Source organism: Humulus lupulus, chromosome X, assembly GCF_963169125.1.
Source record: "Humulus lupulus chromosome X, drHumLupu1.1, whole genome shotgun sequence".
Classification (NCBI taxonomy): Eukaryota; Viridiplantae; Streptophyta; class Magnoliopsida; order Rosales; family Cannabaceae; genus Humulus; species Humulus lupulus.
In genome coordinates, this window is record NC_084802.1 from 245,013,402 (window position 1) to 245,085,490 (window position 72,089).

The following is a 72,089-nucleotide window of genomic DNA, read 5'->3' on the forward strand; positions in this document are numbered from 1 at the left end:
TGCATGAAAATCTGCGAGCAGAGAAGGGGAGATGAGAATCAACGGCCAAAAGACCAAGAAGTGTGAAAGTTGGAATAACGTTGCTCGTGTGTAAAAGTTAAGCTTTTATACGACCTGCATCATTCTAGCAAAAACACTGAATTCTAAGCGAACAGTTCGGAAAACAGATTAAAAAGCAGAAATGAAAAGTTTTTCAGAAAAAACTTTTCGACTCTGTAGGGGCGGGAAAAACCCAGTTTTTTCTACAAGCTTAAAAATCGAATTTTTACTTCGATTTTACGCCCTAAGTTAATCATCCTGACCACCAAACTGATTCCTAACCCCTGCAAAGTGTTATTTTCCTACATATTAGGCTAGCATCTGCGTGCCCTTTTTGCCCCGAAACAATTTTTTCAAAAACAGTCAAGAACATTCAAGAGCAACAGATATGAAACAGATATTGCATGGCATCTCAGTGACTGGAAGGTGTGAGAAACTTACTTGTATGTTGGAGTAAATTTCTGAAACGCCAAGTCGAATGCCTGGGTAGAAGCTCCATAAAATCGTGAAGGTTGTCTGAATTTCTGGGCTTTCCGTGTCTCGTTCTTCGGTGTTCTTGAGGAGAGAGTAAAAGGTAAAAAGTAATTTTGAAGGGGTACTTATATTGAGCAAGGAGCAGTTACCTAGGCAATCATAAAGGGTAATTTCCCAAGGCATGGGTAAGTGTAATAGCCGTCAGACCACTTTTGGGAAACTGCAATGATGTGATTGGTTGCCTTTTTCGAGAAGGCATGGACGGCTTTGACAGATTTGGTGAGGCATACGAAAGGTCGGTCACCTAAGTTTACTTTATGCTGGTCGCAGTAAAATAAACTTGGGGGGAAAGTATTTACCCAAAAATGGCTCCTGATGATGTGGCAAGATTTTCTTCCACGTGGCTGGCACGTGGCGGTTTCGAGTGGATGGATCCTGTTCGACCATCGACCAGATAGTTACTGGTTCATCAAATCTCGCGATTAGGTGCGACCAATCTAGTTGCATACTTTCATTTACTTCCTTTGGGATATGCAATCTTGTAATAAGTGCATTTATTATATTTCCTTTTATTACCTTGATACGCTAATCTTAAATACAATTAAGGCCCATTGGCCCATGTAACCCCCTTGAGCCTATAAATAGGATGGAGAGGACTCAAGGAGGGGACTTTTGAAACTTTTGATCTTTGTATTCAGATAAAAGAGCACAGTGTGATTATCCACCGAAATTATAATCCTCTTAAGGCTTGTGAAACTCGTGAACCGTAGTTCATTGATCACAATATTGGGATTCAATATCTATAAGAACACTAAGTGGACGTAGGTCATTACCATCTAGTTGGGGCCAAACCACTATAAATCGTTTGTGTCATCTGCTTTCCATTTGATTCTCTTCTTGTTTTCCTTTTGTTCTTTATCGTTTATTTGACCCCGTGTCGTTGGCCAAATCGAGGGTCAACAAACACAAATAAGAAGAGGATTTTGCAAGCTTTGTTTGAATTTGTTCTCGGAAACTGCAATTTTTGGGCTGCATTCACCATAGCTCTCCATATCTGATTGATTTATTTCCATAGACTTTGACTTGTTATGCATCACTGATTGTTTTATGTCCATCAAATATGGGGGTTCATCAACTTCAGATAAGGAAGAAACTTCACTCTCCAGTTCTTGAATCTTCCTAAGCAGCTTGGGTATCACAACTGTCAAATGTTGGCACATTTCTGGGTCCAACCAGCGCCAATAATTACAGCATCCCAGCTCCTTCATAGACCGACCACCATTAAACATCACAAAGAACTAGTGCAAAAAAATGAAAAAAAAAAAAATGAGAAAATAAACTCACAGGATGCTTGCAGCATGTTAGAAACCTTCTTCCTGGGTTTGCAGTCATCCAAGACGTCTTCACCACTACTGGTTTTAGTGGCCGACAACGACATTTCACTTGTCGCAGTGCTTCCATCTTCGTCAAACTAGGGCTTCGACAACCAAAGCTTTGACAGTTGAGATGAGGATAGTTTCCCCCCTTTTTTTGTTCTAATTTAATTTAATTTATTTTTCATTTATGAGTTTTTTTATTTTTTTTTTCTAATTTAATTATCTATGTGGGCACCTATGGGTGAGCTATACAGGTTTCAATGGGCCATGTAGGAGGATTTGGGAGATAACGGGGGAATCGACGTAAACAATAAATATGGTAACGGAAAGTGGGTTTGGGAGGTTTAACCGATGAAAATAAAGAAGTAGGGGTTAAGTGTATAAGAAGGTAAATATAGGGGGTTTTGCCGCTAATTACTTTTATAACAATTGGGGGTTTTGCCACCAAATTTTTTATTGGTATATGTGCAACAAACATATAAAATTAAGGAGTTTTACCACAAATATCTCTAAAAATAATCATTTATAACAACAAATTCATTTCAAAAACCTCATTATGTCTTTCTTTCATTCTCTATTAGTGAGTAATGAGGGTATATTTTTTTATTTTTCTTGAAAGGAAGCAATGAGGTAATTAGAAACATACAACAACTAAACGAGGAATTGGTGACAAAACTCTTAATTTTTACATTTTGAAGCACCTAACCCTCCAAACCTGATTTTTGGTGGGTCAACCTCCCAAACTACTATTCTTGTTGGAAAATTCACTTAGTTGTAGATGTTATACATGATCCTATTATTTAAATATTATAAAAATTATTTAAAAATAATTTGATAATAGTATAATTGATTTAAAAATAATTAAGAAAAAACTAAAACAATTTTTGAATAAATCAATACTAGATTTATTAGAAGGTTTTATTTTGAATTGAAAAATAAATGGGATTAGTCTCACATTGTTTGTGAGAGATTTTACTTTACTTTCTTGGCCTATATAAAGAGTTCATGGCTGAGTAGTTAAGAGATAGGAAAAATCATTCCTTAAGGTATATAAATATATTATTATATTTATATTATGGTTTTAGTTAAAAGTTTTATATTCTTAGTGTGGTAGAGTTTGGACATATTTAGTTCGGCGAAGTAATTGAGTTATTTGTCGTTCTCCGTTGTATCCTGGGAGACAGACGTCGAAACCTCTTGGATGCGGCAAATCTGTTTTAAGGAAACTGTGTGTTACACATGCTTCGGTTTGTATTTTGTTACTATTATTGTTCATTATAATTATTTTCTAAATTAATTATAATTGCTATTTATATTATAGTTATTTATAATTATAATATTTATGTATCTTTAATTTAGTAGATATAAATATTGTTTTACCATATTGCGTTTATTCAAGTATTATATCTAATTACGTTAAATTTTTCCCACAAGATCTTATTCATATGATCATTAAAAAAAATCTTATACAGAAAACATATGAACATTAAAGATTTAGGAACATTATAACATCATATTGGCTTCCGTGTATTGAAGAAACCTCAAGAAAACAAACTACTTCAGGTTTACAAATGCATATAACAGAACAAAAGATCAAGTTCTTAGTTTCAAAGCACTTAAAAAAAAATTGATTCATACCCATCATGAAGAAAGACAAGAACTAACTATACTTATACCATCAAGTACAAAAACTAAACAAAATACAAAGCAGGTTTATCATAGGCAACACTGAAACATTCAACCAAACCCCCAAAGACAACACTGTTAAGAATCAGCTCTAATCTTGATTAGTATTAAACAAAGTGTTAGACTTTTCCTTTTTGGATTAGTCAGAGGAATGTCTAGAATGTTCTATATATATGTATATATTTTAGTGCTTTATTTTTTTGTAAATATTCCTTTTGTAACAAATTATGTACTACGTGTCGGTTATGCACTGGACCACACAATTCTTTGTAAGAGGCAATTCATATAAATACATAAATATTGACCAGACTTGATTGAGCTGGTAAAGGCGTGATTCACACCATATTCAATATTTTGTTTCTTGGTACCAGAGCAGGTTGAAGGCACATGCCATGGTAGACTAAACACCAGCTCCTCCAGCGACAGAAAGTTCAGGAACGATGCCAACGCAAGCATCTCCGATTTCGTCAGTAGCTCCTACCCAGGCGACAATGTTGATGAAGACTATTGCTGAGAATCCAACTCCGATTGCTACTTCGTTTAGCAGCACCCTGGCCTAGCCATTTTCACTAAAATTTGATAGGACCAATTTTCCTTTATGGAAGACAATGGTGTCAACTATTATTTGTGGACACCAATTGGAAGGATACATCATTGGACAAAAACCGTGCACCCCCATAGTTTATCAATTCAGGTACCACTGACTCTAATGATTCAAATCTGATTTTGAATCCTAACCATGAGATCTAACTAGTGCATGACCAGCTTTTGATGGACTGGCTATACGGCTCCATGACGGAGGCCATTGCCTCAGAGTTGGTGGTTTGTCAAAGTTCTGAAGCTCTTTGGAGTGCTCTTGAGCAACTATATGGTGCATATTCGAAGGCTCACTCAGATGAACTGAGAACTAAGCTACAAACCGTGAAGAAAGGCTCATAGTCAATAGAAGAATACTTAAGATAGAAGAGAATGTGGGCAGATACTTTGGCGATGACAGGTGACCCATATCTAGAAAGTCACCTAGTGGCTAACATACTTACAGGTTTGGATAGTACTGATTACTTACCCATTGTTTTACAAGTTGAGACCAGATCTAATATTACATGGCAGGAATTACATAGCTCTCTGTTAAGGTTTGATAGTCGCCTTAGTAAACTGACCAGTGTTGGATCTACAAGCAAACAACCCTCTCTAAATACTCCATCCGCAATTTTTTCCCAGAAACCAACTAACCATTTTGGTGGTCATAGACCTTACATGAATTCCACAACTGGAAGAGGAACCTTGGCATATTTAGGATAGCCAAGAGGTGGAGGCAATCATTTTAGAGGCCGAGGAGGACGGAGCTTTGGTTCAAAACCTACCTGCCAAGTTTGTGGCAGGTACGGTCATTTAGCGGTCATGTGTTACAACAGATACAACGAAAGCTACACGGGTCAAGAGCTAAACAATAATTCTGGGAAAATTCAAGAGAAATAGATGACAACTATGGTGGCAACTCCAGAGACATTAAATGATGACAGTTGGTATGTGGATAGTGGTGCCAGTAACCACTTAACCTCAGAGGGTGATAGAGTAGCAAGCAAAACTGATTATGGTGGTAAGGACAAAGTCACAATTGGAGATGGACATCAGTTACTTATTTCACATGTTGGATCTAGTGCTTTAAAAATTATTGATAATTCTACTCTCTTACTAAATGAGTTACTACATGTGCCCCAAGTCACTAAGAATTTGATTAGTGTATCTAAACTAACAGCTGATAATAATGTCTCAGTGAAGTTATTTTCTGGCTCTTGTTGTGTGAAGGATCTAGCAACCAGGATGGTGGTACTTCAAGGAGTGCTTAAGGATAGGCTTTATCAGTTGGATACAACACGAGTGTCTTAAGCTAAGTTTGGAAGTTTCTCTTTCACTGGTTTGGCGACTAAGGAGAAAGTAAATAAAGGGAGTTCAAGAAGTTCTAAATTGGATATCTGGCATAGAAGGCTAGGTCATCCTTCTGAACATGTATTGAGTCGTGTAATGAAGATATGTAATGAAAAGATTGATATGAATGAATTTTTTTTGTTTTGTGATGCATGCCAGTATGGCAAGTCCCACTCTTTGCCTTTTCGAAATTCAAATAGTAGAGCTACTGGTTTATTAGATTTGGTCCATACTGACTTATGGGGGCCTGCACCTTTGGCTTCCCACACTGATTTTAGGAAGTACATACATATAGACGATTATAGCAGATATACTTGGTTATTTCCATTAAAATCCAAGTCAGATGCACTACAAGCATTTGTTCAGTTTAAATCTCTGCTTGAAAATTGATTTGACAAGAAGATCAAAACACTAAGGTCGAACTGGGGAGGTGAGTATCACAAGTTCACTAATATTGCTCATGAAAATGGGATAGAGTTTCAACATCCCTGTCTGCACACATCTGAACAGAATGGAAGAGTCGAGCGGACACACCGACACATCATAGAGATGGGATTGACTTTATTGGCTAATTATCTATAGCTGTTTATGTCTCTAGCATGACAGGCTCATATGCCATTAAAGTATTGGAATGATGCTTTTCAGGCAGCAGTGTTCTTGATAAATTGACTACCAACTTAGGTGTTACAGGGACAATCACCTTATGAAATACTCAACTCAAAAAAACCAGAATATAAATGCATCAATACTTTTGGAGCAGCATGCTTCCTATGTCTCAAACCATACCAAGCACATAAGTTTAAGTTCCATTCGGTTAAATGTGTAAATTTGGGATTCAGTGAAGTTCATAAAGGATACAAGTGCCTTAGTGTTCATGATCGAATATATATATGTTAAGGAGTGTGGTATTCAACGAATAAGAATTTCCTTTTAAACAGGGATTTCTCAATAATTATCAGCCAGAGAAGAAGTAACAATTACTATGCTGAGTGCCTGGTTCACACTACCTATGAATACGAAAGTTGAAGAACAAAATACTAGTTCAACAAATATGGTCAATCACAAATCATCTAGTTCTAGTTCGAGCACAAGTGCTGATATAGCTGATCAAGAAAGTGACTCAACCACAGGTTCACCCATGATGGCAGTCCTGAAGATGATGTTTGATGATGAAGATATTGCTGGAAACTTCATGTACCAATCTAATGATAGTAAGGAAGCAGGGGTGGATGAAACTTCAATATCTGAGATCAATACTGAGCCAGAGATTTAGAATGCTGAAAATGAGCCTCCAAAATCACATCCCATGGTGACTAGATCTAAAGCAGGGATTTTCAAACCGAAACTCTTTGTTAGCAGCACACAGCCAGCAAACTTATCTATACAAGAACCTAACTCGGTTACAGAAGTTTTGTAGCATGAAGGTTGGAAGACTGCCATGAAAGCTGAATTTGAAGCACTAAAAGGAAATAATACTTGGACTCTAGTACCTGCCTCATCTTCATACAATACAGTGGGAAGCAAGTGGGTCTTTAAGGTGAAACACAATTTAGATGGATCGTTTCAATGGTATAAGGCGAGATTAGTTGCGAAAAGATTTCATCAAAGACCGGGTGTGGACTTTGGAGAGACCTTTAGCCCAGTAATAAAGGCCTCCACGGTCAGAGTAGTGCTCACTATCGCAGTAAGTCATGGCTGGGACATACGACAATTGGATATAAACAAAGCCTTCTTGAATGGGTTGTTGGATGAAGATGTGTACATGGCACAGCCACAGGGATTTTAAGATACTTCCAAACCAGATTATGTTTGCAAACTCAAGAAATTGATTTACGAGCTTCAACAAGCACCGAGATCTTGGTATGAGCGGCTGAAGAAAACACTAGTAGATTTGAAATTTGAAAATTCAAGAGCTGACACTTTTCTTTTCATCCTAAAAACGCCTTAGTTTGTGATTATAGTCTTGATTTATGTTGACAACATTATAGTGTCGGGGAACAAAGCTAATGAGGTCACAGAGTTTATTAATAAGCTGAACAAAGAATTTGCATTGAAAGATCTCGGATCATTACATTATTTCTTGGGAATAGAAGTATACAAGAATGAATCTGGTTTGTATTTATCACAGGGTCGATATGTTGAAGAGCTATTACAGAAAGTGAATATGGATAACTTAGAGCCATGTCCGACTTTAATGACAATAGGAAAGCCATTATCAGCTCATGATGGAATACCACTAAAAAATCCCACAATGAATCGAAATGTTATTGGAGCACTGCAATATTTGAATCACACCAGGCCCGACATCTCGTTCGCACTAAATAAGCTCAATCAGTTTCTGAAATGTCCCACAACAGTTCACTGGAGTTCAGCTAAGAGGATATTAAGATACCTAAAGGGTACAATGCATCATGGCCTTCACATCATTCCGAGTAACAATCTGAATCTTACTGGCTTCTCCGATGCCGATTGGGTATGTTGTCCGGATGACGGGAGATCGGTAGGTGGCTACTGTGTTTTCTTGGGTGATACACTTGTGTCATGGTCTTCTAAGAAGCAGTCCGTGGTTGCCAGATCAAGTACGGAGTCGGAATACAGGGCCTTGGCTCATCTAGCTGCTGAACTCACTTGGCTACAAGAGTTTCTTCAAGAAATGAGGTTCAAGTTATAGTCAACCCCTGTTATTTGGTGTGACAACATGGGAGCAAGTGCGTTGGCCTCAAACCCAGTGTATCATGCTCGTACAAAGCACATAGAACTTGATGTACATTTTATTCGTGACAAAGTTATTCAAAAGAAGTTGGAGATACGTTATGTGCCATCTCACGTTCAGATTGCAAACTGTTTAACAAAGAGCCTAAGTCATACCACAGATTTCAGTTCCTAGTGAGCAAGCTCAGAGTGTATTTATCACCCTTTCGCTTGAGGGGTGGTGTTAAGAATCAACCACTACAACAAAACCCCCTTTCAATAACACATCATTATAATACTATTAAAAAAGTATTATAGTATATATAAAGTAAATGAGTAAAGTAAACACGCGGCAACTGAAAAAAAAAGCGGCAAATGAATGTGTTATATTCTTTTCCCTATTATGTGTAGTAGACTCCCCTTTTCCATCTCTTTCTCTCTCTGTCTCATTTTCCATCATATTTTCCTTCTCTCCTTTCTCTTCCTGCTATACCCATCTCTATTTTCCCATCCCCTAGCTGGAAAACAATTGGTAAAGACTCAACCTTATCTCTATTTTCCCTTCCCCTAGCTGGAAAACAATTGGTAAAGACTCAACCTTTTATCACCACCTCCTCTCTCGGACGCAACCTCCTACTGGAGCCTTGACGAAGAAAAAAAAAATGGAGCCAAAGTAAATCTCAAGATATATGGTAAATATAAAGTATGCTTCTCTATAATTTTTTATTTGAAATTTTGACTATTTTTCTTGAGAATCACTGCATTCACGAGCCATGTTTTCTGATGATATATATATATATAAAAATATAATCTTTGACATTTCCCTCACTACTCTCCCTTATCTCATTGTATCTCCCTAAACCTCTCGTGACCTTCTCTAGGTTGGGATATGAAAATTTCTATTAACAAGCTTATTTTCAGTTGATGCTGTTAGGTTGAGGAAAACATTTGCAAGTTTGCAAAGAAGGGTCTTACTCCATCTCAGATCAGTGTGATTCTTCATGACTCTCACGGTATTGCTCAGGTGAAGAGTGTTACTGGAAGCAAGATCTTGCGTGTTCTCAAGGCCCACGGTAATCATTCTTAGTGTTTTGTTTTATGAGCTCAAGAGTAGAACCTTATTTTTAGTCAATGTTGAGCCTTATCTTCAGTCATTGTCGACCCATTTCATTGCTTTTTTTTGTTGGAAGAACTTTAGGTCTAGTTAACTGTTTGCTAAATATTTGAATGAGCGAAGGGAATAATAATTTTTATGGTTTTTCATTTGTTTAATTTTGGGTAATTGGGATTATAGTGTAATTGAGCTGGTTGTTTTTCTTGTTTGAGTATCTTAATACGGTTATTGAATGATAAGGGCATGTAGCCTTTGGTTGGGCGATGTCTTATCTGTATGTCTTGGTTGATTGGATTTCTTTGTTTTTATAAAATTGGTTTTGTTTGTTAGGTCTTGCCCCTGAAATTCCTGAAGATCTGTACCATCTTATTAAGAAGGCAGTCTCTATTAGGAAGCATCTAGAGAGGAACAGGTCGATTGATTTTGGTTTAGAACAGGATTCACAGACTTGCATGTTACTACAAGAAGACCAAGAAGCTTCCCTCCATTTAGAAGTAGTAAGTACTTTTGTTTCTCCATGTCTACCAGTCTATGACTTGTTAATAGAAATGATATTCTTTGTATCCATTCATTTATTAGAGAATTGAACTGTGTCTTTTATTTTATTAGATAAAATAGAAGCGAATAGAATATCTGAGTAGTATCTGCTCAAGCTTTTATTTATTAGACTAACTTTTTATGTACTAAGGAAGGCTTATGTAGAAAATTTTATTTATTAGATTCAGCATGCCTATTTACTTGAAATAGAAAAATTAATATGAAAAACTCAATGTAAAGTTAAAAAAGAGTTAAGGTTCAGCCAATCATTTTGTTTACAAGAGAGCATAAACATTTATTTTTGTAATGGGTTTTGTGGATTAAGTTGGGATCAGATTGTATACTAGTTTTTTGTAATGAATCCACTTATGCTTGTTTGTTTTTATTGAATAGCCATTACCACTGGTTTTCTGGGGCCATAATTTTATAAATTCAAGGGTCAAAAGTGGAAGCTTTCCAATAAGATAACAATATATGTATATATTGTTAGACAATGTAATATTACATGATTAGTTTTCTGTTTCTGGTTTGTTAGTTTTGTTAGCTTCAGTTGTATTCAGTTATACTGTTACAACTTCCATCTATTTCTGTAACGCCCCAACTCCTGGGACCGTTACGGTGTGCCTTGTAAATAGTGCTAAACTCGCTAATCGAGTCATTTGGCCAAAATCGTGATCTAAGTATGATTAGCGGTTTAGGGATTAAACATTTTGGTTAAGATGTAACGTTTCACTAGAACGTTTAATATATACATTGGGATCCCGAAAATATAATTCAGAGTTTATTACAGAAAATATTTACAACAGGCCGTTCTAAGCGGCAAAACAGGGTTCAACCCTAGTTCCACTTTAAACCTCGGCTGTGACGGACGAGCAGCTGCATATGTACACGTCATCACCTACGCTCTCCAACTCAAGGATGGTCTAGCTTCCTCTTGCCTTTACCTGCACCACATAGCACCCGTGAGCCGAAGCCCAGCAAGAAAACATAACACTTTTCATAAACATTATCAAATGATTATCATTATAATCACACTGAATATAAAGCTTTCAAACCAATGGGTGCACATCACATGATTCTAGCGGGAGAGTGGCTGTTAAGTAAGCCACTAGCCTCCAAGCTTTCTTTTCTAGCGAGAGAGTGGCTGATAGGTAAGCCACTAGCCTCCAGGCTCTGTTTTCTAGCGAGAGAGTGGCTGATAGGTAAGCCACTAGCCTTCAAGCTCTGTTTTGTAGCGGAAGAGTGGCTGTTAGGTAAGCCACCAGCCTCCAAGCTCTGTTTTGTTCATCGACCCTCAGGGTCGGTCAGGCATTAATGCTCCTTGAGTCATTCAATGCTAGTAGTCGATTAGATCTAATCTCTGTTGGCTTGCGTGATTCACGCTAAGGCCGTTCTGACAAATGAGTCAGTGCTTCCTGACCTGTGTCCAGTATCACTGCAGAACCTGACTAATGAGTCACAACTTCACAGCTGATACTAACACTTTTGTCGATCTGACTAATTAGTCAGTACCATACACAAGTAAGCAATGCTATCAATATGTATCATATGCCAGTTATCCAAGAATAGGGCATTCAGCATGCTTACTAAACGGTTTCTAGCATAATCATGATCATGCACAAACTCAGAGACTCAAGCTCTGACCAATCTCAGATTCATCATTCATGGCATGCCCTAATCACATGTTTCTCGTGCATTACATGCATCACACTTAATCACCCAGCATGCCTCAACAATAATCATATGCAAATGGGCAAGATCGCCCAGCATTCATTATGCTATCAATGTTTACATTTAAACATCCAACATGCATCAATCATAGCCATGCATGTCACACACGGGGTGCAGTTTTCTTACCTTGGGTTCGAGCGAGAATTAATAAAAGAAACGACCTTTGAGAACGATCAGCTTTTAGTCCTTTAGCGGTCACCTAGTCATAACCAATCATAAAGAGTACCATTAATAAAATGAATAATAAAATGTTCCCAAACCAAAACCTAACCTCCGGGACCTCAAACACTACTCAACCGGGTAGTAGGTTCAACCCCGAGGCCTAAGGCTTGAATCCCCAAGCTAAAAACCCCATTCTGGAAAAAATGACCTTAAGGGCCACGACCCTCCTTGGCCATGCCGCGGCCCGCCCCTCAGACAGAGGCGCCCAAACCCAGTTTACACCAAGGGCCGCGGCTCTCCCTGGCCATGCCGCGGCGCAACCCCCAGTTCAGCCAAAACCCCTGTTTTTCTTCCCCTACGATTTCTCTTAGAACCAATCCATCAAACCCAGTTTAAACACCACTCAAACCTCCAATACAATCCATAAACTTGTTCTATACCACACCCTTAGCAAAACCCAAGACAATCCTCAACTAAAACTTCCATCAATTCCAACAACCCTCCATAAAAACACAAGCTGAAAACTAGTATCAAAACAGAGTATGCACCAGAAATCAATGGCAGAAACTTACCTCCAACATGATTTGAATCCTTCCCAATGGCTGTACTCAAGCTAAACCTCCCCAAGCTTGACTCTCTAGCTTGTTTCCTCAAGATAGGCTCTCAAAACTCAAAGAAAAGGGTGAAGGAAGACTTGTACGGGAAGGAAGGGAGAAGGATGAAGATAAACTCTGTTTTTATTCTGTTTCCACAGCCCTCCTATGTTATATATATCCAAAATCCAAAATGACCATAATACCCTTAAGCCAACAAAAGCCTCTAAACCATTTCAAGGGTAAAATTGGTACTTTCCGCCTATCCCGTTAATCATAATTAACGCTTCCCGATTCCCACTAATCTCCATATTCTCAAATACCAATAAATCACATCCCATTACCCTTTAATTCCCGGTAATGCTCTAATCATTAATATCACCCCGAGACTCACCCCAAGCCCCGAACTTAAGCCCGTTATGACTAGACCGAACACTTACATCCCATGATCGTCTCATGTCGAAAAGCTCGAACCAATCCACATACAATGTGGTAAAATTATAATTAAGCTCAACCATGCACCCAAAATATACAATTACGCCCACAGTGGCCAAATTACCAAAATGCCCTTGCATTTAAAATATGAGCCCATATGCATGCATTCACCATCATATAATAATATAATTCACATAAACATGCATATAATCATTAAATATCATAATAAATCAATTATGGCCCTCCCGGCCTCCTAATCAAGGTCCTAAACCTTATTAGGAAATTTGGGGCATTACAATTTCTATGTTGTGTATTGCTACTGTTGTAAAGTTCTATATATAAATAAGATTTGCCTGAGTCTCAAATTCTTCTTTAGAGCTACTTTTTCTCCATTTACATTCTTGAATTAACTGCTATCACCCTATGCTAATTTGCCTAGTTTGCTTTGCTTTTATCTTATCCACCCATGGGCATTTTGAGTTTTTGAGTTTTTTCAACTTTTTTTTTTATCGAAAAAAGGAGTATATTAAAAACACATAAACAAATTACAACTACCAGATTTGAAACACCACCAAACTTACAACAAACTCAAAACAGAGACTAAAATACAAGCCAAATCATAAACTCCTAACCAACTCAGCAATTGATCTATTCTTAGCTAAACACTGTTGACTCAAACAGCCAAAAAATCTAGCTTTCAAACTCAAACTTATCATTCTTGGGCCAAATGGCAGTGCTTAACCAGTCTTTAGTCAGCTCCCAAACCTGATGAGAAAAGCTACAGTCAAAAAACAAGTGTTGATGAACTGTTATTGAGTTCATTTATCAACTTTACCAGTTTATTTTGAGTTTTTATTTGGGCATTTACCAGTTTATGTTTAAAGATCATATTTTGATTGCTATTTTGAACTGTTCTTGAGACAAGATACTTTGATTGATTTTTGGCTCTGAAATATGCTGGTATAAATGTTGGGAATGCCAAGTTTCATTAAAATGTCATTCTTTCCTTACCAAAACTACTGTGACAAGCTAAGGTGAGATGGGGGGCCAATGTTTTAGAATGGAGAATAAAAGAACATCAACCATCCAAGAATGAAAACATATACAAGTTAAGCTAAAAATCAGGTTAGATTTTAGATCTCAAAAAATGCTAAGTAATTAGCTATTAAATGTTGTATGGCTGTCAATCATAAATGATAAACAATTAATTGCTAGCCGGGGTTAAGCAAGTTTGGACTAGTTAAAACAGATGACATGTATAACAAGAGCCAATCACAACACAAGACTTCTTTTGCCAATTATTAAAATTAGTTTCCTTTTCAGTTTTTCAATAGCTCTCCTGTAAATATTTGTCTTTGTATGGTTCAGATTAATAAGACAGATTATATTCATTCCTATTGCTCTTTGTAATTAGTTGGTCAATCCACATTTTCCCATTAGTGCCACATTGAATTGAAACCATGTCATTGATATTACTTTTTACTACTCAATTTCTCTATCAGTAGTAATTTCTCTACCAAACTAGGATTTAAGAAATACTGTGGGACTAAAAAATAATATAAACCCTTGTTTTAATAAGGAGTTACATTTTGCAATGCTCTAGCTTTAAACTTGTTTATAGTGGATGTATTAGTGGCCAGAGAAGTGTTCTTCAGAAGAAACTATAATTTGTGAGAATCACAATAGGCAATAGTCACAACTAGCCATTTATTGGTCTTTTTCTGGGCTACTTTTAATGTGATTGATCAAGATAATACAGATGACGATGGATTGGTAGGACTGTAGATATCAGAATAATTTGGCATGCATTAATATAACGTTGTAGAGGGACATGTATTAATGTGTGTATATATTTTATCCCCAAATTTTAAGATCGAATTAGATAAATTTTGGATTTCAAAGGATGTTTTAATATCTATTGACAAATTTTAATTTTGTATTAATCTTTTAGGTATTGATTATATTCTTTAGGTTGTGGATCGAATTGGCAAGGAGCATTGCAAAGTTAATTTGCAAGATGTATGGAATTTGTTCTTTTAACTCTTATTATTAATATCTTAAAAATGTTAGAGGAGTTTGAATATCTTAAATATTCATCCATAGAGAAGTAGGTTCTGAGATTAAAATTGTGTGTTGCGGTGATAATGGAAGGTTGAAAACTTGTGTGTATTAGAGAAGTAGGTTCTGGAAAATTTGTTTGTGTGCTGCGGTGATATAAGGAAGAAAACTTATTGTGTGTTGTTTGAATTTTTTGACTTGGTATTGATAGATGGTTAGGTAAGCTTTTATATGTATAGATTAGATTTTTCATTATATGTATAGATTAGATTTTTCATTTAGTCATATTGTTTTCATTATTTCCATATGTATATATTAGATTTAATTGCCATAACAAAATTGCCATAACCCAAGCTAAAATCTTGTCTTTGATCCAAACCCAATTAGTTAGTGGCTACCATTTTAGAATCTGATTTTTAAATTAAAAACAACACTAGAATCTCTTGAGTAGATATTGTAGACTTGTGTTAGAAGTTATCTGGGCTGTTAGGTTGGGAAGATATTGTAGATAGAGAGTGAGATTTACTTAGAGAAGAATTTGGCAATCTTTGGGAAAGGGGAGCCTCTCAATCTAACTCAACCTTGTAATGTTTAGGGTTTTGGTCTATACCAGCACTGTCTACTAATTAATAATGAGGAATTTCAGTAGTTCTCTCTAGTTTTTGGTTCCTCAAAAATTACTATAAGGTTTTCAATCAAAGGAAAATCTATCTAAAATAAGTGAAACTCACTCTGCCTTACTGATTTCAACAGAAATCTCCATAATAAAATGCAAACAAGCTTTTCAAGCCACAAAAACAAAAGTAATTTACACATTCAGAAATTGTACACAATATTTTACTATTTATTATCTTTAATATTGATCTCAAAATGAATCCTTCTCTAATTCTTTAGTGTAGCTGAAGGAGAGCATTAACTAAACTATTTGTATAGTTTTTAGATAAAAGAAACTGAATACAAAACTAAGACTTAGAGCAGGATTCATTCTGAGATCAATACTTAAATGTTTACCTTTCTCCTGTGGTGGTGGTTGAACAACAACATGCATAGTTGTAACTGTACCGGGGATGTCACATAAGGGGCTACGACAATCCCCAACTGTTCTGCTGTTGTTTATTAGCTTGACATCTTTTACTGTCCTTGGACCGTTGTCCTTCTCTGTTTAAACAGAGAAATTTCATGTTTAGTTAGCAAAGTGTATGCTAACAAAATTTTAGAAGTGTCCAGATTATAACTTTAAAGAACATGACACTCATTGATCCAATGATTTCGGTGATTAAAGTGTGTATATTTCTCAAGCAACTTATAGCTTTGAATCCATCCTTATATCATGTTGCTACCATTCACATAGTCTCATATTCAAAACTATAAGCAGGAAGCTACGTGAATTGTGTTGTTGCTGAAAAACAATTCTCTTTTGATAAGGAATGCTAGTAATTCACTACCAAAAACAACCGCTTATCCCTCTGTTTTCTATCTACCATTTCATGTCATATTGATCACTTTGATAAATTCACTCAAGAAAGACGTGCAAAAAGAAAAAAAGAAAAGTAAATAAACCAAGAAAAGACAAAATTGAAAGATAAGAGAAGCCATCTGGGTCATATGACTTCCTTGAGTTGTTACACAATCTTCAGAATAACTATATGGCTACAGTGAATAATGGTAATTTTCTGATAGAACTCTGAAAAGATAACAATATTATAATAATAATATCTATAATACTATTAAATTAATTTATTAGTTGTAAAAAATATTTATTAGTTGTATAATCTCTTTTTTTTTTTTAATTTTATTAATTTTTTTTAACAATCTTCCAAAAATCTTTAATTAGTTTAAACCAAAACCATATCCTAATAATAATCAATTAATTAATTAATCAATTAAAACCAAAACAATTTTGTAAATCCAGGGTCTCCAAAACTAATATGAAACTAACTTTTTCAAGTATATTGGGGACCATAATAAGCAAATTTTTCAAAAGTTACACTTTAACACTAACATGGCAATGGAATTTTGGAGGGGACCACTCTAAATACTAAGAAATATAATAATAATAATAATCTTGAGCAAACAAATAATAATAAAAAAAACAAAAGAGATCAATGTCTTTTCCTTTTCTTTCCTTTTGGTTGGTTACCACCATTTGGATCATATAACCAATTGTTTTTACAGATTTAAAAGACTGAATTAATCATATTATACTCTCAAGGAAAAAGTTCTTAAGAGCACATGATGTAGAGTTTGCTGCCCACTAGACATAATATTCCTTTTTTTCTTAATCAAATTAAAAGGGCCAGTGCCCACTAGGCCTTTTCATTGATATATTTACAACCCACAAAACAATTGAGGTCGAAAATAACAATATGGTCAACTTCTCTATTAAACAACATTGACTTAATGACCTTTCTTTTCTTCTTCTGCAACTAACCCCAAAACAATACAGTTCAAAAGATACTAAGAAGACCCCCTTAAACTCAGATGATCCTACTACCTATTGCAATGTCTATCAGAGGAAATGAAATGAAAAAATATTAAAAATTTCTTAAACTCAGCAAAAATAAAGGAATTTTTCCATTTTTAATCATTCATAGGATAAATAGCAAAAATAGGATATATAACTGAAGAAAATGATCTTTTTAACTGGTATGACCTGAAATTCTCTTTTAAGATGACCTGAAATTCAACCAAGGCATGTTTTCTTTTAAAAGCATGTGTGTTAATGACCTTGTCATGACCGTGAAATTACAACCGCAAATAATGTGATTGTCTTGTCTAACAGTTGTTAAACCCAGACAAAAAACAAGATTTTATTAAGAGAACAACATCAAATTCAAATTCATTGGAGATGGATAAAAGTTGGATCCATCTTAACAGGTTAGTAACCAAAATCATATAGTTTATTTTGGGTATAAGTTTAAGTGTCAGTGCTTGATTATTGACGTATGCTCTAAAATTGTAGAGCAACGGTGGAATATGAGCAAAAAGTTAGGGAGTTTGTTAAGATAGCCATGACGAATCTTGGATTTCCAGCCAAGATTCTTTGTCCATGCAACAAATGTCACAATCTAAGACATCAACTTTCAGATGAAGTTGTCGAACACTTAGTTTTGTGGGGCATGGACCAATCTTACAAAACATGGTTTCATCATGGGGAAGATCCAGTCCAAAGCAGCACGACAAACACAAGTTTTGAATATGATTTATTTCGGGCAGTGGGAGTATTTTCAAGTAACGCCAATGATTTTGGTGACGATAACAATGATGCTGATTTTCAGAGTCTATTAGCAAATGCTAAATCTCCATTGTATTAAGGTTGTTCAAAGTATACAAAAATTTCTTCTATCGTTGGGCTGTATAATCTAAAAACAAAGCATGGAATCTCAGATGTTGGCTTTAGTGAGATGTTGGAGATGATCAAAGAAATGTTGCCAAAAGACAATCTCCTACTGACATCAATGTATGCAGTTAAAAAGTTTCTAAAGATGTTTGATCTGAGCTATAAGCATATCCATGCTTGTGTCAACGATTGTTGTTTGTATACAAAAGAGAATGCTGATGCCCAAGTATGTCACACTTGTCAATATCCAAGATGGAAGCAAAATGAACAGACAAAAGAGATTCTACAAGGGCAGCCTGCAAAATTGTTGAGATATTTTCCTATTATACCAAGGTTTCAAAGGATGTTTAGAAAACAAGAGACGGCTTTAAGCTTAAAATGGCATTCAACCAATAAAAGAACAGACGGGAAAATGCGGCACCCGGTAGATTCAGAGGCTTGTGATGCAGTTTATGAGAGATGGCCAGATTTTCAACTTGAACCTAACAACCTTCGATTAGGACTTGCTGCTGATGGGATCAATCCTTACAAAAATATGAGTTCTACGTATAGTTGTTGGCCTATAATGCTCGTTGTATATAATCTGCCACCTGCGTTGTGCATGAAGGATGAATTTACCTTTCTATCTATGTTGATTCCTGGACCTAAACAACCCGAGAATGACATAGATGTTTACTTAGAGCCCTTAATAGATGAGTTACTTGAATTATGGAATGGTGTTTATACATATGATATTTCTACAAAGAATTTTTTTAATTTAAGGGTCATGTTGCTATGGACCATAAATGATTTTCCAGCTTATGGAAACTTAGCTGGATGTGCGACTAAAGGGAAGGATGGTTGTCCTGTTTGTGGCGAGCACTCAAATGTTGTTTGGTTGAAGCATAGCAAAAAGATGTCCTTTTGCAATCATATTCGATTTCTACCACAAGAACACCGGTATAGAAAGAAGAAATATACAACAACTAGGGCAAGGGAAAGAGCACCACAATGTCCAATTATATTGACAGGTGTTGAAGTAGCTGAGCAGTTAAGCAAAGTGACTAATGACTTTGGAAAGGGAAAAAAGAGGAGTCGTGGTATAGACACAGAACAAATCTGGAAGAAGCATTCTATTTTTTTTAGGCTGCCTTATTGGGAAATATTAGTTGTTCGTCATAACCTTGATGTTACGCATGTTGAAAAGAATGTTTGTGAAAGCATACTTAACACATTGCTCGATTGCAAAGGAAAATCTAAAGATCACTACAACTCGAGATTAGATTTGACAGAGATGGGCATTATGCCTCATCTCCATCTGTATGAAGAAAATGGTGTTACTCGTCTTCCTACTGCAGCTTACACTCTATCAAAATCTGATAAGAAGTTACTTTGTGAGAGGCTATTTGACTTGAAATTGCCTTATGGATATAGCTCTAACATTAGAAACTGTGTAGATGTGGAGAAACAGAAGCTGACAGGACTTAAGTCTCATGATTGTCATGTGATTATGCAACAACTATTGCCTATTTCTATAAGGGGTTTAATGGAAGAAGGTTGTAGAGAGACAATTATTCGGCTCTCTAAGTTTTTCCATGGATTGTGTCAGCGTGTGGTTGATAAGGAGGAAATTATGAAATTGGAACTAGAAGCCTTTGATATTCTTTGTCAACTAGAAGAATATTTCCCTCCTTCTTTCTTTGATCCAATGATTCACTTGGTTGTTCATTTAGCACGAGAAGTTAGACTTTGTGGTCCGGTGCAATTTCGATGGATGTACCATTTTGAGAGATATATGAAAGTATTGAAAGGATTTGTAGCAAATTATACACGGCCAGAAGGATGTATTGCAAATCGCTATCTTGCTATTGAATGTGTACGCTTTTGTGAAACATTTTTAAAGCAAAATGATAATCAAGATAATACATTACTAGAAGAAAATCCACTATCAGCAGCAGAGTGCTTTGAGCTTGATCGATTGAACTTGGCAGTAGCGCATCGGTATGTGTTGTTTAACTCGGATATTGTAGAACCATTTCTCAATGTCCATATGGATGAGCTGAAAGAAAGACACTCAAATCTGAATAACAATCAAACTTTGTTGTGGAATCGACATTCTAAAGGGTTCCCGTTATGGTTTTATGAAAAGGTTGTATTCTATTGCCAAGATAAAAGTTTACGTTTTGTTTTAGTGTACAAATTTCTTACAAGTATATTTTTATTTTCAGATTTCTAACATGAACAAAGTAGATGACATGTTAGCTCAATTGGCTGAAGGTCCAAGTCGCGGTGTCACTTCCTACAAAGGGTACATGATTAATGGAATTCGATTCCATAAAAAAGGAGCTGAAAAAACAACTCAAAACAGCGGTGTATACTTGGAAGCACATGACAGTGGGCAATTGAATGATAAAGAAGAGTATTTTGGTGTTATCAAGGATGTAATTATGCTTGATTATTGTACTTTTAAGGTGCCATTGTTTTGGTGTGATTGGGCGAATATTCGAATGGGTGTTAAGAAGTCAGAGTTCTATACGCTTGTAAATTTTAATATAGGACAATCTCAATCCATTAGGGATCCATTTGTATTAGCTTCACAAGTGAAAAAAGCTTTTTATGCAAGGGTGAATGAGTCAAGTAATTGGTATATAGCTTTAAAGGATTCAAATAGAGGGTGTTTTGGACTTGAATCCAATGAAGAAAATTGAGTTTCCTGTTGTTTCTTATGTACTTTGAATGAAACAATTCTCCTTACACTTTTTGTATGTAATTTGGGTGTATTATTACTCTTTTGTTGAATGAAACAAATCTGGTTCTATTACTCTCTATGGTGTACTTTATGATTTTATTTTAATTTGAATGAAATAATTCTGGTTTTATGGTTTTGGTGTATGTTTATTACTCTTTGGTGATCCGCATTTCTGATTTATATTCTTATGTTATCTTTCTTTTTATATTGCAGCAATTTCAACTTGAAAAACGAGTACATTACGAAGATCTCCAAAAAAACACCTTCGTCCAGGTGCTTTATGGAATTTTGTGGCCAAAAAGCGAAAAGCATAATTGAAGACTCAAGCTGATTGTGACGATATGTTGCTTGGAAGCTCTGTTTTAAAGAAAAAGAGTGCTCTTCGTAGGTTTTCTGCACCTGTTAGAGTTGTAATTGACTCACCACCTGCTCTTAGTACTAGAACAGCAACTCGTCATATGGTCTATAATACAGAGCCAGATCCAAATGATGATGTGGAAGACATGGAGATGTCACTTGGAAGTTCAAAAACTAGACGATCTCTTAATTATGAAGTAGATAAGGTAGTTGATAGTGTTTGTGAAAAGGGAGTAAGGGAGGAACATGAAGAGATAGCTGATGAGGAAAGGGTTGGTGTAGAATTTGAAGAAGGGGATGTTGCACAATGTGAAGAAGTGGCTGCTGCAGAATGTGAAGAAGTGGCTGAGATAGAACTTGAACAACCTCTTAGAAAATCTATTAGATTACAAAAAACAACTGATGAGGCAAATCAAACTGAGATTGAAGAAATACCTCAAGATGTAGATGCGAATGTAATGAACTTAGCCAAGAAGACAAGGGGAAATCCTCTATTGGCAAATATTACCAAGAGGAACAATGACTTAAGGATAATAAATTAGAATGAAAAAGGGCAACCACGTGGTACTAACTCAGTGCAATTTTCTTCTTTTGTGGGCGCTCTTGTGCAAGAGGTTGTTCCTTACACTATTTCAGATTGGAGGAAAGTTTAACCAATTATGAGAGATGTTCTTTGGGCATCTATTTAGGTAGAATTACAAGGTTTATGAGTCTATTTTTTTTTATATATATTCAGCTCTACACTTAAACATATAATATATTATTCCATATTCTATTGTAGGCACAATATGACTTACATGATGATTGGCAAAAAAAGATGTGCTTTGAAATGATGGCAGAACTATGGAGAGCTGGCAAATCTAGACTTGTAAAGGATATTATCAATGCAAAAAATGAGAGTGAACGACTAGCCTTAAAGCCGGATTGCATAAAAAGTGATGTAGAATGGAGAGCATTTGTTGCCAAAAAAATTAGTAAAGAACATTTGGTAAGAAATATGATGTAAGAAGTGATGTTGCTGCCTCTTTTATCTCTGTTGGTGTTAAATTAAATATAGTTATGCCTCTTTTACTTATTTATTAAATAGGATATAAGGGCCAAATACCAAGAGAGAAGAAAGAAAGCTGTTCCACACACCTTAAGTCGAAGAGGATATGCTCGAACAATCGATGATATGGTAATAATTAAGTTTTATACTATTTGTATTTTTGCTTCCATTATTGTAGTCTCTATTTTATAATCTCTATTGATGTATTGTGTAGAAGAAAGAAAATGAGGATGTTAAAATATCTAGAATCGATGCTTTTCGGAGAGCCCATACCAAGAAGAATGGTGAACCTGTAAACCCAACAACATCTGATATTTTTGTGAGCATTAGTCATTTAATTTTTGTGAATTTTTACTTATTTTCCATAATGCATACATTAGTTATACTAATTTATATGCAGGGTTCATTGAATGAGATTCTCCTTGAAGACCCAAAATCTGGAACTACAGACAACGCTGATGAGGATGCCTTGACAAAATTGTTTGGTAACCCAAAATCTGGTCGTTTAATCGGACACGGAAGAGGCGTAACAAGGTCAAAGCTAACTGTTGTTAATATGTGTAATAACAAGATCTCCAAGTTAGAAGAAGAGCAACACAATATGAAGCTCAAAATGACTGAAATGATGAATCTACTTAAAGAACACTTGGTGGTATTTCTATCTTGCACTTATAAACCTTAGTTTTCTTTTCTTCCAATGAAACTTATCTTGGTTTTATATTTAGGTTGGTGGTAAAGTGACACCAAGTGAAGGACAGTCTCACAATGTACCGCAGTCAAACAATATTCAGTCCCCTAAGGTAAATTATAATTGTTATTGTTTTAAATTTTCATTTTAGAAGAACAAATACAGAAACTAATATATTGTCTTTAAAATAAATTTGGTAGAGTATTGCACTAGAAAAAAGACATAACTTTACAGAAGGGAAGAATGCTTGCTACTTGCTTGACTGGGCAGATGTAATTGTTGCTGAAGGTCGTTGGGATTCTAGTGATCCAAAGATAACTGTACATGGAAAGCCTCTTGGACCAGACTTTATGCGAGTATGGGTTGATGTTGATATTGTACCAGAATCTTACTTATTTCGTCCTAATCATGCGATGCTTACAATACAAGAAGCAGTTGGTTCCACAATTGCATGGCCTTCTAAAAAAGTTATTCCAAGAGGTACATTTTCATACTCAAAAAATAACCAATGTCTTATAATTTAGTGTTTGGTTTCTTTGTTTGCTTTGGTGTAGTTGTGAATTCATTATTTTGTATGTGGTGTCCTTTCTTGGATATAATTTCCATAGCATTTTTCTTGAAGTAATTTGTGATGCTAGATAATAATAATAAAATATTTCTTTGTTTATTTTGCAGATGTGACAAGCGAAGTAGAAAAGGATACTTAAGACTCCTTGAAAGTAGTAACTTTGTTTATTTCTTTGTATTGAAAGTAGTAACTTTTAACTATGTTGAATATTTAAGACTCCTTGAATACTTAAAGAACATTTTATTGTTGATGACAGTGTTGAATGTTTTAAACTAATTTGTGGATTGTTAATACAATGTTGAATGTTCTTACTTTTTGTTATTTGAAAATCAAGTTCATTTGATGATGCTAGTATATATTAGAAAGCTAATTTTAATTATATAAAAAAAATTAAAATATAATAGAATAAATTAGTGTTATATAAATAAAATATATAATGAGAATTTAAACTTATCTAAATATTAAAATAATACGAAAATTGTGTTATAATATCTATTACAATAACACTTTTTATGCAAAGAATTGTGTTATGCAAACTTCATTATATAACACAAATAATGTGTTATACTAAAGTGTAGTATAACACAAAAAATGTGTTATACTAAAGTGTAGTATAACACAAAAAAAAGTGTTATACTAAAATGTAGTATAACACAAATTTATAAGTATTGAAATGTGTTATATAATCGGCTATAAATAACATAATTAAACACTTATCTATATATTAAAATAACACAGAAAGTGTGTTATCGTTGATAGTATAATAACACATTTGTATAACAATGATAAAGTGTTATGTAAAGTACCCTGACCTACGATAACATAGCGGTCTTAACACATCAAAAAGTGTTATGGTATGTTTTGATAACACATTTTCAGTGTTATTAAAAGCATTTTTTCTTGTAGTGAACTCTAATCCTAATTAGTATTAAACAAAGTGTTAGACTTTGCCTTTTTGGATTGGTTAGAGGAATGTCTAGAATGTTCTATATATATATATATATTTTAGTCCTGTATTCTTTTGTAAATATTCTTGTTGTAGCAAATTATGTACTACGTGTCGGTTATGCACTAGACCACACAATTATTTGTAAGAGACAATTCATATAAATACAGAAATACTGACCAGACTCAATTGAGCTGGTAAAGGCATTATTCACACCATATTCAATATTTTGTTTCTAACGCCAATCACAATAATGCCGGACCCAAATCTGATCTGAAACCCAGAACCAAGAACCCAAATCTTCTTTGTTGGAGGATGCAACCTAGCCACGACTGCGACACGTGCCTTCTTCCTTATTCAAAATTGTCGGCATCAAAGCTTCAGTGAGGCGTCGTTATCTGAGGAGATCTAGTAAGCCATCTGCTCGAAATCGTCATCATTAGCCTAGATTTGAGCTCCAAGCTCTGCTAAACTGAAGTCGAGGGTGTCGTCGTCTTCTTGAAGTCATGCCTTCAAGCTCCGTTGATCTACCAACAACACAAGGAAGTAGAAGAAGATGAAAAAGAAGAAGAAGTCAAAGAAGGTTGGATGTGATTTCTATTTCATTTTGTATTTCTTTTTTGTTTGTTTTAATCTTTAAATTTTTTTTAAAATAATTTTTAATTTCAATAATGTGATCTAGTTTTTTTTAAGCATACATTTTTTTAAATTTTAATAATGTGATCTAGTTTTTTTTTTAAATTATCTTTTAAATCAATTTTTTTATTTTAAAATAATTGTTATAATATTTAAATAATTTAAATGAATTGGAGCAATGAAATTGTGTCATGTACATAGTTCTTCAGATAACAGTCTGTAACTAACATGATTGTAGATTTGCCAGCCAAATAGTGGTTTGGGAGGTTGACCCTCCAAAATTCAAGTTTGGAGCGTTAAGTGCCTCAAAATGTAAATATTAGGAAGTTTTGCCGCCAATTCTCCTAATTAAAAATATAGAAATAAACGAGGCTATAATAAAGTTAAGACAAATGTTAACATCTTAAGATACTAATTTGTGGATTTTGAACACTTTTTTGTTTTGATTTTATTTGCATTTAGTTTTAGATTTGGAAGTCTGAAATTTATAAAAATAAAACAACAAAAACGATGTTAAAACAATGGTGTCATGTGATGGTCGTCCAATGAAAACTCATTTTAGGGGCAAAAAATGATGCTAAAACAATGTTTTAATTATGGCTTGCAATGGTGATGCGATGGTCCTTTAAAACATCATTTTAAAGGCCAAAAATGATGATTTTACAATTGTGTTGCGATAGTTTGCAATGGTCCATCACAATCCATCATTTGACATCGTTTTTTGCCCGTTATATCATGTAAACCATCATTATTATGCAAATTTCAGATTTCCAAATCTAAAAATAGGAACAATAAGAAAAAAAATTTGTATAGAATACTCAAAATCCAAAAATTAGTATCCTAAGTTAATCCTTTGTGGGTAAATTTTGGATTGAATTTTTTTTTTTTTTTAAATTGATTTGGTGCTACAGCTGCCGTGATTTTTTTTTTCACCCGACAGTCGGGCAGAGGATGAGACAGCGGAGAGGCAGGCAAAGAGAGAAGGGTCAGGCGGAGTCTCAGAAAGGCATATCTTCCCCATGATTTGTAAAGTTGGCATGTTTTTTAATTTGTGTATTAGAAAGTATAGAAGCTCAAATTTCCCTTTCAAAAGTCACAAACTAAAAACTAATAAAATAATACCCTTTCCCTCATTAATAACTTAAAAGTTTATTAAGTTACAAATGCGCTACTGTTACCGTTCATAACACAAACTGGAGCTTTACAGACCACCAAGCCATAAGAGCATAGAGCTCTCAATCGCCACACAATTCTCTGTAAGCTTCGAACAAAATTCATCACAAAAACTAACATTTATAGATATTTTCTCAATTTGCTTTCTGAGCTTTAGCTGAGCGACCACCTGATGCATCATTGTCTCTTGAGCGGCCATGTTTCCAGCCTCTATTGTGTTTACCTCCCCTGTTCAAGCAAAATCGCAATCTGAATTCGAAATATTTAAGATGGAATTTGAATCCAAAAATGAAAAACCAGATAACATCATGATGGATTGAATCATAATTTACAGGCTTTTTATTCTAACCTTCCACGGTTGCCTTTAAAATCCCGTTTGTCTTGATTACCACGGAGGAGTAAGCTCCAATAATCCTTTTCAGCATCACCTGAGAGAACATAGCATAGCAATTGGCAAAAAACTTATTCAGTCACTTTTTAAATAGGAAAGTAACCACTAATCATGAAATGAGCTTAATCACAGTTGAATATTGCTGCCTACCAGTGACTGGATCTAGAGTTGCAATGAAGTTCTTCACAACCAGACCACCTTGTTCAGCCAGAACAGCTGCAGCACGAGCTTTCTGTACTGCTTCAGGTTCTTCGAATCGAACATATCCTGATTCTTCTCCCATCTTGAAATCCACGTACTTGCCACAGCAAAGAACCCAAGTACAAGAATGTCAGAAGAAAATTAAACCAAACCCAACCCCAAGATTCAGAATGAAATCCTATTTATCAGCCTTTCCAAATAAAAATGTGAAATATGTAATATTAAAAAAAAAAGTTACTTGGCCGGATAAGAACTCTCAACAGTTAGTAAAGTGAGAACAAAGATGTTGTGCGTGCCTGAGAGGCTGAAATAAATATATTGTGCATCTTAAAAAAAACAGAGTTGTTTTCTAAGGGAAGAGACAGGGTTCTTAAGTATAACAATAGTGTTGGAGGACCAAAAACTAAACAAACTAACAGAATAAAATGGGCACCATCTCATCCAAATGAGAATTTTTGTAATTATAATAATAGATACCTTGACAGTGCCAAACTTTCCAAAAACAGCCTTCAGGTCTTCTCGCATAATTACATCCATGTTATCTTTGAAGGTAGCAGCAGCATTAGACTTTTCTTCTTTCTCTTTACTCTCTGCAACAGGAACCTCAGACTCCTTTTCTCCGTCTTTAGTTTCCTTTCCATCACCCCCCAAATCAACTTTATTATCAACACCCTCCACTGGAACTTTTTCTTCTTTGTTGTCTGTTTTAACATCTTCAGTGGCATTATCTCCACCAGTACTGCAAGCATTCGTGCTATCATTTGCTGGCTCATCAGTGCCATTGTGTTCTGCAGAACCTTCAGCTGAGTTCCTCTTTAATGCGAATGCAACAATTAAGCCTTTTGGATAACTGTGGTCATCATTTAGTGAAGATAATAAGGTCACAATCAGTAAAGCATGAGAATGTCAGTTGACCATCATAAATCACGTGACAAAAATACTAACCTTGCTTCCGTGTTTGAGGAATTCTTGCCTTTTGAACTTGTAAGGGAACGATTTCTCCCAAAATCCTCCATTTCTTTCTCTCTTTCGGCATCAAAATCCTTCCTGAGTAGGAAATACTGCTTTAGAAGGCCTCACTTTTGTTCTTTTGGTCAGACACACGTTAAAATAATTATATAACAAAGTTCGGCTTTGTTCTAGATAAAAATTCTATTCTTCACTTATCCATTACAAACCAAGAAAAGATAATTGCTTGCCATGTTCTGGACCTCAACTATCTAATTAATTAGCTATAATTTCTGTAACCAATTACAGATAGAGATATAACCCATATCAGATTTTCGCACATTGAAAAATCTTTTTGGAACAGGAATAATCAAATCATAATGCTAAAACACAAAGTAAAGATTAAAAAGAAAAAAAGTCCACATGCCTGGCATGTGCAGTGAATAATACAAGCAAAACTTACTTTGGTTTTAGGTCTAACTTAACACCTGCATAATCAAAACTTTGCTTCAAAATCTTTTCAGCATCTTCCTCATTTGAAAACTCAACCAAAGCCTTGCCACAAAAAAACCTCTTGTCAGCAACATGACGAGGAAGCCTCACACTGTTAACCTGAAATAATACAAGAAGAAACCCTTAACCCTAATCAAATGTAGGTCATGACACACCCTGACATCCACTTTATCACTTTTAGGGGTATACTAAGAGTAGTTGAAATTACATATATCATTAACATGAAATAACCAGCAAGGCTATCCAAAACTGGTGTATTAAAATGAAGCAATGCTCAAACATATGGATATCTTTAATCATTGCCAACAAAATTCTTTGAAAATCCCAATCCTGCCAAAATTTGAGAATTATAAGTTTGTTGCATTTAGTGATAGATGAGTACTAGCCTTAGAAAGACTCAAACTCTTGATAATACAGTTCAATTTCTTCCAATACCACAGTAAAATATAGGCAGAAAAATGTGTCAAAGTTGAGGTTGCCTCAACCTCAAGGAATAGCTTATACAAGCTCCTGGTACTCACCTTTAAATCTAATCAAATTGTCAAAATTTACTTTAACAAAACAACATGGATAATTCGTCAGTATTGGGATTGCCTCAACCTCAAGGAATTGACAAAGGCAAAACGTGCATTGAAAACAGCATGGTTACTTTCTTTCTATCACAAGCATAAAAGGGATTGCAATACCTTGGCAAATTGCCCAAAGAAAGCCTCCACATCTTCCTGCTTGGTATTGTGCTCAAAGGGTGATGCAGCCACTGTCCTACCATCCAATTGCTCTATTAACTCCTCTGGTTTCAACAGTTCAGTAGTCCTACCAACTTTTTTACCTAAAACGTGTAAAGCACCAAAGCAATATATTAAGAGGAAAACTCAGCAAACAAGAAAGGGAATGGTTCCATACAAACTGAAACAAAGATACACATAAGCCACTTAATGAATGGTAAATGCAATGAATTTGTAATCTGATATTTCTAGCAAAACCCACAACTAAATTCAAAGTAACTTAAAAGTTTAAACGAAAAAGAAACTTAAATTAAACCAAACTCTCAACATATCAATAAAAACTCACCATCTTCAGAGATCTTTAGGAAAGTGGACTTTTTAAGAGTTTCGGCCACAGCCTTCACTGTATCTTCAGCCACATTGTCTGGCTTCACATCCCCCAAATCGAGATGTGTTCTCATTCGGGTAAACGAACATATCAATGCCAGATTAACCACTATATCTCGGTCAAGAACAACCAGTACACAAACAAAAACAATAGCTCCAATCGTAACCAAAGTTCCAAATCTCAAATACAAAATCCTTTACTCACACACACACACATAAATAATGTTCGTATAATATATAATTAAATGGAAAGAAAAAAAATCTGACTTTTACATGGATGTGTAAATAACGCACACACACACACACATGAGAAGGATACTTCCATCTTCGCTTTCGCTAATGGTTTTTTTGAGAAAATTATCTCTCGGAAGATTGCTATCACCAAAGTAGAACTCGACCTGTAATAAAATTCGGGAAAAAAAAATGGTTAAAGAACCATTAAAACGAGAGAACGAAACAGAGGCAACAGACAGAGTGAAGATTAGTCAACCTGTCGAAGTACTTTCTTGGAGGTTTCTTCATCTAAGGAAGCCATCGCCATAGTCGTATGGGGGAACTAAAGAGAGAGCAAAGTACAATCCTTGAGAGAGGAGACTGAGCGTTATTAGGGTTTAGGAACGGGGAGTTGGGCTTTAAGCTAAGAGCGTGCCCTGCCCGCTGGAATTTACAGCAGTACGGGGCCACATGTCCAAATACCATTGAAAAAAAAAAAAAAAAATTATAAAAATAAAAATAAATCAACGAGGACAACTCAGCAATTTTTTTAAAATACCTAATTTTTTTTTTGACAAAAATACCCTTCATTCAAATACTCCATCTCTATACTCTCTCTTTCTCGCCTAATGTCTCTCATTCTCGCACACTCTCACTCTTTCTCTCAGTCGCAACTTTCCCTCTTTCACAAACCCCTCTTTCTCTCACTCACGCAATTCATCATCACAGACAGAGGAGCACTCCACCATCGACCACCATCTGTTAGAGATAATAAAATTGTCTCAATGGAAATAAGAAAAACTATTACAACTCTAAGCAAAATAATGCAAAAGACAAGGTGATTGATTAAATAATATTATAACTTAATAACAAAAAAATACAAGTAAATGTAGAAATATATAGATGAAGAGAATAATAGAAAATACAACTTCAGACAATAGATACAAATAAACTAGAAGTAGTACAAGAAATATGTAGAAGATATTACAACTCTAAAACAAAATATACAAGTAAATATATAAAGAGAAAATAAATAGTAGAGACAAAAGAAGTAGAAGAAACAATGTAAGAAAAAGAACAAAAAAGAAATCACTTTATCACTCACACAACCAACGTGAAGAGCATTGGGGATCACCAACTTGAACAAGGTTTACAAACTTTGTTCAAAAGCTTATTTCCCCTTATCTTAAACACTAAGGGATTCTCAAAATATTGGAAATAACTCTCTGGAATAATCAAGCATTTTTGTGTATTTCTAGCCAAGTGCTCTAGTTGATAGAAATAGTGTTGTCTTACAAGTGAGTATTATGCTCCTATTTATAGAGTTTGAGATACCATTTGAATTTCAAATTCAACCAACCCCATGGCTATTACCAATGCTTAATTGGATGTTAATGGAATTAAAATGGAGATTTTGGAGTTACTTGGGATGTTAGAATCGTTCAAATTGGAAAAAACTGAAAAAATAAATTGGTTGTTAGCACCCCTGGCCGCGGCCAGGAGTATAAGTGGTCGTGCCCACTAGCCTCTATCCCCCAAGTTGCGGCCAAGGATAATCAGTGGCCGCGGCCACAGTGCAAATTTCAGTTTTCCAAAAAACGTCCCAATCTCTTTCCACATGATATTGTAACCTCCATACACCTAAAGAGAGTTAAAAACATGTCTCCAACAATCATATTACATGATGGCTTTGTGAAATCCAAACTCAAATGTGTAACATACAATCTACACATTATTTGGTAATATTTGAGAGTTACAAATTTGTAATTGACTTTGTAGCTCCAAAACACATTTGGGCACACATATGTGTCCAATTTTGTCACTCTCAATAATATGTTACATGGTGTGACAAATCACATTTTGTCACATTATTTAATCTAACATTATATTATTTAAAATAATATAACACCATCTTCTCCGTCAACGTCAGCAGTAAGCTTCGTTTTTCTTTTTCTTTTTTTTAAATTTGAATCGTGAAGGAGATTACACCATTTCAAACAATTCTAATGTAGGATTGTAATCTCTATTTTGCAAAAATATTGCTTGAAATAAGTTTGATTCTATGTGCATTGTTTTGGAAGATTGGGTTTAAATTCTGCAAATTTTTGGTCGGTCGATGTTCATTCGATGCCATTTCGATGCTTAATCGATGGTGATTCGATGACATTAAGTGCATATGTGTATTTTTGAATACGTTCAATGTTGTTTAATTGATGCTTAATTGATGTATCAATAAATAAAGATGATGGTAAATTGATAGTGTTGTGATGCTAAATCGATGGTATTTCGATGCTTGCATAGTTTTCAGTTTTAATTTGCATAAAATCGATGTAATTTTAAAGTTATTTTGATAGTTGCTTAGTTTTCAGTTGTTATTTGTTAAATGTCCATCGATGTAATTTTGATGTTGATTCGATGATTACTTAGTTTTTAGTTGTTATTTGTTAAATGTCCATCGATGCTAAATCGATGCTATTTTCGATGGTGTATCGACGCTTTCTCAGTTTTAGTTTTCTTTTGATAAATTTAATAATTTCGATGTTATTTCGATGCCATGTTGATGGTTATTTGATGCCATACATTTAGATGATGATGTATCGATGTTAAATCGTTGCTATTTCGATGCAGTGTCGATGACTTTTATTTGTTATTTGTTTGAAAGATATTCAATGCTATTTCGATGACATTTCGATAGTTTGTTTGCTGTTTGGTAACATCAGTTACAATGGTGTTTCAATGATATTTCGATACATATGTGTATATGTTGATTTTTGTTTATTGTTGCGATGCCAAATCAATGATATGTCGATGGCATTTCGATGTACTGAGGTTTTTTTTTTTGTAATTTTAATTAATTCTCTCTTTTTGTTGTTGTTGATATTTTGCTGATGCCACCCAAACGTATCCCGCCGCTTGAGATCCCCATAGAGGATCATTATGTTGGTCGTTGTTTAACGCCTAAACGTGACTTCCACTTAGTGGTGATTGTAGTATGGATTGGGCGGTCGATTCCACAAGGAGGTAAAGAAACAAAGAGACATGTAAAACAGTTAGAAAATAAGTAATGAGATAACAGTAAAATAAGTGGATTTATATGTTTGAAGGATTAAAATAAAAAGGAAATAAATAATAAAAAGGCTTGGTGAGACATCGGGCTTCTACAATATATTTTGGTCACCTATTTACTTTGATAATTTGTAAATGTATTTGAGTAATAAAATTCCATACTTGAAGTACATGCACATATTATTGTTATGACAAACCTAGATCCGACATAATAACGTTGGCAATATGCAATAAAAGATTACTCACAAAATAACAAATAAAGATCTTATTTTAATACTATTGTTATGAAAAATCTTAAATCAACACTATATCATTGTGGCGATAATGCAGTAAATGACTTTTCATAAAATAATATAAATAATTTTTGGTAAAATTACATAGAAAAAACTTGACTGAATCTATATAAAATTAATAATAAATATTAATTGCATAAATAAAATAATGATATAAATAATAAAACTAAAATATTAGGCTTTGAAAAATATTTATAAAAATAAATAAAGATTACAAAACATAAGGTTTCACCCCTAAACCTTACCAAAATTACTCTAGCCTAGGTAAATAGTCATTCTCACAATTTTACTAGAAAATTAGAAAATTTTGGGAATACCATTTATTCTAACCTAGAGAGAGAGGGAAAAAGAATTCTATATATTAGAGAGAGGGAGAGAAGAGAAGAAAAAGGATGTGTTGAATGAGTGAAATTATGATCCTATTTATAGGAAAAGAAAGAGACTAAAATACAAAACTAGAGGGTTGATGACACAGTTTTTTGCCAACAATAAATTAAGAAATCAAACAATAAAGATATTAGTGCTTATTTGTAAACTGTAATGAACTATATGAAATACTCCTCACACACACAATTTTACGTGGTTCAGTGATTAAAATCCACCTAGTCTATGAGACAATATTATTACTTTCTCACAATTTATGCAGAGTTTCAGTATTCACAAAAAGAAGTCCCTTTCCTATCCATTATCCCTGATATTTATATTGGAATTCCCTGGATAGGTTTGGGTAACCATGTGCATAAATATGGTATACAATCAATCAATATAATTCTCATTTACATAGGGATACGATTGCCTACGTAAATTACTCTCGTTATCTTAGACAATAAATGTATAATACAACCTGGACATTAATGAGCGTATAAAGAGCCTCAAAGTCTTTCAGGATCGTTCACTATGCATCATGACCAAATTTCCACGAGTTGAACATCTTCATTGAGCTAGTGGTCGAAGAGTATCTAAACCTTAATTCAGATTGAGTTCAAAGCACCCTAAAGGGGATGTGGCCACTACAAATCTCGAACTTGATCATCATCTTGTGAGGCGATCTAATAATTATATGCATGTCGTACTACCAAGTCCTAACTCGAGCTGCTCGCATCATCATTAACTAGATGTTCTACTCGCTTGATATTTCTACGTATTTATTTGCCAGCTGTTGTAACGCCCTACTACCCAGGGACCATTACGGTGTGCATTTTAAACAGTGCTAAACTCGTTAACCGAGTCATTTGGCCCTAACGTGTAACTAAATGTGATTAACAGTTTAGGGTTAAAATTTTTGGTTAAAGATACAACATTTCACTAAAACGTTTACTGTATACATTGGGATCCCAAAATATATTTTAAAGGTTAATTACAATAAAATATTTACAACTAGCCGACCTAAGCAGCAAAATAGGGTTTAACCCTAGTTCCTCTTTAAACCCTCGACCATGGTGGTCGAGCAGTCACATATGTAGACATCATCACCTAAGCTCTCCAACTCAAGGATGGTCCAGCTTTCTTTTGCTTTTACCTGCACCACATAGCACCCGTGAGCCGAGGCTTAGCAAGAAAACTCAATATGCTCATGTATAAGTATTAACATGTCACTGAATCATAATAGCCTGCCTAGCAATAATAGCCCTGTTCATGCATGCAAGTAAGTTCAAGTAAAAGATTGTGGGCCCTACTCTCCTGTATGGATGAATATTAAGTCAATCCTAAGTGAATATCAATAATAATTCTGGTAATCATACTGGGGCTTGCAGCCCATTCAGATAAGTGACTAAGGAGTCACGAATTTGAACCAGATAAGTGACTATGGAGTCATGAACTTGAACCAGATAAGTGACTATGGAGTCATGAACTTGAACCAGATAAGTGACTATGGATTCACGAACTTAAACTAGATAAGTGACTATGGAGTCATGAACTTAAACCAGATAAGTGACTATGAAGTCACGAACTTAAACCAGATAAGTGACTATGGAGTCATGAACTTGGGCTTCGCACCCTAAGCCATGTGACGTTACAGTCACCTGAGCCTTTTGGCCCTGGCTCTAAGTAACTAGCCTTTAGACTAGACAAGCGCTTTTGTTTTCATCGAACTTAAGGTCGGTCAAGCATTTCATACTTATGTTGATAATGCTTATGTCGATTAGATCTAATCTTTTCGGCTTATGTTAAACACGCTAATACCGTTCTTGACTCATAAGTCAATTCCATACGACTAGTGCTCAGTACTACGGTCGAACTTGACTAATAAGTCACAGCTTCACAATCAATACTGACACCATTGTTGTTTCCTGACTCATAGGTCAGTGCCATACACAGATAAGCAAAGCTGCTATACATTTACTATGCAATCAATGTCAATATATAGAGCACTCAACATGCCTGATCAATAACCCTGCATGTCACATACTGGGTGCAGTTTTCTTACCTCTGGTTTGAGCGATAAATAATATAAGAATGACCTTTGAGAACGATCAATCCTTTAAGTTCCTTAGCAGTTACCTAGTCATAACCATTATGGAATTCCATCAATAAAATCAATAATAAAAGGTTTATAATCTAAAAACTCGCTCTCGGGACCTCGAATCCTACTAACATGGTTAGTAAATTTGATCTCGAGCCTTAAGAGTTGAAACCCCGAGCCTAAAACCCTTGAAAAACCCTTCTTAGTTCAAATAGGAAGGGCGGGTTGCGACTTGGCTTAGTGGGTTGCGACTTGCCCTCAAAACAGAGAGCACTACATGAAGAGCTAGGGGCGGGCCGCAACTTGACCCATGGTGGGTCGCGGCGCGCCTCCCCCACAGAGCCCAGGGAGGCTCTGACTTTGGTCCAAGTCGCGACTTGGCCTAGTGAGTCGCGACTTGACCCCACAAACCCAGCTTCCCCTGCCATTTTCTCAATTCAAACCTCATCAAACCTTTATCAAATCAACCCAGAAATCAAAACCAAGCATTACCACAACTTATCCATCAATCAACCAACAAAACCTAAGCTTTAAACCATTTAAAACCACCTCAAATAACCACTTCGATAATCAAAACTTTAAGCTCAAAAACTAACTCAAAACATAGCAAAAACCAGAAAATTCATGGCTGAATTCTTACATAAATCACAGGTTTGCATTCCCTTCAATGGCTGAACATTAGCCTAGAACCTCAAGCTTTGATCTCCTAACTTGAACCCTCAATCTTGCTTCAAAAATTCAAAGGAAAGGAAAGAGGGAGAGGAAGGAAGGCTCTGTTTTTTCTGTCTAATTCATCTACAACCATCTAATTTAACATATATCCTTTGGTAAAAAGCCCAAAATACCCCCAAGCCTATTTTAACTTCTTAACAACCCCAAGGGCAAAAGTGTCATTTCTCCTCTAATCCCGTTAATCATAATTAATGTCCTCCAATTCCCGTTATTCCCAATATTCTCAAATAATTAATAAATCATATCCCATTACCCTTTAATTCTCGGTAAGACACTAATCATCAAATTACCCCAAGACTTCCCCGAGCCCGATAAATAACCCCGTTATGACCAAACCGTTAACTTGCATTCTAAGATCGTCTCATGCCGAATAGCTCGAACATATCCACATAATAATGTGGCCTCATTTATACCTAACCAACATGCATGAAGATATACAAATATGCCCTCAACGGGCCAAATTACCAAAATACCCCTATAATGAAAAGTGGACCCACATGCATGCATTTATCATCATATATTAATATAACTAACATAATCATGCATATAATAATTTAATTGCATAATAAATCAATTATGGCCCTCCTGGCCTCCTAATCCATGCATTAAGCCACATTAGGGAATTTGGGTCATTACAGTTGTACCCCTAGCTGAGTGGTTGAATCCATGCTAATTTTTAGGGTACAACATTTACCCCCAAGCTCCTGCTCGTGCTTGACGTCATCATTTTCTGACATGCACAGTAGGGGATTTTAGGCTTCTGTTATGTGAAATCGTGCCTACCCACTACTTGAGTGTTGAATACGTGGCCATCTGCAATTGGCGTCTGTTCGGGTTTTGAGGATTGTGACAACTATCCTGTCAACTTTTTGCCGCCGCACGGGACATTTAATCTTGGCCTTTGGATCTCGAGCTGACCTGATTAGATGGCCTAGATTAATTCCAAAGCTTATGTATAAATAGGGATATCAGGCCTGAACCTTACCATCTTCGCATTCAAAAACTTTCCTTTCAAAAACAAAAATTCCCTTTTTCTCTCAAACTTTTCCAGAAACCTTCATCGCCCTTCAGTTTCTTAGAAGCTCTCAAGTTCCTGCCTGTAGAAGCATCAGTGTTCTCATTGAGCAAACACATAAAATGTAAATACTTCCTCATCTGGTTTGAATCTTTCACTTCTTTATTTTCCAATGAGTTATTTTTACTTCAAAAAAAAAATATTTTTTAGTATCGTTTCATATTCTAGCCATGTCTAAGTTCAAATAAGGATCGATTTAGGCTAAAAGAACGATATTAGACTTGTTTAGAAATAAGGTATTTGAAAACTGGGTGGATTTTCTGGGTTTTGCAAGGAAAATGTTGCTGATGAATCGATTTAGGATACCTGTTTGGATATAGAAGTTGAGAGGTTTTTAGGCTTGGCTCTGAGTAGCTTAAGGGTCATGATTCCTTAAGCGGTTTTGCATTAAACAGCTTTCAAAAGAAAAGTAGTGGGTCTGACGAGTCTAATATACGAATACCAAAGTATCTGGGAATTTCCCGATTCTATAGTGTGTGGCCTAGGACTTCGCGTGGAAACATGCGTTGATACTAGGACATACTTAGCTCGTGTTATTTTTGAACCACCAAAAATAAACCACACTCAAACCCTTGGATCACCATACCTTTATCGTCATATCTAGTCATTATTTTAGGCCGCCACTAATAGGCCGCTTTGTCGCCAGGCGAGCTAGATCATGGCCCCCCACTAAAGAAAAACATTGCAGGTTCCTCTACTCAGAACAAGAATAAGGCAAGCAGATCGCGTCCGAATCTCCAATTCCTCACTTCGGCCTAGTGGTGGAAAGGGAGATTGTTTTCGACCCTAACGCCTTTTTCGAGGCCGGGCACATCGTGTCTCGAATAATGACACAAGGGAAAGTGAACAAGATACTGCTGAGCCATGGTATCGAGATGAGAATTGATGGAGAGCGGAGCTGCGCCCCTATTCAAGATGACTTTAGGGCTTGGAGAGATGAGCACCTTAAGGCAGGTGCTTTCTTCCCCTTAGAATAATACTTCATAGATTTCTTGAACTATGTCGAACTGGCTCCATTCTAGCTCCCCCAAACTCGTATCGACTTTTGGCGGGGTTAAAATATCTATTTTTGAGACACGAGTGGGAGGTTCTCACTCTGGCTGATATTATGTACTTCTTTTGCCTCAAGGTCAGTCCTGATCAGAAGGGGCGAGGTGATGGCTTTTACTACCTCACTCGCTTCCCCAACTCGGCCTCCGTTATTGACCTCCCCAACCACCCAAATGATTTATGTCAAATGGGTTCAAGAACTGCAATCACCGATACTTCAACCGCCCTCATAAGTCACCTAACTTTTTGAATTCTGTACGCGAACTCCCTTATCATTTTTTTATATTGAGTTTAACCCTTTTAACTAAGTTCGTTCTTTGTGCAACTATATTCAATAGGACAGGCCGATCTCAGATCCTTGGGGGTCAATACGAGATGTTGTCCCATCTTCCTTTGAAGGAGAAGGAATTCTGACAGGTAGTGAATGATGCTACCATAGTGACTTGCAACCTGATACGCAAAGATCAGATGTTGGCTATCAAGATCCAAGGTCCACCTCCCGTACTTCCCGAGCTTCCTCCTCCTCAAGAAGTCTTGCTGGCTATTGAAGACAGTGAGGAGGAAGAGGATGTGGCGCCGCTGGTGCACATGAGGAGAGTTCCTGAGGATGATCAGGGTCCTGACCCAGAGCGAGCTGAGTCCGGGGCAACAGCCGGCACTTCTGGCCAAGGTAACCTATACAAAGAACTAGATCGGGCTGCTACCAGTTTTAGGCTAATTCGTTTCAACCCCCATCAGCTCGTTAGTTGACATTCTTCTGACCTGGACCTGAACACAACACTCCTCCAGTGTGTGGATCATTTAGTGATATGCTATGACCATAGCTACCCCAGATGCACCATTGTGGTTGACAACACCCTCCTCTTTAGGTCCACCATTTTTTAGGAATACGACACAAATCGTAGGATATGACCTTCCTTACGTCAGGGTGTATTCTCCCCTGGTTTTAGGTAGTCTGTAAATGAATCTAGCTCAGAAGAAGAGCCTGAACCCCTTAGGACCTAGGATGTATTAATTCTAGACTCTCCCCCACCTCCAGTAGTCTAGGAGTTAGAGGTTATACCCAGTCTGGTTCATAACCCCGACCTGATTGTAGTAGATTCCTCCCCTAGCTCGGAGGGTATGGCCCTTGCTCTATTATTTTCTTTGCATTATTTTGACTAACTATCCCTTGTATATGAATCTTCTACTTGTTCCTTTTCAGGTGAAGAGATGTGTTGACGCGATTCTTCGCCAACAGGTAATTATACAAATAAATGGGATGGATTAGTGCTAAATCGTGAACCGTACTATGAAAATGTCGTAACTCTAAACTGGCGAAATTAGTATCGGGGGAAGGTTATCACTCCTTTCCTTTTTAGGTGGTTCGAAGGTTAAAATCCCTCTAGTCCACCAGTCAGTATTATTGATATCTCTTGAGTATTCCTTACAGAGTGTTTCTTTACCACAAAAACACCAACCCCTTGCAACGCCTAGGGTCTTGGTATTTATAGGGAGAGGATACCTGGGCGTTGGTAAAGGGGGTCATCCCGTGACCTTCTCACCGGTCATGTCACTTCTGTGACACTGATGATTAATTCCTAAAACCTGACAATGAGGTGTTGTCTAATCAATAGGTAAGGGGGATAATGGGCTGCATGGCCCAAACCAGTCGTGGGAAGCCTGAACACGCACGTTTATACTGCGTGTCCGAGAATTCAGGAATGGAATAGACACGTGATGTCTGATATGCGCACGTTTACCTGGCGTGGTAGCCTTTACAAGGATTCGAGTGTCAAATCTATGTCGGACCTCGAGCTTGATGTAGCACCAGCTCGTGATGTCCATACTACTGATCCTCTGTCGTCGAGTAGACTGCTAACTCTCTGATCAGCTCGGGCTAGGGAGGTGGAGACTCGTAATAGCAGCTCTGGGTGGACGATTTACACATGGCAGACTGAATTATGCCCTTTTCCAGCTCGCTAATAACTCACGGATATTTAGGGCGTACATTTGCCCCCCAAGCCTCTGCTCGTGACACATGACGTCATCTGTGACCACAGCAGGGGCTTTTAGGTTCCTTTTTTTGACTCTTCATGTCCCGTCCACTGCGCAGGTATCGGACATGTGGAGCACCGTGGTTGGCGACGGTCTGTCTTCTGATAATTGTATTAAATGGCCTAGCCTATCTTCGGCCGTCATTTTGTCTCTTGAGTTATGACCCTCGTATCTCGCATTGACACGATCGAACGGTCCTCATCCCTTTGCCTTTTACGTATATATAAGGTTGGCCACCTTTCGCATGAGCCACCTTTTATTTGAATTTTTTTTTTCTTCATCTTCTCTCCTCTTTAACCTCATAAGTCTTTCTTCTTTCGGTTGTCGTCCCAGAGATCCCTACGCTCTTGCCACAAGAGTTTTCTCGCAACTCCAGCTTTAAAGGCTTCACCAGGACTCTGACTCCTATGCTCTTTGCGACTTTCATACGGCAAAATCACTGTAAGTCTTTTGCCTGTTGCACTTTGTGATATTTCCGTTCCTTTGTTAGGTTAACTTCTTTCTTAGTCACACACAGTAGGTTGTTTTTGGCTGGTGTTTTGTGCGTAGGTTTTTATCCTAGGAGCATTGATCATATGAGAACATGTTTAGGAATGTGATGTATAGGGCAAGATAACTTCTGGGTAAATTTTTCTGGGTAGTTTTTTCTAGGATGCCTATTTGGAGGGGGGAAGGCGATAGGTTTCTGGGGTGCAAAACCGGGTAGCTTAGGGGTCACACTTCCTAGGCGGTTTTGATTTTCTGAAACTTTCCCCCAAGGCAAACATTATCCTGACCCTCCTGACACAGATCCCGAGCAATCGGGGATCCGTTGTAAACATAGGCGCGTGATCACAGCATCGCATGGCCTCACGCACCGCGGGCTGAGATTACCTCAGCTCGTGTACAACAATCACTTCTTACGCTAGATTCCCTTTTCTATTTTTAGGCCGCCTATCTAAACTTTCTTCATCTTTGTTCGTTAGGCGACCAGATGGGGCCCAGGAAGAACATACCCAAAAAGAGTGCCACCGGCTCGTCATCCCAGCACGCCAGCAAGGGGAAAGAGATAGTTGCTGAATCTCCAATCCCCCACTTTGGTCCCACTGTGGAGAAAGAGGTCGAGGTGGGACCTGATGCCTTCTTCGAGGCCGAGAGGATAGTCTTGAAGGTTATGACCCAAGGGAGGGTCAACAAGATCTTGCTATCCCATAACATCAGAAATTGGGACAGGCGCTCTTGTTGTCCGACCTCCCTTCGAGGGCGAGATGAGCTGCACACCTCTCAACAAGGAGTTCGCTGCCTGGAGCGACAAACACCTCAAGGCCGGGGCCTTCCTTCCTCTGGACCAGTACTTCGCGGGCTTTCTGAATTACATGAAGCTGGCTCCCTTTCCATTGCCCCCGAACTCCTACTGTCTCCTAGCGGGGCTCAGGTACCTCTTCTTGAAGCATGAATGGGAGGTCCCTACACCAACGGACATCCTCTATTTTTTCTGCCTCAAGGCCAGCCCAGATCAACGGGGGCGAGGCGACGGGTTCTATTACTTGACCCATTTTCCCAACTCTGCTGCGGTCATCGAGCTGCCCAGCCACCCCAACAACTTTAAGGACCAGTTCTTTATGTCGACGGGGTTTCGCAACTGCGATCACCACTACTTCAACCGTCCTTGTAAGTTCTTTCTATCCTTAGCTTGCAAAATCATCACTGATGTGTTTCTTTCCATGAGCATTGACTTGAATACCATTGTGCATCTATTTTTGCGAGGACGACCAAATCGGTGACCTTCGGGGGTCAATACGAGACCTTGGCGGGGCTCCCACCAAGCGAAAAAGACTACCGCCAGCTCGTGTCTGATGAGACGATGTTGGCGTGTAAGTTAATTTCTCTGGGCCAGACTCTGGCCTTGAGGAGGTCACGGGCCATCCCAGTAACCCGTGAGCTGGCGCCCATTCCCGAGGGGGGCGCTGCGCTGATTGGCGAGTAGGATGAGGAGGACGAGGTGCTGCTTGTGTGCCAGAAGCGACCCCTCGAGGTTGCTCGGGACCCTGACGCGGATCAGATCCTGTTCGGGGCAGCAGCCGGCCCCTCCGGCCCCTCCGGCCAAGGTAACCCCTACCTATTTGGGGATTTAGACAGGGCTGCCGTAGACCTTCGGCTCGCTAGGTTTAACCCAAGCCAGCTCGTACATCACCACCAAGATGACCCAGACCTTAACGTAACTCTACTCCAGTGTGTAGATCAACTGGTGTTACCCTTTGACATGAGCCGCCCTAGGGGCACTGTATCAGTAGACAACACCCTGGCTTTTAGGTCAGCCTTCTTTGAGGAGTACGGGACCAACCTTAGGTCGTGGCCCTCCCTTTTGGAGGGTGTAGTCGCTCCGAGGCTTAGGCAGTATGTAGAGGAGTCCAGTCCTGAGGCTGATCCAGAGCCCAAGCCCCCTCTCATTCACGAGGTTATAAACCTAGAGTCCCCCATAGAAGCTCTGCGGCCGGAGGTTGTAGCAATAGATTCCTCCTCCAGCTCGGAGGGTAGGACCTTTTTTAATATATCCTTAGATTTTTCTTCTAATCAAATAACCTTACATGTGTCTTAACACTTCTTTTTTGTTTCAGGTGAAGAGATGGCACAGCCCGGAGACAACGTCCTGCGGTCCATCTTCCAGGGGGGGAATCCCCCTTCTGGATCGTCAGGGCCCCTGGTCAAGAAGCCCTGGTTTACCAAGAAGACTCCTCCTAGGCCCGTCAACAAGTCTCCCACTAAGGGGAGGAGCCTACAGCAGTGGAGAACATGCCTCCACCTCCTCCGCGACCTCCTGTCTCAGCTCGGGACCAGGAGACACCAACTGGAACCCCGCCAGCTCCCACTCCCATCGTGCGTATACCGGTTAACACCCAGGCTTTGGAGAAACTCCCCGAGGCCTTCCGAGGGACGGTCTACGAGACCACGAGCTACACAGTGGAGCATTACTACAACGCCACCCCGAGGGACTTGCGGGAGATCGAGATGAGGAGCCCCGAGAATGTCATGGAGTCCTCGCTGGGGATGAACCTCATGGTAAGGTTGCCTAGTTACCTTAGTCAATTTTCTCTGCTTTCTCTTTTAGCACATGCCTTACTATATTTTCATTTGCAGGTGGCTTTGGCTCTACATCGCAGCATAGCTTGGTCCAGGGCCAGGTTTGATGAGAATAAGGGCGAGTTCCAGACCGCTCAGGCCGTTCTCGCGTCTGCACTACAGCAGGAGAGAGATGCCAAGGCTGCCTTGATGGCTGTCAAGGAAAACGAAAAGACCGCGCAGGTCGCATTGGCCGCGACGAAGACCGATCTGGAAGTCGCCCAGGGGGCCTTGGCCACGGCGAAGACCGATCTCGAGGCTGCACAGGCTGGCCTGGCTACAAAGCTTGAGGAGGCCAAGGCTGCCCTTGTCACAGAGAGGGCATCTTCCAGCTCCTCCATGGAAGCCATGCTCTATCACTGCTGGGCCTTCAACCAGGATGGCGATTTTTCCTTCCTGGCACCGGAGGTATGGGAGCCCTTCCTCGAGAAGTTCAAGGCTCGCGTTCAACAGGAGGCGCCCTCTGAGACCGGGGAGACTTCCGCTGCAGGCGAGCAGGAGACCGAAGGGGTGACCTCAACGGAACGGCCTGGGGGGGCCTAGACTTCTCTTTTTTTTATTTATTTGTAATTTTTTACCACGAGGTTTTTCTCCTCGAGACAATGGGTTTTTCTGATTTTTCATTTTAATATACTTTTACCATTATTTCCATTTATTCTTAGCGCATTTGGTAAAAACTTAGTTTGCGTTAATTTATTATTGATATTTCATTATTTTTAAGAAAAACACCGATTAATCAATTTAAATAAACTTCTAAGTTCAGGACCTAGTTGAATCCAGGACATTGACTTTAAAAAACTTAGTTCGCGTTAATTATTTATTGATATCTCATGCTTTTTAAGAAAAACATCGATTAATCAATTTAAATCAACTTCTAAGTTCGGGACCTGGTTGCTTCCAGGATATTGATTTTAAAAACTTAGTTCGCATCAATTTTATTGATATCTCATGCTTTTTAAGAAAAACATCGATTAACTAATCTGAATCGACTTCTAAGTTTAGGACCTAGTTGCTTCCAGGATATTGATTTTAAAAACTTAGTCCGCGTTAATTATTTATTGATATCTCATGCTTTTTAAGAAAAACATCGATTAATCAATTTAAATCAACTTCTAAGTTCAGGACCTGGTTGCTTCTAGGATATTGATTTTAAAAACTTAGTTTGCGTCAATTCTATTGATATCTCGTGCTTTTTAAGAAAAACATTGATTAACCAATCTGAATCGAATTATAAGTTTAGGACCTGGTTTCTTCCAGGATATTGATTTTAAAAACTTAGTTTGCATCAATTCTATTGATATCTCGTGCTTTTTAAGAAAAACACCAATTAACCAATCTGAATCGACTTCTAAGTTTAGGACCTGGTTGCTTCCAGGATATTGATTTTAAAAACTTAGTTTGCGTCAATTCTATTGATATCTCGTGCTTTTTAAGAAAAACATCGATTAACCAATCTGAATCGACTTCTAAGTTTAAGACCTGGTTACTTCTAGGATATTGATTTTAAAAACTTAGTTCGCGTCAATTCTATTGATATCTCGTGCGTTTTAAGAAAAACATCGATTAACCAATCTAAATCGACTTCTAAGTTTAGGACCTGGTTACTTCCAGGATATATGCCCCCCAAGTAACCAGGGAAGGAACTTGCATGGTCACTTGAAACGTTCTCTTCTAACATTTCGCCCACAAAAATATACAATAATATGAAGAAACTGTCTCATTATCTAATAAAACAAGGTGGATTTTCTAATTAAGCCTTACAAAAGTATTATTGATAATATTTCTTTAGGTGCATAGCATTCCAAGTTCGTGGGACCGCCTCTCCTTACAAAAGTATTACTAATTAAGCTAGCTTGAAGGTTCCTTCTTTCACAACCTCTATTATTTGATAAGGTCCTTCCCAGCTTGGCCCCAACACTCCGTCCTTGGGATCCTTACCGGCTAAGAAGACTCTTCTAAGCACCAGGTCGCCTACGCTAAAAATGCATTTCTTGACCTTCGAATTGAAGTAACGAGTGATCTTCTGCTGATAATGAGCGAGCTGTAGCTGCGAAGATTCTCATTTTTCGTCAATTAGGTCGAGGGACGCGCAAAGCAATTTGTCATTCTGGTCTTGGTCAAATGTCCGGACCCTATGCGAGGCTATCTTTACTTCGACAGGAAGGACGACCTCACTCCCAAAGGTAAGGGAGAAAGGAGTGTGACCCGTCGATGTTCGGTGCGAGGTCCGGTATGCCCACAGCACCTAGGGGAGCTGTTCGGGCCAAATCCCCTTGGCTTCATCCAACCTCTTCTTAAGGCTTGCTTTTAGAGTCTTGTTCACAACCTTGACCTGCCCATTAGCCTGGGAATATGCCGTGCCTCTCGCAGAATTCGGTGAAGAGGTCGCTATCGAATTGTGTTCCGTTATCCGACATGATCTTCTTTGGCAGCCCGAATCGGCAGACAATATTCTTGACCATGAAGTCGAGGACCCTCTTTGAGGTAATCGTCGCAAGGGCTTCTTCTTCTGCCCACTTTGTGAAGTAGTCTATAGCCACCACAGCATAGCGAACTCCTCCCTTTCCTATGGGAAGGGCACCAACCAAATCAATCCCCTAGATCGCGAACGGCCACGGGGACGAGATCATCTTTAGCTCGACTGGAGGGTCTCGGGTGACCGTGGCGAACCGCTGACACCTGTCGCAACTTTTGACATAAGAGATCGAGTCTTTTGAAAGAGTGGGCAAATAATATCCTTGCCTCAACACATTTAAGGCCAGGGATTGCCCCCAGCGTGATCTCCACAAAATCCCTCATGCACTTCCTACAAAATGGTCTTCGCCTCGCCTGGCAGAACACACCGCAGAAGAGGTAAAGAGAGGCCACACCGGTACAACGTCCCGTCTATTATTACATACCTCGGAGCCTGGTAAAGTACCCTCCTTGGGTCGTTTCGCTCCTCGGGTAACTTCCCTGTTGTGAGGTACTCGATTATGGGAGTCATCTAGGTCGGGCCGGTGTCGATCATCTCGACCTCCGCCCTGATTTCCTCTATGCTTGGTCTTTCCAGGAAATCTATCGGTACCAGCCCCAAAGTTTCTGCCTCCCCGGAGGTGGCGAGCTTTGCCAGGGCGTCAGCGTTGGCATTCTGCTCCCGAGGTATCTGCTCAATTAAGCCATGCTTAAATACGGATAGCTTCTCCTTTACCTTGGCCAGGTAAGCAGCCATCTCGGCTCCCCGTGCTTGGTATTCTCCCAATACTTGGTTTACCACGAGCTGGGAATCGCTGTAGCACTGGACGGAGCTGGCCTTCAGCTCCTGGGCCACCCTTAGCCCAGCCAATAAAGCCTCGTATTCGGCCTCGTTGTTGGATGCTTTGAATCCGAATCGCAACGCGGAATGGAATCGATGTCCCTCTAGGGATATCAATGTGATTCAGCCCCGGACCCGTTCTCGTTAGACGAGCCATCTACGAAGACTTTCCATGAGGCCCGAACCGATTCTTCCATTGGATCTTCTCGGAATCCTGTGCATTCTGCCACAAAATCAGCCAGGGCTTGGCTTTTTATAGCAGTTTGCGGTGCATATAGTATCTCAAATTGGCTGAGCTTAATAGCCCATTTCAACAGACGTCCCGATGCTTCAGGTTTCTGCAAAACCTGCCTTAAAGGCTGATCGGTTATGACGTGTATTGAATGTGACTGGAAATACGGTCTGAGCTTTCGGGAGGCCGTAATAAGGCAGAAAGCTATCTTCTCCATCAACGGGTACCAGGATTCAACTCCAAGAAGCCTCTTGTTGATGTAATAGACTGGCTTCTGAGACCGGTCTTCTTCCCGGACCAGTACGGCGCTAGCCGCATCTTCCGTGATAGCTAGGTAAAAGAAAAGAGGCTCTCCTTCTGTTGGTTTGAACAATACGGGCGACTTGACCAAATGTGCTTTTAGGTCGAGGTAGGCACGTTCGCACTCTTCAGTTCACTCGAATTTTTTATTTCCCCGGAGCAGGTTGTAGAATGGCAAACACTTGTCGGTAGATTTGGAAATAAACCGATTAAGGGCCGCCACCCTTCCTGTCAGACTTTGAACGTCTTTTTGCGATCGGGGTGATGGCATCTCGAGTAGCGACCTGATCTTATCGGGGTTCGCCTCTATCCCCTCGTGTTGACAATGAAACCCAGAAATTTTCCTGACGCAACCCCGAAAGTACACTTTTGGGGATTTAGCCTCATGCCGTATTCTCTTAAAATCTTAAAGCATTCCTTCAGATCGGAGACATGGTTATCAGCAGTTTTATGTCGTCAACATACACTTCCATGTTTTTCCCGATCTGATTGGTAAACATCCTATTTACCAACCTTTGGTACGTAGCTCCTGCATTTTTCAGCCCGAAAGGCATGACCTTATATCAATAAACATTAGTTGGGGTCATGAAGCTAGTGTGCTCCTGGTCCGCCAGATTCATGGCGATCTGGTTATAGCCTGAGTATGCATCCATAAAAGACATGAGCTCGTGCCCCGCCGTGGCATCCACCAATTGGTCAATCCTTGGCAAAGGGAAGCAATCTTTCGGGTAGGCTTTATTTAGATCGGAAAAGTTGATGCAGGTCTGCCACTTCCCGTTGGGCTTCGGGACCAAAACAGGATTGGCAATCCAAATCGGGTACTTTGCCTCGCGGATAAAGCCGCACTTTAAGAGTCAGGCTACTTCCTCCTCTAGGGCCTCAGCTCGGGTCGTACCCAGGCGCCTTTGTTTCTGGGACTTCGCAGGCACGTTCTTGTCCAAGTTGAGGGTGTGCATGATGATGCTCGGGCTGATCCCTACCATGTCTCCATGAGACCAAGCAAACACATCTAGATTTTCTTGTAGAAACCTAATCAGCTCCGCCTTCCTTTTGTTACATAGGTTTTTCCCGAGCTTTACCACCTTTGAGGGGTCTTGTGGGTCGATATTCACCTCCTCGAGCTCTTCGATGGCCTAGAGCTCGGACCTATCCTCTCCTATTCTGGAGTCGATATCATTATTCAAGATGATACTCTCATCCCTGGAATTCTGAGGTTTTTCTATCTCTGGAATAAATCCTACTTCCTGAGATTCCTCGTCCTCGCCCTGGATGGTCATCGTCTGCTGCCCGGGTCGTGACTTTCCCTTCATGGAAATGCTATAGCATTCACTGGCAGCAAGCTGATCACCTCGGACCGGGCATATCCTCGTGGAGGAGGGGAATTTGACTGCGAGGTGGCGGATGGAGGTTACGGCCTCAAATGCTATCAACGTAGGCCGACCCAGAATGGAATTGTAGGCGGCGGGACAATCGATGACCACAAATTCGAGGAGTTTAGAGACAGTTCGGGGCCCCTCTCCCAAGGTAATTACCAGCTTGATTGTTCCTATCGCCGCTGACCCTTCTCCAGAAAATCCATACAGCATCATGGAGGTGGCTTTCAACTCGGCGACGGATAAACCCATCTTTTCCAACGTAGACCAGAATAGTAGGTTCACCGAACTCCCATTATTGACCAGTATCCTCCTGACTTTTCGGTTGGCGAGCTGAGCAGTTATGACCAGAGGGTCGTTATGGGGGAACTGGACGTGACTAGCATCTTCCTCGGTGAATATGATTGGTTGCCTCTCCAATCATTGCTGTTTGGGAAGATGCTGCTCTGGGATGAACTCCACTCTGTTATGAGCCTTCAACTCATTGACATACCACTTATGGGCCCCCCTGCTCGTGCCGTCCAGGTGGGTGCCTCCGGAGATCGTGGATATCTCTCCTCCTATCACAAGAGGAGGGGTGTCCTGATTTATCCGGGGCCCAGGCTGACTCACTGGAGCTTCTGGAGCCGATTGACTGGCGGGAACTCTGTTCCGCGCATATTGAGCCAAGGGTTCGGCTCTGATGAGAGTCTCAATCTCATCCTTCAAATGCCTACAATCGTCAGTGTTGTTGCCAATGTCATTGTGGAATCGACAAAACTTGGAGGGGTCCCGCTTGACCTTCTGGTGCTTCAAAGGTTCCGGCTTTTTCTAGGGAAGGCGGGCAGAGTTTGCTAGGAAAATGTGCTCCCTAGTGTTTGTGAGCTCGGTGTAAGTCGCATAGACTGGCTTAAATTTTTCCACGAGCTTGTTCTTCTTCGGGTCGTGCTGGCCGCCCTCGCTGCTCCCTTTTCTCTTGCCTCCACCCAATTGGTTATTCTGTGCAGCAGTTTGAGTGGTTTTCACGACATCCGTTTCCACTCCAACGGGCTGATTAGGGGCTTGGCTGGTTCCCGCGAGCGATGCTTGCGCCTCTTCCAGGTTTATCCATCCCTGCGCCTTGTTTAGGAATTCATCCATGGTGCTGACACCTTTCCTCTGTATCTCTTTCCATAGTTCGCCTCCAATGAGGATCCTAGTCCTCAAGGCCATAAGCTTGGAACTATCATCCGCGTCCCTGGCTCAAGTCGCGACGTTTGCGAACCTGCTCAGGTAAGCTTTCAAAGGTTCCTCGGCCTGCTGCTTCACGTTCGCCAGGGTGTCGGCTTTGACGCGGGTAGCTTGAGAAGCTCGGAACGCCCTCTTGAAGTCAGCAGAGAAGGTCTTCCACGAGCTGATGGACTGTTTTTTATTCTGCTTGAACCATTGCCTTACCGGCCCAATCAAGGTGGAAGGAAATATCAAACACCTTAGCTCAGGGCCGATGTTGTGGGCCATCATCAGGGTGTTGAACATACCCAAATGATCCGACGGGTCTCCGTCCCCATTGAACTTGGACAAGTGGGGCATATGGAAACCAGGTGGGTACGCTGTGGCCGCTATGCTGGGGGCGAAGAGCTCGAGTTCATCCCCCGAGTCATACTCATCTTTTTCTTTTTTCGATAAGAGCTTCTTCATCAACTCCTCCATTTGAGCTAAATGCTCTAGGGTTTGGTCCTTACTTCCTTGGTTGTTCTGGGGCTGTTCAACAACTCCAGTTCCATTGTAAGCGTTAGGTGGGTTATTGTCCCTCCAAACTAGAGCTTGGTTAGGTGGGGCATTCCCACTGTCACATACTTCCGACAGACCATCCCCTTGGTGAGCATGGCTACCATTTCTAGCCGGATCTCCTCTCTATGAGTTAAGGCGATCTCGAAGGTCGGCCCTAGGATTGGCCCGAGGGCTTTGAGCCGAACTCAAGCGATTGCGCAGGTCCTCACCGGACATGCCACTTCGGTGACTCCCGGTCCAGTAACTCCCGTTTGAAAAACTCGGAGCCCGCTGCTGAGGGTGAGGATCCGGGACTTCCCCGTGCACTCGGCTGCGACGGGAAGGACCGACGGAAGGAGAATTTCTCCTGCTGCTCCCATGAGCCGGAATGTCCCATACTAGATGGGGAGGAGATGGGTATCTTATTGGCGACGGGGGATGTCTAACTGGTGACGCGATCCTAGTCCCATCCGGGTGGATCAAGCTAGGTTGCGGCTGCTCCATTCTACCATTCTCCGCGTCCTGCGCTCGGCGGTCTGACCGAGGTGCAGGATGGCTGGCCAGAGTAGGCTGTCTCCGCGAGCCCTCCTCGGATCTCTCCGCGAGCTGCCTCGGGCCCTTCTGGGTGCGTTCGATGGTGGAATCGAGCTAGGGGTTGAGGTTCGGACCGATCGGCTGAATTGCTGATTGGCCCTAGGAACCTCCTCAAACACAGTTTCCTGGTGGTGGTGTGACGTGGGGGTAGAACTCAGAGTTGAGGTTCTGACTGACCGGCTGGGCCTGGACTGGTTATCCCAGCGGGACTTATGAGTCCCACTATGCCTCTTTCCGACGTTAGCGTCGGTTGTAAGAGGGGGTAGCCAGGCCAAGACCTCTTCGATTTGCTTGTTTGCTTTGGATAGCTGACTCCTCAACTGTGCGTTCTCCATCTCTATCGTCGTGTAGAAATCCAGATTCGGATTTGGCCGCCGGGGTGCCGAACTTCTGATGTCGCCCTGGCCCATTGGCTACTTTCCCGGTCGCTGCTGGACCTCGGGGTTTCGTTCATCGGATATGGCGGCATGGTGGGCCTCCTGCCCATCATGTTGATCCGCTTCATTACCATGCCTCGAATGGGAAACCACCATGGTCAGGTTTTCTGCACTAGCACCAATCTAAATCCTCTCAATGAAAGCACCAAACTGTTGACGCGGTTCTTCGCCAACAGGTAATTATACAAATAAACGAGATGGATTAGTGCTAAATCGTGAACCGTACTATGAAAATTTCATAACTCTAAACTGGCGAAATTAGTATCGGGGGAAGGTTATCACTCCTTTCCTTTTTAGGTGGTTCGAAGGTTAAAATCCCTCTAGTCCACCAGTCAGTATTATTGATATCTCTTGAGTATTCCTTACAGAGTGTTTCTTTACCACAAAAACACCAACCCCTTGCAACGCCTAGGGTCTTGGTATTTATAGGGAGAGGATACCTGGGCATTGGTAAAGGGGGTCATCCCGTGACCTTCTTACCCGTCATGTCACTTCTGTGACACTGATGATTAATTCCTAAAACCTGACAATGAGGTGTTGTCTAATCAATAGGTAAGGGGGATAATGGGCCGCATGGCCCAAACCAGTCGTGGGAAGCCTGAACACGCACGTTTATACTGCGTGTCTGAGAATTCAGGAATGGAATAGACACGTGATGTCTGATATGTGCACGTTTACCTTGCGTGGTAGCCTTTACAAGGATTCGAGTGTCAAATCTATGCTGCACCTCGAGCTTGATGTAGTACCAGCTCGTGATGTCCATACTACTGATCCTCTGCCATCGAGTAAACTGCTAACTCTCTGATCAGATCAGGCTAGGGAGGTGGAGACTCGTAATAGCAGCTCCGGGTGGACGATTTACACGTGGCGGACTGAATTATGCCCTTATCCAGCTCACTAATAACTCGCGGATATTTAGGGCGTATAAGATGGATTTGCCAGATGCCTCGGGTTTAAGGGGTGCCTTCAAGGCAGGCGGGGCCGGAGCTGGGCTCGTGGTAAAAAGGCCTAGAGTGCCAAAGAAATATACCTCCAAGACTGGACCTTCCATCAAGTCTCCAATCAAAGACAAAGGTGCCAGCTCCACCCGGGAGCAGCAACAACAGACTCATCCCCCAACCCTGGTAACAATAGTCATCGTCCTTGAGGCTCCTCCTCCTCTTCCTTCACGTGCACCTTCCCTGGTTCCTCAAGTGGTCCAAGGTGAAGCTCACTCTGCTCAGGTCCCAACTGTTTAGATCCCGGTAAAGCCACTCGAGCAGGCAAGGACCCCCAAGTGTTTCGGGGGACTGTATACGAGATGGCGAGCCATATGGTGGGACATGCGTATAGAGCCAATGTCAAGGATTTGAGGGCCATGGAGGAGTGTACTCCCAAAGATGTTCTTAAGTTCGCTATGGGAATGAACCTCATTGTGAGCCCTTTTCATTCCTCTAGCATTTCTTTTTCTTTTCTTCCATTCTCTTTATTTTTTACTAACTTTGATATGCCTTTTCCCTTTGTAGTCTGTCCTGGATCAACTCCGTGGTATTGCTCGAGTCCAAACTAGGAGTGAAGAGCTCCAAGCCATTCTGACTGCCTCCCAAGAGGGCGAATGATTTGCCAAGGCTACCTTGGCTACCTCCCAGGAGAGCGAGCAATCTACAAAGGCCACCCTAGCTACTTCTTAGGACAGCGAGCGAATTGCTAAAGACCATGTCGTAGAAGTGAGCCGACGACAGGACCAGCTGCAGGCTGAGAATGATAGCCTCAAAAGAAGCTTGGCAAGGTCGAGGCCAAAGCCAATGATAGCCTCAATGATTCCTTTACTTTATTTTGTATTTTGTAACTAAGTCCCTAGGGATTAAAACAATCGCCTTCAGGCTCAGATCATGGTTTTTCCCCTCCTCGAGATAACTATATGCTTTTGAATACATATTTAATTTGTGATCTATTCGTGTTCCCTTTAGTCTATTGTTTTCTCATGTTTGTGAATTCTTGGATTCTTGTACACTCGAAATCTTAGGGGTTATCTTTAGATCGGGATAAATTTTTGATGGCTCGACTAACTAATTTTAGTCGATATCTTAGTTGTATCCAAGATTTTGCCCGCCTAATTGCATTATACCTGTTAGGAATCAGGCCTCAGACCAGGTCGTATCCAAGAGTTTTAGTTTGCTTAATAACATTGTACCTGTTAAGAATCAGGCATTGGACTTGGTTATATCCAGGCTTTTTCTTTAGAAATTTCTCAACTTAGTTCGTATTCGGAATTATTTTGAAAATCCTAACTTTAAAAAGCCGTTGAATAATCAATTTTTCCAAACTCTAAGTTTCAGATTTTATTTGAAAATGCTGAACTCTTTTAAAAGCTCTCTTCGGTTATGTGCTCCCCAAGCAACTATAACTTATAAATGTTTTAGGTTGCTTTTACAAAATGAGCACGCGATAAAAATGACAAAATTGATTACGTAATAATCCAATTATTATTAAAATGAAGTGGCTTTTATAGATAAGCCTTACATGAACAATAATACCAGAAACATTAAAGACAACTAAATTATTGATAGTACTTTTTAAGGTGTAGGGCATTCTAGGACTGCGGAACTATTTCTCCATTTAACCGGGCTAGCTTAAAGGTCCCTTCGTGCAGGATCTCCACGATCTGTTATGGTCCTTCCCAGTTCGACCCTAACACACCATCCTTGGGATCTTTACTTGCTAAAAATACCCTCTAGAGAACTAAATCACCTAGTTCGAGTCTACGTCCTTTTACCTTCGAGTTGAAGTAACGAGTGATTTTCTGCTGATAATGGGCGAGCTGCAATTGTGATGCTTCTCGTTTTTCCTCGATCAAATCAAAGGAAGCACCGAGTAGCTCGTGATTCTGATCTCGATCAAAGGTTTTCTGTCTATGGGTCGTCACTAGCGCCTCAATCGGGAGCATAGCCTCACTTCTAAAGGTTAGAGAAAATGGGGATGTCCTGTGGAGGTGCGATGTGAGGTTCTAAAGGCCCAAAGTACTTGTGGTAGCTGCTCGGGCCATAATCCCTTGGCTTCATCTAACCGCTTCTTTAAGCTCACCTTTAGAGTCTTGTTTACAGACTCGACCTGCCCATTAGCCTGCGGGTATGCTATCGATGAAAAACTCTTGGTTATGCTGTACTTTTCACAAAAGTTTGTGAAGAGATCACTATCGAACTGAGTTCCATTGTCAAACACGATCTTCTTTGGGAGCCCAAATCGACATATGATATTTTTTATGACAAAATCTAGGACTCTGTTCGAGGTGATGGTTGCTAGAGGCTCGACCTCCACCCACTTCGTGAAGTAATCGATAGTGACAACAACATAACGAACTCCTCATTTTCCTATTGGCAAAGAACCTATCAAGTCGATTCTCCATATTGCAACGGGAGCTACTTGGGCAATTATGGCCAAAACGTTGACATTTTTCACATTTTTGCACGTACGAGATCGAATCCCTTTGTCAACGTGGGCCAAAAATAGCCCTGTCTCAATACCTTCAGAGCCAGATTTTTCCCCCCAGCATGGTCTCTGCAGAAGCCTTAGTGTATTTCTTGCAAGATAGTCTGCGCTTCCTCAGGAAAAACACACCGTAGAAGGGGTAGCAAATGCCCTCATCGATATAGAGTCCCTTCAACCATAACATACCATGGGACTTGATATAAAACTTTCTTGTACCCTTTCAATTGTCAGGTAACTTACCGGTTGTGAGGTGCTCCACTATGGGGGTCATCCAAGTCAGTTTTATGTCAATCATTCCAACCTCAACCATTTTTGCTATTATGCTTGGTTTTTCCAAGAACTCCATCGAAACTATGTTAAGTGTATCCGCCTCTTTTGTGGTAGCTAGTCGAGCCAAAGCATCAACATTGGAATTCTGTTTGCGGGGTACTTGTTCCACGAAGCTGAACTCAAATTCAGACAACTCACCCTTAACCTTGGCTAAGTAAGCTACCATCTTGATACCGTGAGCTTGATACTCCCCCAATATCTGATTTACCATGAGTTGGGAATCACTATAACATTGGATCGCCTTTGCCTTTAACTCTTTCGCCACCCTGAGCCCAGCTAATAGGGCCTCATACTCAGCTTCGTTGTTGGATGCTTCGAATCTGAACCTGAGAGTTGTATGGAATCGATGCCCTTCAGGTGATATTAAAATTATCCTAGCTCCTGATTCATTTTCATTAGAGGATCCATCAACAAAGATTTTTCAAAACTCCTGCACCAGTTTTCTCATCGGCACGTCTTGAAAACTTGTGCACTCGGCCACGAAGTCAGCGAGGGCTTGACTCTTGATTGATGTGCATGGTATATATAATATCTCGAACTGGCTAAGTTCGATGGCCCACTTCAGTAAATGTCCTGACATTTCAGGCTTTTGCAAAACCTGCCTTAAAGATTGGTTGGTTAAGACATGGATGGTGTGGGACTGAAAGTATGGTATGAGCTTCCTTGAAGCCAAAATAAGACAGAACACGAGCTTTTCTATTAATGGATATCCAGACTCAGCTTTGAGAAGTCTTTTACTTACATAGTACACTAGTTTCTGTGCCCCATTTTCTTCTCGAACTAACACAGCGCTGACCGCATTTTTCGTCACAGCTAGTTACAGAAACAAACATTCTCCAGGTGCCAATTTTAATAATACGAGGAGTTTAGCCAGGTGAGCTTTCAGGTCGTGAAATTCCTGTGCGCATTCTTCGGTCCACTCGAACTTCTTGTTCCCTCTGAGCAAGTTGTAAAATGGGAGACACTTGTCAGTGGATTTTGAAACAAAGCAGTTTAGGGCTGCCATCTTTCCAGTTAAACTTTGTACTTCCTTGTGCAACCTAGGCGAAGGCATTTCTAAAAACGATATGATTTTCTCTGGATTTGCCTCTATCCCCCTTATGTTGACTATTAACCCCAAAAACTTTCCCGATGAAACTCCGAAAGTGCACTTCTAGGGATTTAACTTCATGTCGTACCTCCTTAGTACGCCAAAACATTCTTCCAGGTCGGACACATGGTTACTGGAAGTCCTTAATTTAACAAGCATATCATCGACATACACCTCCATAATTTTCTCGATCTGGTTAACGAACATCTTGTTGACTAATCATTGGTATGTTGCACCTGCATTCTTTAGCCCGAATGACATAACTTTGTAGCAGTATACATTATCCTTAGTCATGAAGCTGGTATGCTCTTGGTCTGCAGGGTTCATCATAATCTGGTTATATCCAGAATATGCATCCATGAAAGACATGACCTCATGACCGGCTGTGGCATCTACTAACTGATCAATTCTAGGTAATGGGAAATAGTCCTTAGGACAAGCCTTGTTGAGATCAGAGAAGTCAATGCAAGTTCTCTACTTCCCATTTGGCTTCGGGACCAGAACGGGGTTAGCAACCCAGATCAGGTATTTTTTTTCCCTGATAAATCTGCATTTAAGTAGGCGAGCTACTTCTTCTAATGCTTCCGACCGTACTCTCCCCAAAAACCTTCATTTTTGGGACTTTGTAGGCACATTATTGTCCAAGTTCAAAGTATGCATTATTATACTCGGACTGATTCCTACCATATCTTCATGTGACCAGGCGAAGATGTCCAGGTTCTTCCTTAAGAATTCGACTAGCTTCTTCTTCCTTTCAACTCCAAGATTTTTCCCAATTTTTACAACTCTTGAAGGCATTTCTGGGTCGAGATTGATTTCCTTAAGCTCCTCCACAACTTTGAGCTTAGATCTATCTTTGCCTATTCACAGATCAATGTCGTCTTGTTGGGCGACCTCGCTATCTCCTTTTGTCCCACGGGTAACTTCCATTATCTGGGACTCTTCTCCTTCTTCGACTATGACCATTGCTTGCTGCCCGAGTTATGATTTTCCCTTCATGGCAATTCTGTAGCATTCTCGGGTAGTGAGCTAGTCTCCTCTTACTGTGCGTATATCCAAAGTTGAGGGGAACTTCATTGCCAGGTGTCAAATCGAAGTAATGGCTTCAAAGACCATTAGTGCGGGTCATCCCAAAATTGCATTATATGCTGTCAGACAATCGATTACGACGAACTCAAGTATTTTATTAACAGTTCACGTATCATCCCCTAGCATGAACACCAATCCAATTGTCCCTATGGTCATTGTTCCTTCACTTGAAAATCCATATAGTGTCATTGAGGTCGCCTTAAGATCGGTTACGGATAATCCCATTTTTTCTAGGGTGGAGCTGAAAAGTACATTTACTGAACTCCCATTATCAACCAATATCCTTGTACCCTTTGATTAGCAAGCTGAACGATTATCACCAGCGGGTCATTATGTGGGAACTGAATGTGGTTAGCATCCTCTGTCGTGAAAATGATTAGTTGTTTTTCCAACCGCTGTTGTTTTGAGAACTGTTGCTCCGGGATAAATTCCATACCATTGTGAGTTTTCACCTCCTGTATATACCTCTTTTGGGCTCCATTGCTCATGCCTGCCAAATGAGGTCCTCCGGCAATAGTAGTTATATATCCTCCTACTATTGGAGGAGGATCAAATTGATTCTCCTGATCCATCTGAGTTCTAGACTGGCCTACTAGGGTTTCTAGAGCTGTATGAGAATCTGCCCAGCAGATTGATTGGGAGCAACTTGATTTCGGGCGTACTGGGCTAACGGTCCAGCCCGAATGAAAGTTTCGATCTCATCCTTCAATTGTCGGCAATCATTAGTGTTGACCACGATTTTGGCCAATTGCGAGTAGATGCAAAAACGACAATAAACCTTGAATAGAAAATAAATAACACAAGTAATTTTATAGTGGTTCAGCCCCAATTTGTCGGTAATAGCCTAATCCACTTGGAGTTGTGATATATGTATCCTACTCTTAAGATCAGATGAACCTGAGCCAACTGAGTTTCTTAAGTGTAAGTAGAAAAATACAGAGTTTCTCTCTCTAAGCTCTCTCAGAAAATGCCCCAAGAATGCCCCGAGTAACAGTCCCAAAGTCTCAAAATTAGAGAGTTTCCAAGTCTCAAAAAGGTCAGATCCCCCTAAATGATGCCATGAGCCATTTATTTATAGGCTCATGGATCGTACATCAGAAATATCCCTTTGACGGGGTCCTTGGTTCTTCCAACCAACTTTAGTTAATAAAATATAAATAAATTCAAATTACAACAATATAGCTATTATTCCGGGATATCTGAGAGATTTCTACGGCAGTTGCAAATGATTCGGGTTGAAGCCATTACTGAAGAGTCACTAGATGGTAACTTCTGAGATTCTGATCCGTGGACCGACCAAATCCATCCCCGAAGTGATTGGTCGACCAAAGCACACCTCTGGTCGGTATAGGCAAAGCACACCTCTGGTCGGCATAGGCAAAGCACACCTCTGGTCGGCATAGGCAAAGCACACCTCTAGCACACCACTGGTCGGCATAGGCAAAGCATACCTCTAGCACACCTCTGGTCGGCATAGGCAAAGCACACCTCTAGCACACATCTAGTCGGCATAGGGAAAGCACCTCTAGCACACATCTGGTTGGCATGGAACACTACTGGGTGGGCATGACACATTACACTATTGACCAACTAAATCTATTTCCTGACCAGCAATATCACAACTCCGTTGGTCAACATCCAACCTTCACACTTCTTTAATTAACACATTTATTGACTATTAATGTGTCATTTACTGACCATGCATGGCCACTTGTCCCATTCGACTGCCACGTCATTGAACAAAATTTTGGGGGATAACAATTAGTATTATGGCCGATGTCATTGTGGTATCGGCAAAACTTTGAGGGATCTTTCTTCGCCCTCTGATGCCTTAATAGCTCTGGTTTCTTCGATGGAAGGCAATTAGAGTTTGCCAGAATAATATGTTCCCGTGTATCTGTTAGGTCGGTATAGGTGGCATAAATGGGCATGAATTTTTCCCCGAGCTTGTTCTTCTTTGTGTCGTTTTGGTCCCCCTCACCGTTCCCTTTTCTCTTATTGTTTCCTGCTTGGTTATTCTGTGTAACAGGTTGAGCCGTAGCTACAACATCTGTCACCGCTCCAGCAGGCTGAATAGGGGTCTGGCTGGTTCCTACAATAGCAGCTCATGCCTCCAAGTTTATCCATTTCTGAGCTTGGGCCAAGAATTCATCTACAATTTTAACTTCTTTTCGCTGGAGCTCCTGTCATAAATCGCCTTCTACCAGGATTCCTATTCTCATTGCCATGAGCTTGGAGCTATCATCAACGTCTCTAGCTCATGCTTCAACGTTGGTGAACCTACTCATATATGTTTTCAAGGACTCACCAGGTTGCTATTTTATGTTGGCCAATGAGTCGGCCTCTACAGGAGTTTCCTTTGAAGCTCAGAATGCTCTCTTGAACTCAGAAGACAACTTCTTCCATGAGCTTATCGAATATTTTTTGTATTTTTTGAACCATTGTTTGGCAGGTTCGGTTAGAGTCGTGGGGAACAAAATACATCTTAGGTCAAACTCGACATTATGGGCCATCATTAGCGTATCGAACATCCCGAGGTGGTCGGATGGATCTGTGCTTCCATCAAATGTTGGCATGTTTGGCATTCTGAAGCCAATAGGATACGAAGCTGCTGCAATGTTTGGAGTGAAAGGTTCGAGAACCTCATTGGAATCACAATCATCAATTTCATTTCCAGATAAGAGCTTTTTCATTTGCTATTCCATCAAGGCCAGTTGCTCGAGGGTTGGATCTTTGGTCTCTAGGTTAGCTGGGGGCTATTCACAAGCCCCCATCCTATTGTACGCGTTTGATGGGTTGTTTTCCCTCCAAGTTTGAGCTTGGTTAGGTGGGACATTCCCACTGTCGTGTACGATTGACATACCTCCCCCATGCTGAGTGTAACTCATATCATCATTACGAGTTGGATACCTCCTTTGTGAATTCAGATGGTCACATAGGTCAGGATGTGGATCGGAACGAGGACTTTGCGCTGAACTAAGATGATTCTTCAGGTCACTTTCAGACCTGCCTCCATGCTGGCTCCCCATCCGGTAACTTCCATTTGTGAAACTTACAACCCGTGGCTGAGATCGAGGACCTGGATTATCAACACGTGCTCATGGGACGTAGGTGTCCACTGACGGGGGAGGATTTCTCCCACTATTTCCACAAACTAGAGCGTCTCTCTGTGGGAACTGTGGTGTAGGATGTCTAACTAGTGATGGTGGATGTCTTATCAGTGAGGTTATCCTCTTCCCATTAGGTCAAACTAAATTAGCCCGTCTCGGTTCTACCTCGATATCCCGAGTTCTTTGTGCCTGTGGTTCTGATCGCGGCATAGGCGGATTCGGTGGGGTGTTTTGTCTCCGTGAATTTGTCCCAGCTCCCTCTGATGGGTTGTTATGGACATTCCTTGGAATCTGTGCGAAAGGCACAGAGTTAGGGGTCGCAGTTCTGACCGACTGAATGACATGTGGATGATGGTTCCTATGATGATTAGTGGGCTGAGCACTCCGGTGATTTCGCTTTAAAGGTACAGAGCTCGGAGTGGCGGTCCTGATAGAATGACTGGGAATGGGTCAGTTATTCCGGTGGGACCTACTTTGCCTCTTTCTGACGTTAGCATCAGTTGCAAGAGGGGGTAATCGAGCTAGGACCTCCTCGATCTGTCTGTTAGCCCTAGCGAGATGGCTCCTTAATTGGGCATTCTCAATCTCGATGGCTGTTAGATATCTTGGATTAGGATTTGGTGGGCGTGACGCTGAACTCCCAGTGTCGTCTTGGCCCACCTGTTGCTTCCTAGGACGTTGCTGAACATATAGGCTCTTTTTAGTGGGAACGGTTGTATGATGCACCTCTTGCCCACTAGGCTGCTCCATTTCGTTGTCGCGCATTGATCGAGTAACCACCATGATGACTGTTGAGTGAAACTTGTAAAGGATTAAGCACTAATTTCCACTCAATGAAAGCACCAAACTGTTGACGAGGTTTTTCGCCAACAATAGATTAAGAAATCAAACAAGAAAGATATTAGTGCTTATTTGTAAACTGTAATGAACTATGTGAACAACTCCTCACACACACAATTTTACGTGGTTCAGTGGTTAAAATCCACCTAGTCCACGAGACAATATTATTACTCTCTCACAATTTCTGCAGAGTTTTAATATTACAAAAAGAAGTCCCTTTTCCTGTCCATTATCCTTGATATTTATAATGGAACTCATTGGACAGGTTTGGGTAACCATGCGCATAAATATGGTATACAATCAATCAAGATAATTCTCATTTACATAGGGATACGATTGCCTACGTAAATTACTCTCGTTATATCAGGCAATAAATGTATAATACAACCTGGACATTAATGAGCTTATAAAGAGCCTCCAAGTCGTTCGGGATCCTTCACTATGCGTCATGACCAAATTTTCACGAGCTGAACATCTTCATTGAGTTGGTGATCGAAGAGTATCCGAACCTTAGTTCGGATTGAGTTTAGAGAACCCTAAAGGGGATCTGGCCACTACATGTCTTTATCTTGATCATCATCTTGTGAGGTGATCTATTAATTATCTACATGCCATACTGCCAAGTCCTAACTCGAGCTGCTCGCATCATCATTAACTAGATGTTCTACTTGCCTGATATTTCTACGTATTTATCTGCCAATTGTACCCCTAACTAAGTGGTTGAATCCATGCTAATTTTTAGGGTACACCAAGGGTTACAAAAGAAAAAGAAAAAAGACTAAAACATAATTAAAAGAACTAAATAATAATAATATAATATAATATAATATCAATGACAACTCTTAAATCCACACACGTTTTATGATATCATCATTATATATAACTAGAAAATATAACCACACTTCAAGCAGTTTTTAATAATTCATAAAAAAAAATATTTTTAAGGAACTTTCTTATTTTTATTATTTATCTAAAGGTTTCTTTTATAATCCGAGTGTGAGAAATTGATGACTTTGTAATTGTGTACATTTTCATCGAATGTGTGGTGCATTATTATTATTTGGGATAATTGATAAGTTCACTGTTATATATATATATTGCAAGTTCTTTCGTATTTGGATGATGCTAATTTGGTGTTTTAAGAGATTTTAACTTCATTTTGTAAGTTTTTGATATTTAAACTAAGTTGTAATTTTTGTTGATAACACTGATATATTTGATGCAATTTTGGTTTAAGAATTTTATAGGCTACAAAAAGGAGTTGCAAGATGAAGTTGAGATGTAATTCTAATGTGCTTTGAAGTCTCTAAGCATATATGGTGATGTTGCGGTGAATGAAGCTTGAGTAGTGGCTTACAAAATTAAGAGAAGTGAAATTTGGAGTGTTGGTTGCAGCTCAAAGAAGTGGTGGCCGTAACCTAATTACAAGGAATTAGGATTTTGGAAACAACAAGTTTTGGCTGCGGTGAGTACTTCTTCAAGTAGCGGCCAAAATACGATTTTTAAGAGAAACTGTGCACTGGTCGTGACCACTACTTTTCCAGGTCGCGGCTTAAGGCTAAATCAGGCACACTAGCCGCAACAACCACTTTTCCAGGTCGCGGCCAGTCAACACGATTTCAGTTTTTATGTTATTTTTCAATTAGATTTTTAAGAGGATTATAAAGAGTTTTAGGGCTAAGGTTTTCAGAAGTTTTTAATTACGTATTCTAGAGATTAGAAGAACAAAGGAGAGGAGAGGACAACAATCTTTCCTACATCATACTAGTTTTTCCTTCTTTTTAAAACTCTTTAATTTCAATTATGATTATGTTATTGGTTATGTTTGTAATTATGGAGTAATATTCTTTTAGGTTAAGGGTTATTTCAAAACCCAAAACACGAATTGTTGATTTTCAATAATGAATGTTATTTCTTGATTTCTCCAATGTTAAATTGCTTCTATTCTTCTATGATTAATGTTGTGGATTATGTGATATCTTGTTAGATGGCCAACTAATTAGGATGTTTCATTATTCTACTATCATCTTAGAATTACTATTCACCTAATAGTTTAGGGTTCTAAGTGTATGTGATAATTTGCAATTGATAGTATTGTCATAGGTATTATTAATTGTGATGAAGTTTAGAACCTAGGTTAAATGAATTATATGCTAAATTGATTTGTTGCTTAGATTAACCTATCTCCATAGAAATTAATGTTATTCCTAGGTTAAATAGTGTTGACTAGCTTTTTAGTCAACTAACACGAAGTTAAATTAATTAATTAGAGAGCTTTCAATTAGACAATCAAATGAAATTTTGCTGAGCAGCATGGAAATTTTTTCTTCTGGATACCACACCGTCCAGCCTGGTCGGGGGTGTGTTTTCTTTGACACATGGCATTTTCATTTGATTTAGCTAAATTCCTTTGCACTTTTCATAGTTGACCAGAAATGGTTTTTCACTCTTTCCTGCCTTTTTTGAAACCATAAAGTGCCATAATGGTCTCCCAATAACTATATCATTGGGTTGTGCAGTTACCAAAGAGTGGCTGACGTATTGGTGGTTGAGGCGAGGTGACTAAAGAGACGTGCTGGCATGCGTGTTGACGCGTCTATGGTGGCGTGCTTGAAGTAGTTAAAGAGACGATTCATCAATGCTTGTGGGAGGAGAGAGGGTGTTGCGCCTAGCCTATAAATAGCTTTCTCCTTCCCTGTTACCACTTTACACCCTTTCTTTCTCAGACACTACAAATACTCAGAGCGCCCTCAAACTTCAAGCTTTCACACCGACCAGTGCCCAGCTGTGCTCTATCAAAGTTCTTTGCTCTGTGCTCGTTCCACATGCTCGATACCAGTAAGTTCTCCATTTTTCCCTTTGTTATTTCTGTAACCTGTGCAAAAATGCATCTCTTGTTCTCTGCATTTTTTCGTTGTGGCTGTGGGTAATATTTTTGATAAATCCCTAGGTTTCTAGAATGCATGTCACTTGAATCTATAAATAGATGACTGTTTTGAGTAGCCCTCAGCATGGGTAACCTATTTTAACCTCTGATTTTGTAAAAACTGAGTTTTGATGTCCCATTATTGTTAATTTATGTTCGGTATTCTTGAAGAACACCAAGAACAGTTCTTGAGAAGTTTTTTGAAAAACCCTTCACTTTCTCAGGTTTTCTTGCCTTTGATTTGATCTGCCTGCTGTCTGGTACACCGTACCGTGTTTACTTTGGGCTGGTCAGTAAAGTCTATGACATCCATATCGACTAGTATTGTTCGGTGCTCTCACTTCATCTTTCCCCTTTTTCTTGTGTGCGCAGACTATCTGGGGGAGGTGATCACCGGACTCCACCAATAAGATTTTCTTCAAAAAATGGCCCGCACCAAGCAGACGACTCGGGGTGCTAATGGAGAGGATCCCCAAGTAGTATGGCGTGTTATTGCTGGGGATACCCAGGAGGCCTCACCTTTTGAAGAGGAGCCAACAACTCGGGGCAAGAAGAGGAGCATGAGATCGAGTATGCTACAGAGATCTATACTGAGGCATTCCTTAACCCTTCAGTTGAGAAGGAGGTGGGCCTTTTATATGTGGCCCTAGTGAGCACCATTTTGGATAAGCAAATCCAAAATGTGAAATAACATTTTAAGCTCAAGGATGTGTCCAACAAAAAGCCCTCTGCCTCGCAGATTGCCGACAACCCTGAGACCCAATTATGTGCTTGGAGTAGGTTCCATATGACTGCTGGGGCCACTCTTCCTCTTAAGCCATACTTTCAGAGTGTGGCAGATTATTTTGGGATTTTTCCTGCTCAGATCAACCCCAAGGCATTAGGTTTGTTTCCGCTCTTTATGTGTTGTATAAATCCTTAAATTGGCCAGTACCATTCGCCCATGAAATCAATTACCTATTTGGCCTCAAATCTAGTCCCTGGCAAGGCCGCTCGAGGTACTTCTACTTTAGCCATAGAGATTTTAATATATACCTGGCTAATACTGAAGGCATCTCCAAAGTTGGGGAGTATGCCAGCCAGTATTTCCTTACAGAAAACATTGTCGCCACCCATCCATCCTTCCAGCGGAATGGCCCATTTACCTATGGCTAAGCGGGCCCGCAAATTGGCCGCTATGAACTCGACCTCAAAGACTTGGTGGATTTAACCACCACAGAGAAATTGACCAATGCTGGGCTTTATTCCAGTCCCAATGCGCAAGCTAAGGGTGCTACCCCCACCAGGCAATCGCCTAGGAAGCACTCGCCCAGCACTAGGTCGCCCAGTTCACCACCACCCAGTAAAAAGCAAACTAGACCATCTATCCCCCCGTCCAGACCTTGCGTAGCCCACCGAAGAAGGAGTTCGGCTAGAGTCATTATCAGGGAGCCTATCGAGCACAACGCTCCCAAAACTGTCACTGCCCCCAGCCTGGAAAGGGGAAGTAAGCTGAAATAGAGCACATATATTCAAACTCATCAGACAGTGATGGGGATCTTCTACTTGGGGCAATCAGCTGCTCGGGGGGAGCTGAAGAGGGTGATTTAACTCTCTTTTCATAACTTGTTTTTACTTTTGCGTAATTATGATTTTTTTGGCTTGTTCTGACCCTACTCGACACCTTTACTAATCCTTTACTTTTATTCTGTAGATACGTCATCCGTCTTTTTTAAGAAATTCGCCCAAAAGCACACCAACAGTCCAAGTGGTGAGGCTCTCTTAGGCAAGTGCCAGAAAATTGACTCACCTGCCTAAGCCACCAAGCAGGTTGAGAAGACTCCTTCTAGGAAAAAGGCGCAGACTCCGTTGTAGAAATCTAGCAAGAGAAAAGAACTCCATGCCGATGAGGTTATCCATACGACCGCTACACAAGAACCCACTACCCCGAGCAGAGTCCAAGAAGGCGTTGTTGAGGACCCTACCGAGGAGGTCCATGGGCCCTTGAAAAAAGCCATGGCCATCCATCAAGGACATATCAAAAGGGTGTCCTCCTCTCAAGCTAAATTTATGGATACCTTAGGTACCAAATCCCTGGAGTACATTACTAGTACGGGCCTCCAGAATGTTGCCAGGGTAAGTAATTGACCTGCTCGGTGTTCAACTAATTTTTCTTCTTTGTTACTTGTTCTAAATTCCTTCATTTTGTATTGCAGGGCATGCTTGCTCTCAGCTATGCTCACCACCGTGCCAATGGGGTGAGCAAGCAGGTGGTTGGCTTGGTAAAAGAGTCTAAGGAAAAAACCTCCCAAGTTGCCCAGCTGACCGAGCAAGTCCAGAATCTTCAACAGGTCTCCGAGTAGGTTACCAAGGAAAACGAGGGACTCAAAATTGACGCCGAGTAGAGGAATCTTGACGTTAACCAGTTGGAAAAGTGGATTGAGGAACTAAAGGAGAAGAATGTTGCTGATGGGATGGCCGACCAGAAGGAGAAGGATAAGCTGGCAAAGGCTCTTGAGAAAGAAAAAACTGATAGGGCCGCTGATGCTAAAGCTTTGGAGGACCTCGGTATGAGCACCTTCTACAATTTATGGGTTTGCAACAAGGCAGTGGAATTTAGCTATTTGGGAGAGGCCTATGATGAGCTCATGCACAACTGCGCTGAGCAGGAGAAGAACGAGGCCCTGACTATCTTTACCGAGCAGCCTTCAGTCTCCGAGCCAGAGTCTACCGTGCCACCCACCGAGCCTATTATCACGACCCCCGAAGAGGATGCCTTGTCCTCCGGTCCAAGTGCTTCAACTGAGGCTCTAGCCCCTTCCGACCAGTCCAGTAGCCTCCCAGCCAAAACCCCTGTCGTTGAGCCCGACCAACAAATCCAGGGCTCTTAACAAACTCTATCTGTTTTTTACTTTTAATGTTTCATATTCTTGAACTTCTTTCCTTTATGCCTGAACAAAGGGGCTGAGCCGAGCAATCTTTATTCTCGTGCAACTATTTTCTTTTGTTGAAACAACATAGCTGAGCCGATCAACTTTTAATCTCGAGCATTTGACACATATCTATACGATGCCTCTTATTTGAGTATATCTCTGCTCATACTTTATTCATTATTACTACTTGGTGTATACTGTTTTTTGGAGCTGTGCGGCTCAGTTAATCAGAGCTATTCAATTTCTTCGAACGATTTGTAAACAAAAACTGTTCAACCCTATCTACAGAAATTGTTTTATGGCTCTTTTTGTTGCCTGGTATATACCGAGCAACGCACAAGCACTTTAACATTAATAAAGATTAATGTTTCAAAGTCCTTTTAATTATGCGCTTTTTCCTTTGCTTGTTAATGTATGACTATGGTGCCCCCCCAAGTGACCGAGCAGGATTCATAACTCTTGGGTTATCCTCTTGGTCAAATGCTAACTGACTAAAGTTGCTCTTAATAACCTGCCCGAGACCATTTGGGTTTGCCAAAACCTACAAAGGTTTCACACACTGCCGACAATCCGTGAAGTAAATCACTAGTTGGCAAGATAATTATTGTAAAGTAATGCTTGTAAAAATGGACAAAACTGTGTCTTATTGATTAAAAATTAACCATACAAGTTGCATCACTACACTGTAGCTTACATTCATGAATATTAATGATTACAATGAATGGGAAAATTGTGCCTGTGCATAATTATTGGCTGGTCGGTGGTAGGGGCAATCCGTGCCTGTATCGGCCAGTCAACGATCACTTAAAAGTAAACTTTATTGGTAGTACTTCCTTAGGTGTTCCCCATTCCAGTAACAAGGGATAGGTACTAACTGGAGATCTTGGTCATACCGTGCTAGCTTGTATGTGTCGGGCGATACTATCTCCGTGACCTGGTAAAAGCCTTCCCAACTTGGCCCTAGTACACTTGTCGAGGCATCTCAAGTTTTTGGGAATATTCTTCGCAGTACTAGATCTCCCACGTCAAACTTTCGTTCCTAAGCTCTAGAATTGAAGTACTAGGAAACTTTTCGTAGGTGGGCAGCTAGGCGTATGTTGGACTTTTCGTGTCTTTCTTCAATTTGGTCCAAGGATTCGGCTAGCAGTTGGTGATTATGACCTTGGTCGTATGCTGCGCGCATGTGAGATGGGGGAGTCACCTCAACTGGCAACATTGCTTCATACCCATATGTGAGTGCAAATGGGGTATCACCAGTAGCTGTTCGCTCGGTAGTCCTATATGACCAGAGTACCTTAGGCAGTTTCTCTGGCCAATTTCGCTTAGTCTCTTCTAGATGCTTATTTAGAGTATCTTTGAGAGTCTTGTAAGCTGCTTCTACCTGCCCATTTTCTTATGGGTGTGAGAATGCTGAGAAGCTTTTCGTGATGTCGTGTCTAGCACAGAAATCAGAAAATAAATGGCTATCAAACTACGTGCCATTGTCAGACACTATTTTCTGGGGTAGACCAAACCTACAAATTATATTTTTCACCATGAAGTTCAATACTTTTTTGGAAGTAATGGTGGCCAGTGGCTCGGCCTCCATCCTGGTGAAATAATCCACTGCTACTACTATATACTATACTCCCCCCTTTCCTTTTGGCAACTGACCAACAAGGTCAATTCCCCAAATGGCAAAGGGCCATGGGCTTTGCATCTGAGTAAGTTTGTTTGGGGCTACTTGGGGGATCTTGGAAAACCTCTGACACTTGTTGCATTTTTAAACATATACCATGGAAACCTCATTCATAGTTGGCCAGAAGTAGCCTTGCCTCAGAATTTTCTTAGATGAACTTTGCCCTCTGTGGATGCCAAAAATCCACATGGAAAAATATGTGATCCCGCATTGATATTAGTAAGGGTCCGTGAACATGAAAGAATTGACCCAAAGAGCAACACAAGCTAAATTATAGAGTTCAGGCTAGCCTAGAGCCTAAGGCCTTAATGCTCATATAAGGATGGGCCTGATTGTGAAAGATAACCTCTGTGGATGCCAAAATAAAATGTAACACACTCCCGAGGTAGTCCCAGGAGACCACGAGTCAAATGATGGAACCTTCGATCCTCACAATCTTGGCTGCATCCTAGACATGCCTACATCGCGCATATGCAAGACCCTCCATCTCGCGCATGTGCTCCAGCTGCATCGCGCCTCGCGAAGCCACGACCCCCATCTCGCAAGTCTTGCACATGTGCATCATGCTGCATCACGCCTCGTGAAGCCATGGCACCCCTCGCGAGACACTCTATCTCACGCATGTGCACCATGCCGCACCACGCCTCGCGAAGCCATGGCCCCCCTCACGAGACACTTCATCTCGCGCATGTGCTCCAGCTGCCTCGCGCCTCGCGAAGCCATGACCCCCATCTTGTGAGTCTCGCGCATGTGCACCATGCTGCACCACGCCTCACGAAGCCATGGCCCCCCTCGTGAGACACTCCGCCTCGTGCATGTGCTCCAACTGCCTCACGCCTTGTGAAGCCACGATCCCTGCCTCGCAAGTCTCGTGCATGTGCACCATGCTGCACCACGCCTCGCGAAGCCACGACCCCCCTCGCGAGACACTCCATCTCACGCATGTGCTCTAGCTAACTCGCGTCTAGAGGGGACCTCGCACCCATCACGGCCTTGCACCAAGAAGGCACCTCACACATGGAAGGCACCTAGTGCCTAGAGGGTGTCTCGGGCCTCGAGGGGGCCTCGCGCCCATCATGGCCTCACACCAAGAAGGTGCCTCGTACATGGAAGGCACCTCGCGCCTGAAGGGTGTCCCATACATGAGCGTCTTACGCATGGAGACCGCGGGGCATTGGTCTCGCGAAGTGAGACCCTCGACTCACACATTGGCATCATGCCTCATCGCATACATAGTAGGCCTCGTTGAAGAGGCCTTATCTCTCTCCCTAAGATAAGCGCCACCAACGGGGCACCTCTCTCCTTTGGGTCTCACGAGATGTAGAGTCAAGGACCTCTTGAACATGCATTCAAGGAAGGATAAGGAAGGTCTCACAAAGATTCGATATGAAGTTAGAAGAGGTATAGAATGCACTTAAAAACCAAGAGGAGTTAAAGTACGGACACAATGCCCACACCAGACAAGTAGTGGCAGTAATAGAATGGTACATAGCAAAGACTCTCCAAGCATGCCTATGATGTTCGTACCCAAAAAGTAGTGGAGGTACGACATGGTCCCAAGGCAGGAGTACTTTTGTAGACCCCTGACATATACTAAAGCCGACCACCACTCCTTTAACACCACTACCACCTGCAGTCTGGATATGCAACTCCTTGTCTCTTCGGGACCACAATGTACCAAGAGTCATTAAAGCTCACCTATAAATAGAGCCTTACTTTATCATTGAAGGGGGTTGGAAAATTCATTATATACTCAAGCTTTTAAGCAATATACGAGTTTTTACTCCATTGTTGAGCTGCATTTATCTTTCCTCAAGTCTATTCTAAATTCTCACTTAGTTAGTATCTTACTAAACTTTGTGTTTTTCGACCTAACATAGTTGACGAGTTCTCACCGTCAACAGTTTGGCATCGTCTATGGGAAGAACAACTAACAAATAGTAGTTCCTCCATTAATTTCGGTAAGAAAACATGCCAAGGCATTCGAAACGCCTACAAAACCACCAAGAAGCAGAGGTTCACCTAGACGGAACCCAGCTAAGGGCGTCCACGAGGGATCCTCCCCCGCCGATGAAGGGGGGTGTGACAGATCTGCCTAGAGTTAATGGTGAAGAGGAAGAAGTACCATCCCTTGCCATTCATCCTAAACCAGACCCTGTAGTGCATGCCACTGCTCCAACGAAGGGTTGTACAACTCACCTTCTGCCACGGCCACTGATGGCCCCAAGTCTGAACCATCAGGGCCCGGGTCCCCCCAAACAAAGACATGGTAAACGCCAATGAGTACACTCAGTGAGTTCAAGTTCCTGATATCATTGCTACGAAGAGAAAATATGTGACCTACACTTGAAAAAATACGACTTATAGGCCACTATGGAGAACATGCAAGGGGTACTCAACGACCTATTACACGAAAACTTTGATGTTCTCCTCTCTAGGAATAAAGAGAGGGAGCATATACGAGGAGAAACCACCGTGCTCGTGGACGGTGGAAAAATGCAAATATCCGCTTATCATACCCCCCGCCCAGGATGCAAGGAAGATTCTACACCAACGGAGCAACCTGGCGCAAACCCCACCTACGGAAGGTGCGAACCCAAGGCAGCCTCCAAAAGAGCTTCACCTGACTTGAGGGATAAACTTAACCAGAGAGGGTCTGAGGTAAAAACCACACCCCCTACAGCCCCTCTGATGACACCCCCTACAACCCCTTTGATGGACACAACCAAAGCAAGTGTTCACCCTAAGAACCCGCGAGACTTCTTAAACTGTAAGATGAAGGACTTAAACATTGAAATGCAAAACCCTTGAAGCAAGATCATCACTGCACCGGAGGGCACAAAGATGATGAAGAATTTGACCATGATTCGCCCTTCACAAGGGAGATCCAGGTTGAGCAACTCCCTGCCAGCTTCAAAGAGCCTCGCATGACTCTGTTTGAGGGTACTACGGACCCAAAGTATCACTTAGACTCCTTCAATAACTTGATGAGGTTAAGGGGGGTCAACAGCAGAGCAAAGTGCCATTGCTTTGTCGTTACACTCAAAGGAGTTGTGTACAAGTGGTTCAAGAGGTTAAGGCCAAGAACAATCAGGTCATGGCAACAATTCTCTGGTGAATTCCTTCAGCAACACCACGCGGCCCATGATTGTGTTGTGCCAAGTACCAGCCTTGCTAATATAAA

At 40.2% G+C, this 72,089-nt stretch overlaps 1 protein-coding gene across 1 annotated transcript; it reads right to left on the reverse strand.

The window, feature by feature from the left end:
• Positions 1-26,244: 26,244 nt before the first annotated feature.
• On the reverse strand, positions 26,245-30,123 carry LOC133803142 (la protein 1). Its single transcript, XM_062241101.1, has 10 exons — positions 29,965-30,123; positions 29,794-29,872; positions 29,434-29,583; positions 29,049-29,191; positions 28,313-28,461; positions 27,847-27,948; positions 27,379-27,751; positions 26,851-26,998; positions 26,659-26,737; positions 26,245-26,537 (listed from the first exon to the last, which is right to left on the reverse strand). Exons 1-10 carry the CDS (start codon positions 30,013-30,015, stop codon positions 26,444-26,446), a joined length of 1,368 nt encoding a protein of 455 aa, XP_062097085.1. The 5' UTR covers positions 30,016-30,123; the 3' UTR covers positions 26,245-26,443.
• Positions 30,124-72,089: the final 41,966 nt, after the last annotated feature.

Bases quoted from the DNA above. Each gene is read 5' to 3' on its own strand.
- LOC133803142 (XM_062241101.1), bottom strand. From the start codon at position 30,015: ATGGCGATGGCTTCCTTAGATGAAGAAACCTCCAAGAAAGTACTTCGA. The intron at 27,752-27,846 runs GTTAGTATTTTT...TGATGACCACAG, and splicing joins TCCTCAAACACGGAAGCAAG to TTATCCAAAAGGCTTAATTG. The intron at 26,738-26,850 runs GTAGGCAGCAAT...ATGTTCTCTCAG, and splicing joins AACTCTAGATCCAGTCACTG to GTGATGCTGAAAAGGATTAT.